The sequence below is a fragment of the Vidua chalybeata genome, chromosome 18 (genome assembly GCF_026979565.1).
Source record: "Vidua chalybeata isolate OUT-0048 chromosome 18, bVidCha1 merged haplotype, whole genome shotgun sequence".
In the NCBI taxonomy this organism is placed as follows: Eukaryota; Metazoa; Chordata; class Aves; order Passeriformes; family Viduidae; genus Vidua; species Vidua chalybeata.
In genome coordinates this window covers 4,872,101-4,928,081 of record NC_071547.1, presented here as the reverse complement: position 1 = coordinate 4,928,081, position 55,981 = coordinate 4,872,101, and the positions used below count along the sequence as shown (strand labels likewise).

Here is a 55,981-nt window from a genome sequence, read left to right as displayed (position 1 = left end):
CTGCCTGCTGCCGTCAGGGATGCTGCTCTGCAATCTGCTGAGCCTTCTGCCAGCCAGGAACAGCTGGGCTGGCTCTGCTCCTTCAGCTGCTCAGGCTGAATCTGCCCACCCAGCCCATGCCTGTCCTGTGCTCGTCAGGAGGGAACAGCACACAGAGAGCTCCTGGCCCACGGGGTGATGGCTGTGCTGGAGAGGATGCTTAAAAATGGGGCATTTTGAGCATCAGAGGATGAGGAGCAGCTGGGCCTGTCTGAGTGCTGCCAGGGGGGCTCATGGGGAGCAATTCCTGCCCTGCTAGGCTGGCTTTGTGCTTAAGGGGGTGAGGCATTGGTTTGCAGGCAGTTGGGTGGGATCTGAGCAGCACCCTCTGCCCTGGGGCTGCTCCTGGGAAGATGCTGCCTTTGATGAATCAATGCAGGCAGCTGGAAGCAATTCCTGAAATGGTTTATGGATGCTCTGGCAAAGCTGATGGCTTCTGTGGGGAGCTTTGGGCCTGCAGCTGCTCCTGGGGATGGCTGGGGACAGTCTCTGCTGTTCTGGGCCAGGCAGCAGGGCTGGAACCCACAGCTGTCCCCCACCAGCAGGCTGTGGGAGATGTTCCCTGTGCTCCTTGGCAGCCTGGGCTCCACTGACATCACAATCCCAGGATGGTTTTGGGTTGGAAAGGACCTCAAATATCCATTTGCAAGTCCCTGCCGTGGACAAGGATTCACCCACTAGACCAGGTTACTCAGGGCCCCATCCAACCTGGCCAAATCCAGGCCTGGGAGGCTGTAACTGGTCAGGACAGAGTTTCCACGGGCTGGGTATTTTTGAGCACTAGCCACGCTCCCTGTATCCCTGGCAAACAGGCCCGTGCCCCCTCCGACCCTGCAGCTCCTGCTCTTTCCAGGCCACTTCTCCCCATCAGCAGCCAGATAAGCAGAACCCAACCCCTCGGTGTTTGCTTGACCCTGGACTTGTTAGAGCAGCAGGCAAAGCCCATTCTGTTTTCAGCACAACTGTTTATTGATAATCTTTGCTTATCCACTGTATGAATGTTACCAACCTTCGGACAGAGCCAGCCTGCTTCCCCAGGGCCTGTGTCCAGGTAGCCAATGCGTGTAGAAATCATGCACTTCAGGTAGTCTGTAACAAGACGGGTGTAAAAAATATCTCAGATGTATTTGAAATCTCTGCCTTCTCTTGCAATCGACTCACTGAAAAGTCTGTACAGAAGTTGTTGGGGGACAGGGCTGGTCCCTCCCGGGCAGGGCACAGAGGCAAAGGGTCCTCAGCCAGAGCTGTGAGCATCCACCACACACTGTGCTTTGGGGGGGTGTTATAAACCAGCCCCCAGAACTCAAACAGACCCTGGTGCTCGGGGACTTCAGGAAAAGCGTGGTGGTCCCTGGGTGGGCAGGACCTCAGGGTGGGGCCTCATTGCTCAGGCTGCAGAGTTAACCCCCCTTGGGAACCTGTCTGTGGTGTCAGGTCCATGGAGCTACCGCTGTGTGTGCCTGCCCTGGCTCGAGGAAAGGAGAGGATGGAGCAGCAGAAGGAATGGTGACCTCCTTTCTTCCTACAGACAGACAAAACCCCCATTCTCTGTTTCCAAACAGCATCCCTGCCCCTGCAGGGCCTCCCAGGTGGGAGCTGAGAGAACTGAGGGTTGCAGATAGAGCAAGGAAGGGATTTGGGCAATTGCTAATGCCCTTGGTCAGACTGAAGAGCACGACTGTGTGTGCTGTTCCCTCAGTAAGGGTGGAGGTCAGGGCTCCTGCCTTGCTGGGCTGGCGATGGACTCTGCTCTCTGCCTGGGTGACAAAAAGGGGTTTCTGAGGGCAGAAGAGCTGGGGAGCCCCAGCTGGCACATGGAGGAGGAAGCAGGAGCCCCAGGAGGGTTCTTTGTGAGCAGAGCTGTGCCCTGCCCAGCCCATCAGACCCAGCCTGGGGGGAGCACAGTGCCCATGGCAGCCCCCAGTGTCCATCTGTCCGTCCATCCGGGACCGCAGCCGGGCAGGGCAGGCTGGTTGGCTGTTATGGTGCGTGTGTGTGTGTGTTGTTCCTTTGATGACCATGAGAAAAATTTTACATTACATTCAAACGAGCACCCTTGGGTTTGTTACTCTACTTCTGAACACCGCAAAACACAGTAGCAACAGAACACGAAGGAGCAGCGGGGCAGCAAGCCCCGGCAGGGCCGAGGCGCCGGTGCTTGGAAAAGAATCCCTGAAGCCAACGATGGAGGAAGGAGATGGGCGCGGGTACACGTCACAGTTTCCATTTACATGACCCCCGGGAGGGAGCACCGAGGCCGTGCGCCGGGAGAGGCCCCGGCCGAGCTGCCCTGAACCCACCAGGCCGGGCAGCGCCGTCATCGTCCCGGCGCGAAGATGAAGTCGAGGGCTTGGCGCTCGGCCGCGGCCACGTTGGGGTGCCACAGGTCCACCATGAACACCACACGGGGACCTTCCTCCGGGGCACCTGGGGGACGGAAGCGCACAGTGAGGGCGGGGAGGCACCTCCCCAGTGCAAGCCCAGTAAAGAGCTGCTCACTGGGAACTCAGGGACGTGGGGCAGGGCACGCGGAGGATTCCTGAGGCAGGGCCTCCTCGCAGCTGCGTCCTGGATCCGTGCAGGGAGCGGCTGCTGCGCCACTGCGGCCTTCCCGGCCCTGCACGGAGCTGTGCTTCCCAACCCCACAGCAGGTTTGATGTGGAAGCAACAGCTTTTGTTCTCCCACTCTCTCCGCACGCTCCCCTGTGTAGAACAGCTCTGCCTGATGCTTTTATGCCACGGGCGACTAATGCCGGGTAATCCGGGAGAGCTGGAGCGGAACAGCCTCCGTCAGCGGAGGAGGGAGGAACAATCCAGCGGGCGTGAGGCCGCTCCCCTGCTGGCCTGGCAGCACCGAGCTGCAACAGGGCCAGAGCAGGCCGAGGCCGCGGCACCGCAGCCGGAGCTGCCCTGCAGGGCTCGGCGATGAAGGAAGCCGAGCTGCTGTGGCAGGGAGGGGATCAGCAGGCCCTGTGCTGGGCTGGCGCTGCTGCGACAGCGCCGCGAGCAAGTCAGGATGGGAGCGAGCCGTGGGCTGGCCGGGGGCTCCAGGGGTGTGCCAGGAAAGGGGTGCCGGGATCCCCCAGCACCCTGAGGCAGAGGGAGCGAGTTCATGGGGAGCCCTGCCATGCCAAGGACACGGCTGCTCCCACCTGGGGCAGGCCAGGGCCCTGAGCCCCACAGGATGCAGGGGCTCCAGCCCTGCTGGGGCAGGAGAAGGGACTGGGTGGGGGTGCCCCCCTGACTTGTCCCCAGTCCCCAACACCAGAGGAGACACCATGAGGCCCCACAACCTGAACTCACCTTCGTGGAATGCTGTGTGCAGGAAGGAGTCGTCGAAGAGCAGGCACCTGCCCTCAGCCCAGCACTGGGGCTCGCCCCCCACCACCAGTTCGCAGTTGCTGGGCGTCTTCAGACCTTCAGGCACAAAGAGAGAGGACAGGGAGGGTCAGGCCGTGCCGAGTTCCCTGTGGTGGGGCAGCAGGGAGCAAACAGTGAGCTCTGTGTGAGCCCCACGCTGCTGCTGAGGGGCTGCTCTCTTCAGGGAGTGACCTGAACCCCAAGCCTGGAGCAGCTCAGCCCCTGCCCCACTCCCTGTCTGCTCCCTCCTGCCTTTTCTCTGTCCCCAGCAAGCTCAGCACCACAGGCACTACTTTCATATCTGGAACAGCTTCCAGTCCCCAGAGCCCATGGCCCCGAGGTGTGCACAGGGAGCCAGGCTCCTGGGACATTTTCCAACTTCAGGACCAAAGGCAGATCCTGCCTGCTCCTTCCTCCAGCCCTGCAGCGATGACCCTGCCCCAGGCAAGGCTGGGGGAGCAGGAATTTTACTGGGGCTGGAAAATGGGCTCAGCTGTGGCTCTGCCACAGTCTCCTCAGGGACCTGCCCCATCCCTCAGTCCCCACCCAAGGTGCTGCCTCAGGGTGACCCATGGAGCTGCAAGGACAGAAATCTGGGGGAGTCACAAAATGCTCATAGGGAAGAAGCTCTGTGAGGGCCACATGAAGGACAATCTTAGAAATAAAATGGGTCTTTTCTTAAAATACCAACACAAACCAAGGCAGCTTGACAGGGGTTGATCCCATCACCTCCTGCACCAGGACTGTCACCCCCTGCAGTGCTGGGGACACTGGAGCTGCTGCAGAGCCATCCTGCCCCGAAGATGTGGCCGTGGTGGAGAAAGGGGCCAGGGCTCACGTGGCTCCCGAACAGTAACGATGCAGCAAACGAGCAGGACGGATCCAAGAGCGATGCCAAACCCAGCAAGCGCAGCAGGGACTCCCAGCTGCCCAGCAAAGCTGGGACTACAAAGCTGCTGTTTCAAAGGCTGCAAAACCCAAAGCCAATTCTCTGCACAACAGCCTCAGCTGGAGATGCTGGAACAGGGAAGCTGAGCTGCTAGGAGGATGCAGGGAGGGAGCAGCCTGCAGCCCTTCCATCCCACCCACACCCTCGGGATGCTGCCCTGGCCCATGGAAGCTGCCTGTGCCTGGAGTAAATCCTCGGGAGTGACTCGCCCCACTGATGGCTGTGCTGGCTTTGCAGATCCAGCTGCCTGAAAGGGCAGGTGGCATCTTAAACACATCCATGCCCTGGGCACAGCGAGAGCTGCATGCTCTGCACCAAGGTGGGGGTGCCAGTGTGCCCCCGGCCCCAGTGCAGAGTCCCAGCGGAAGGACAAGCGAATGGCCTGTGTCATTCCTCTGCCCAGGGCATGTGTGCTCCAGGTGTGCCCACCTGAGCTCCATTGGTTCCTCCCAGGAACCTCTCCCAGCCCCTCATGAGGGGAGCACAGTGCCCCAGGGAAAGGGGTCAGGGACAGGCTTCCTCCTGGCACCAGCAAGGGAGGTCCCAACTGCACAGCAGCTCCTGGGATCAGCTCTGAAAACAATTCCCATTCCAAACAAATGGCCAGCACTGCCTGGGTGTGTTTACCCGAGCTGTTGGCTGAACAGGCGCGGTTGGTGTTTGCCAGCCGGGCCCGTGCGGTGCCTCCCCCGGCACGGTCGGTGCTGTGCCAGCCCAGCCATCTGTGCCGTGTGGGCTCTCCCCGTCCCTGCCCGCCGAGCACGGAGCACTGTGCCACCAACCCAGCGCCTGACCCACCACAGGGGACACCCCGGGACCCCCCTGCCCTCACTTGCAGCTTTGCAAACCCCAAAGCAGCATTTCTGCTGCCATCCACCCATGTCCCATGCAAAGCACCCGAGATTACAGGAGAGGAGAGCTGCCAGTGGCACAACACAGTCCTGGAGCAGTGCCCCAGGCTGCCCCACATCCCGGGATGGGAGAGGGACCTGCCTGCAGAGAGGGGGATGTTCAGAGACCCCTATGCAAAATCAGCCCTGTATCACACACCAGCGAGAGTCCACGGCCCTGGGTCAGCAGGAGGAGGGGGTGAAACTTCCTGCTGCTGATCTGGAGACCCTGGGGATGTCAGGTAGCCAGGGACTGTCACCACCAAAGCCCCCAAAAACTCCCTCAGGCCAAAGCAGAGCAGGTGTCTGAGCCCCAAGAGCACGGGGTGCCAGAGACTTTTCTTGGGCTTCTGCAGCCAGGCAGGGCCGCCGCCCTCCGCACCCTCCCGACACATGAACCGTGGCACCGGACACTCACCGAGGTGGCAGCGGATGCGGATGTTGGTGGGCCCGTAGTGCTCGGCGATGACGGTGCCCGGGCTCAGCACAGAGATGCAGGCGTTCCCAAAGACATTGTTGCCAATGCAGGTACGGAGGCTCCCGAGCAAGCGGTACGTCCGTGGGCATCTCCGGCAGTTCCTGGGCACGCACATGCCCTGGTTCACCAGGTAGAAGGTGAACCACTCCCCGCTGGGCGTGCTGTTCATTTTCCATCCTTGCGGCAGGCTGCAGTTTGAGAACGCCTTGTACAGGGTCTCAAACTCGCACAGGATGGTCTGGAAGTTGCGCTCCAGCAACTCCACGTCGTGCTTTTGAGCGTCCCGGGAGAAGTAGGGCGTGGTGGGCAAGTCGGGCAGGAAGAAGACTTCTGGCTTCTGGATGGAGGGCCGGCTGTTGAGGTAGCGGCCCTGCTCGCGGATGCCCTTGTGGATCCTGCCCATGCCGGACCAGGAGTAGCGCTTGGCGTACTCCTGCAGGTTGTGGTAGAGTTTCTGGTTGAGGCCGTCGTGGTGCGAGCAGCGCACGCACTCGGGCGACTGGCAGTACACGAACCCGTTCTGCACCCCGTTGGCCTCGGCGCTCTGCATCAGCGCGTTCACCGTGGCGTAGGCGCGGGGCTGCTCCCGCCCCACGTGGTAGCAGTACCACACGAACAGGACCAGCAGGCAGGCGACGGCCACCAGGGCCGTGGCGTCGCAGTCGCGGAAAGACTGGATGCCCGTGGCAATGAAATCCCGGAGTCCGTCCAGGGACCAGCTCCAGTCCATCAGCCACTCCAAAGACATGGTGGTGGTGCTGGGAGCACACAGCGGGGCCCGGCAGTCACTGCTCGTGGGGCTCAGGGGCACCCACACCATGCAGCCGGGCCGGGGCGCGGCGGGAAGGGGCTGCCATGGGTGAGCTCTGCCCTGCGCTCCCGGAGCCCTGCATTGGCAGCGGTGCCCGGCAGCACCCTTGGGTCAGCAGCCACGTGGCCGGAGAGTCCCCGCCGGTGCTCCTGGGCCCATCATCCTGAAAGGCAGTGCTGGAGGGAGGTTCTGAGGAGACAAACCCAGAGGTGTTAGGGAGAGGGTTCCCCCTGGGGTCCCTGCGGGGGTCAGTGCACAGCAGCTGTGCGCTGGGACTGTGTGGGGCACTGGCTCCTCAGGGAGGGGATGGTGAATAAGGAGCCCAAATCAGCTCATGCTGAGTAAATCCCCTAGTGCTCTCAACAGCATCTTCCACAACTACCCAAATAAAAGGCAGCAGGGAGACCCAGACCTAGACCCCATCTCCCACTGCCTCAGTGACCATGACCCCTCCTGCTCGTCCTCCAGGTTCTCTCCTAAGCTGCTGCCTTATCACGTCTGAAATCTGGCTGCTAAGTGAATATACACTGAGAGTACACACTTCACTGCCCTATCTGGCAGCACATTAGCTTATCCCCGCCATCTGATGGCTCTGAAGTGACTCTCCCTCCAGAGACTGAGCTGTGGGAGAGCCCAGAGCTCAAACAGCACATGGCCACAGGGCCAGTACATGGCCATGGGAGCAGGTTGGGGTAGTGGCAACAGGGGCAGCTCAGGTTGTCTTGTTTGATTTCACCAGCTCACCGGTAAGAGCACTGACTCGAAGTAGCAGGATGGGTTTATGAGCCAGGGAAGCCATCCAAACCCTCCCCAGCCCTTCCTGCCAAGGTCCTGCAGCCTCTCAACGTGCAATTCCTTATCAATGGTGATGGAGACGGGCTGCAGATGGGATCTAACCCTACAGCAGGGATGTGCTGCAGGGCTGGAGACCTGGGATTCAGGCAGTGTTACACCCCAGGGAGGAACACCCACACACCCGATCTCCCTCCACCCTACTTCCTTGTAGCATGCTGCCTGCGTGCCCCATCCCGGGATCTGCAGTCCACGTGGCATGTCACAGCCTCCCGGGAATCTCAAGATAACTTTCCTCCATCTCCACGGCTGGCATCCCTCCAGACACTCCCGCTTCTCCCACCCAGGCCTCGGCTCCCAGGGTGCAACCACAGAGTCGGTGCCAGGGATGTCCCCCGAGGCCAGCACAACCCCCGTGCTACCTGCAGGGCTGGAGCATGTTAGGGAAGGAGCAGAGCCCTGGGTGATGTGTATTCAGGGTGGCTCCTGCCCTGCAAAGGGAACTGCTCAGGCACAGCAGCCACGCTCTGTCAGAGCTGAAGGGGGACAGAGCTGGGGGGTCCGACAGCCTCGGGGTCCCCAGGTCAGAGTCACACCCTGCAAGGGCGGCACAGCACAAACACGGCCCCAGTGCTGCCCCAGGCATGCAGGCAACACCTCAGATCAGGGGGAAACCATCAGAGCAGCAAGAAATCCAAGCCCCCCTGCCCACACACTGCCTGCCTGACCCCAGAGAGCCGAGAGCCTCAGGCTGCAGAGCCCTGGGGTTCTCTGGGCACAGTCTCCGTGGGACCAGCCCAGGAGCTGCCTCCTGTGCCAGCACAGCCACTCCACTGCAAGCCTGACCAAACCCACCTCCACAGGGCCCGTGCCAGCGCTGGGGCAGGGCCCCAAACATCGGCACTGCTCCCAACACACACGGTGTGACTGGGGCTGCACGAGGCACCCAGTGGGTGCTGTCACCTCCCAGCCACGGCCCTGCACCCAGACAGGTCACATCCAGCACCTCTGGCCTGAGATCCCAGAAAAAGCTCCTCAGCTAACGATAATGGCAGAGCCATTCCAGGGAGCAGAGACCAATTCCACGTTGCACCGAAGTTGTGCAGGACGTGGAGGCGAGCACCGTGCCAGCAGCAGCTGTGTTACATAAGGAAGGCAGAGGCTTCGATGCAGCACAAAGTTGCATCTCGGTGACTCCGTGGTGGCCACGGCTTCTCCTGGAGGCAGCGGGTTCGCTCAGCCCAGCCAGGGTCCCCGGGCCGTGGGCCTGCAGTGACAGGGATGCGTGGCGGGGATGTCCTCGGCTCGGCACGGCTGGTGCCGCCTCTGGGAGCAGCATGAGGAGCAGGAGCCTTGGGATGAGGCGGGATGCCCGCTGCCACTCCGGAACGGGAGCAGTGGGTGCTCCCTTCACCCTCTCCTGAGCATGCCACCCCGCCGGTGCCACCGGAGTAAGTGTCACCCGCGCGCTGCTCTCACCCAGTGTGACGGTGTCACCCGGCGTGGCGGCGTCAGCGGGTGTCACCGCTGTGGCCGCATCACCCGGCGTGGCAATGGCACGACCGTGCCGGTGTCCCATCGCCCGGCGCGCCGGTGGCACCTGCCGCCGCGCTGTCACCCGGCGCGGCCGTGCCGCCCGCCCGACGCCGAGCCCCTGCCCCGGCCGGGGGTGGGTGGGGGGGTTCGGGCTGCGCCCCCGCCGCGGGCCCCGCTGCCGCCCCGCGCCCCCGCCGCCCCCCCCGCGATGCGCTGCGGAGCGCTGCGGTACCGACCTGCCGCCCGCGCCGGGCCGTGCGGGGCCGCGCGGGGCCGCGCTCCCTCCGCGCCGCTCCGCCGCCGCCGCGGACCACAACTCCCAGCAGCCCGGGCAGGAGGGGCCGCGCCGCCCCCGCCGGGACCGCGCCGGGCGGCAGCTGCGGCCCCGGCCCCGCACAGCCCGCCCGCCCCCGCGCCCGCCCCGCGCCGCGCCCGCCCCCGCCCCGCGCTCCCGCCCCGCGCCGCCGGGAGGGGCCCGGAGGGGCGGGGGAGCCGCGGGGTTGCGGCACTCGGGAGGGGTCCCGGGGATGGAGGGGCGGGAGGAGGCGGCGATGGTCCCCGAGGGAGCGGCCATCCCGGCCGCGGGCACCCCGGGACGCGGGGACACGGCCCCGGGGACGCGGCGGCTGGGTGGCGGCGGCGCGGGAGCACGGGTGGCGGGGGCACCGGGGGTGCAGCGGGACGCGCAGGGACAGTGGCTCCAAGGATTCAGGCACTGGGGGCTGCAGCAGTCTGGGGATGCTGGCCCCAGGGGTGGGAGCACGCAGGGATGCAGCTACCAAGGGAATGGGGACTGGCTCCAGGGACACAGGCTATTAGGGATGCAGCAGTCGGGATGTGCAGGGTTCTGGGTCCAGGGATGCAGGAACACATCGATTCAGGGAGCAGGGAGTCCTGGCTCCGGGGATTCCGGCCCCTTGTGCTGCAGCCCTTGGGCTGCAGGGGTTGCTTCTCTCCAAGAATGAACGCATCTGGCAGGCAGGGGACAGGAGTTCCCAGCGAAGCAATGCCCAAGATGCAGGCAGCCAGGGAATGCCTCAGCGAGGATGTGAGGGTGTGCTGCGGCACCAGGGATGGGGGGGGAGACTGTTCCCAGCTTGGAGCGTCCCTTCACAACTCTCAAGTGCTAGTGGAGAAACTGTCGTGAGTCCTCCTGCTTGCCTTTTTCCTCCCCAACCCATTTCCTGTCCCCATAAGCCAATGCCGTCCGTTCCGGGAGCCCTAGGGGATCCAGCGCTCCGATCCTCCCTCCTCCATCGCCCTGGTGCCGGGTGAGCGGCTGAACTGAGCTGCCCGCGGGCAGATCCCTGATCCAGGCAGAGCCCCGGTAGTGCTGCCCTGCCCTGCCCTGTGGCGGTGCCACGTGGAGCCGTGTGGGACATGTGTCACCGCCACAGGGCATAAGGAGAGCCCTGCCTTGTTTTGCAGCACGCATCTGGCACTGCTCAGGGCTCTGGAAGTGGAAGCAGAGCTGTCCTGCACAGCCCCTCAGGTGCGCATATGCTTCCTCTGAGCAGCTTCATCCCTGGCAGTCCTAAAATGCACTTTGTTTTCCATCCTGGCACATTTTTTGCCTCCTGCTTGCTTCTGCCACTTCCCTGTGCTCCCACCAGCAAAATCCCCAGCCCGGTGTGCTGCTGCAGGGCCCTGGAAGCGTTGTGTACTGCAGGGTGAAAGGAACGGGAGTTTTTCCACCCTGCTCCTTCCCAGACCCCCCAGCCTCAGGCACAGCTCCTGCTCCTGGCAGACAGCGCATCCTTCTGTCGGCACTCGCTGGCTCCGCAGCTCTGGGCTCTCTCCTCCTTTCTCCCCTGCCTCTGCCTTCTGAGCTCTCTGCTGCCTCTGGACCAGCCCCCAATCTCCAGCTCCACCACTCATCTCTTCCCTGCAGATCAACCTGGCTTTCAACCTGGCAAGAGAGCTGGAGAGGGAGTTTGGATGAGGGCATGGAGTGACAGGCCAAGGAGGACTGGCTTGAAATTGAGGTTTAGATGGCACATTGAAAAGAAATTCTTCCCTGGGAGTGGTGAGGCCCTGGCACAGGCTGTCCAGAGAGCTGTGGCTGCCCCATCCCTGGAAGTGTCCAAGGCCAGGTTAGATGGGGCTTGGAGCAACCTGCAATAGTGGAAGGTGTCCCTGCCCATGGCAAGGGGTTGGAACAAGATGTGCTTTAAAGGTCCTTTCTAACCCAAACCAATGATTCTGTGATTCCTCAGCGTAGGGAAGGCCCCTCCAGGAGCACTGTCCCAGCTCCAGCCTAAACATTTCAGGAAATCCCTGCCCTGGCAGAACACAAGCAGAGTTTTGGCAACAGCTGAGGGGAGGACACTGGCAGTGCCTGCCCCAGGAGGACATCTTGGGAAAAGGGAGAAGGAACCACTGGAGCCAGTAGGCTGCCCGCAGACTGGGCTCCTGCCAGGGTGTCGCTGGCAGAGCTGTGCCAAGTGCATCCCAGGGCTTTTCCCAGCCTTCTGGGCTGGGCAGGGATGCTGTGCCTGGCATGGGTTGGGCAGGGATGCTGTGCCTGGCATGGGCTGGGCAGGGATGCTGTGCCTGATCTGGGCTGAGCAGGGATGCTGTTGCCTCACCAGCCTCCAATGCAGCTTGCAAGGAATCAAGGGGTCCCTGCTGCCTCTTGCCTGACCTCGGGGGTCCCTCAGCCGTGTGACTGCCATGGCACAGCCCTGCTCTGCCCCTCACCCGGCCCCAGGGAGGGGGAGGCCGTTGTGGCCGAGGCTGCTGGGCCCAGACAGAGCTCCATCTGCAGCACATCGCCTGAGGCCAGAGATTGGCTCCGGCTTTACGTCACCGAGGAGGAACGGCAGCATGAAGGGCTTTTTTTTTTTTTTTTTTCCTTCATTTTAATTCTCTTGCAATCTCTGTCCAAAAATAACCCAATCTCCCTCCCCCAGGAATGCTCTGCATCAGAGCCTTGGCTCCCTCGCCCCCTGTGCATTAGCCTGGCAGCTGCTGAGCAAAGCCATTATCGATGTCACAGCGTAACCTTGGTTGAAAGCACGCTTGGGGAGGGCAGCGCTGTTGCATTGTTTTGGGTGCAGAGGGACAGGGACAGATGGGAGGCCCCAGGTTTCCTCGGCCGGGCATTTCCCGTGGTGTGGGGCGGGGTGGGCTGAGCATTGCCCTCCCTCCCTCCCTCCCCGCTGCCAGGGACACTTGGGGCTGCTGGCATCAGGGAATGCTGTTCCAGCTGGGGTATCCCGGCGGCGCTGCTCCTTGGCGAGGTGACCGTCACCGTGCTGCCACCACGCTCTCAGGCAGGGCCGTGCTCAGAATGTCCCGCAGGCACCCGGGGTCCCCCCGCAGGACCTTGCCCTGCCCACACCTGATGCTGGAGGAAAACCTCGTAGGGGCTCCTTTCTTCCCGCCCCGGAGCAGCTCAGCCCGGAGAGGCTCCCAGGGAGCAGGGGGGGGACTTTTCCCACCCAGCCCCGGGATCCTCCCAAGCTGTGCCTGCCTGCTCCGTGTGGGATGCAGCCGCCGTGGAGCCACCTGGGGGCAGGTGAGGCAGCCCCCTCTTGTCCCCACAATGGTCTCCCTGTAGTTTTGGGGAGCTGCCAGGTGACAGCCACAGGTTGTTGGGCAGCTGATGGGTGAGCAGGGCACAGGCAGGATGAGTCCCCACAGATCTCCTGCCCAATGGGTTTGGGCTACCAGGGCTCCCCAAAATTTTCTGCATGTCCTGCGTGACAGGGCCAAGGGTCTCCAGTGGGGTCCCAGTGCCTCACTGGGCTGGGCTGGCACAGGAAGGGGCAATGCTGAGTTCAGGGGGTACAGGGGGAGCCAGCACTGGCTCCTGTGGGGTGACCCACAGAGGGGAGATGTCCCCAGGGCCGTGCCAGGTCACCTCATGTCCCAGCAGGGCTCAGATGCCTCCATGCCACAGGAGCAGGGGGCACTGTGGGGCTGCACCAGGCAGGACCTGGCACTCAGAGCCAAGCCAGTGGCTTTGGGCCACCATCCCACAGCGGGGCATGCGGCATGCCCGGCCCTCACTCTGCCCTGCATGGCTGCAGCCTGCAGCCAGAGTGCCTGCAAACTGATTTCAGACATTTAAAAATACAGAACAATTGTTATCAAGGTTATACTGAACGCTAGAGCTTCCCACGGAACTACTTTATCATGTTCAAAAATATTTAATCCCAGCAATTTTCACATTGTTCTTATAAAAACAGACATGTATGAAGGGAAATGAAATGCTTCGTACATTTTTTTGGCACATTTTTTTTTCTTTTTTTTCTTCTCTTTTTTTTTTTTTTTAACCATTACAAATTACAAACACACATTCGTTGTTTTGAAAGGAAAACCCCTAAATCCCAGCTGTACACCGCAGAGCTGCACCAACCACCCCGAGCTCACCCAGCCTCCTGCGCCTGCAATTGTTCTACAAGGACAAAAGAAGGACACCAGCAGCCAAGGACGTGGTGGTGGCTTCACTGCCCTCCCCAGGGGCTTGCTGGGCGACAACAGGGACAGTGGTGGCCCTTTGGGGTCCGTGTCCCCACTGCTGTGTGGCTCTGGCAGGGGTGATGCAGTGAAGGAGTGCAGGGGATGGCAAGGGTGGGGCTGAGGGGCCGATTTCTGCCTGTTCTGCTCCCCACAGAGCTCCTGTGCTGAAGCCTCCACACATCCCACCTGCCTCTCTTTCCCAACACCTCCACCTTCATCCCCTGCCCGGCTGGGGGACCCAGCCAGGTGTGGATCCGGGAGGTGAGGGGTGGGCAGCACAGCACAGCCCGCCGAGGCCCCTCGTGCAGCAGGAGCCAGGGAGCCCAGCCCATCCTGCTTACCCTGAGATGCTGCCGCGGGGCAAAGAGCCACCCTCGGCCATGCCGGGTGCTCCTGGCAGGGTGACGGGAAGTGCTGCTGGAGAGGAACAACGGGCAGAGGGCAGAGAGGCGCCGGCTGGGAGCTCTGCTGGCTCCAGGGTGGCTTCCAGGATGGCTTCCAGGGCTCCCAGCTGCGCTGGGCTGGCGGCTGGGTGGCACTGGTTGGTGCTTCTCCGCAGAGCATCACTCCGGAGTCCTGGCTCGCTGCCTCTCCACATCCAAAGCGAAGTGGGAAAAGAAAGCAGCACGTACCTCGTGTGTGCCAGGCTGTCCCTGCTCCCTGGCCGGCGCTCTCCTGAGCCCTGCAGCGAGGACAGTCCCTTTGCCAGTGCCCCCCGAGCCCCCCGGGGCAGGGTCTCACTTTGGGAGCCGGGAGCTGCAGGATGGGACCCTGTGGGGGACCCTGGCTACCTCAGCTCCCAGCAATCAACCGCAGGCTCTTGCAATGGAGACATCTTTAATTTTTAACAACATCAGAACCGCAAAAATCCCCCTGCGTCTGTGTGGGCAGTGCCGAGGGACGCTCTGCCATGGAGGGGGACATTCTGCCATGGAGGGGGACATTCTGCCATGGAGGGGGACACAGCAGTGCCCCCGTGCCCCCCTGGCCTCACCAGGACCCAGCTCTGCCCCGGCTCCAGCTGCTGCCTGTGCCCAGGGCTGAGCAGCACACCTATCGCAGTTTAAATAGAATAAATACAGTGAAGAAAACAGTAAAATCTTCAATAGAGAGGCAAAAGGAAAGACAACAGCAGGTCCGGGGGTCCAACCAAACTCCACGTGGTCTCTGGATTAGTTACTGAGGAAGTTCTATGAGAGCACATTAAGTTCGCTGCTGGAGACTCTCTTACCGCTGTCCTTATATCGAAACCTCGTATTCTCGTGTTTCCTGCAAGCAAGAGAAAGCCAGTTGAGGGCAGCAGCTGCATTTCAGGATCATCTCCCCATTCCCAGGCAGCGAAAGAGATCCTGGGTGTGGTTTTGTTCCCAGGCGAGTGATGCCCTCGCAGCCAGGACGCCTCAGCCCCCCGTGCCTCCCAACGCACACGGATGGACTCGTGTCCCATTGCTCAGGGCTCCCGCAGAGCCTGGCTGGACTCATCCCGTGGCTGCCCAACCAGCCAAGCCCCTCAGCAGTGTCCCTAGGGAGGACAGGCACAGCAGGACTCACCCCTGTCTCATAAATCGGGTTGTCAAACTCCGTTTCTACCGTGATCTGGCTGTAGGGGTGGGAGTACATGAGGGGCAGGCGGAGACTGGAGTAGTACCGACACCTGCGGGGAGAGGCGGGGTCACGGACTGATTCCAGAACCACATCCCCCCACTCCAGCTCCTCCCAGTGCCCCGGGCACCCCAGAGCACTCCCAGCACTATGCCCGGGGCGTGTGGCTGCCGAGGGCGATGCCGAGCCAGCCCTGGCCGTGCCCCCCGCTCTGTGCCAGCCCCTGCAGCCCCACCTGGTGAGATAGATGTACGCTCCTCCCAGCAGCAGGGAGATGATCAGCACCGGGATGAAGATGGCCAAGGCCATATTTCCTCCCTCGAGCGACGTCTCTGCAGCAGCTTCTGCTACTGAAAGGACAAGATCTATTATGTTGGCATTTGCAGGCACCGTGTGATCCCCTCGCTGCCTCTCCCCCTCCTCCCAGGCTCCACCAGGATGCTGCACATCCAGGAAACACACGTCACTCACCTTCGAGAGCATGTTCAAAGCTGTCTTGGTTCACTGGAAGAGAGATGGAGAGTTACTGGTCTGTAGCTGGGTTTGACTGGGTGCTGGTAGCTGTTGCTTACTGGGAAACCCAAACCTGGGATCCCCTGCCCCATTTGGTCCCCAAACCACGCTGTGAACTCCCAGTTTTTAATAAGCTCTTGGTGTCTGTAAGCATGTGGCCAGGACCGAGCAGGCTGGGCTGAGCAGAGCCCAGATCCAGAGAAGCTCCAGCTCTCAGCTGACTTCAGCTCCCAGCCAGGGCTACAGCCAGACCAAGGTCCCTGGGCTGTCCCAGGTTGGGGACAGAGGTGTGTTGGCTGTCCCCTTGCCCCCCTCCTCTTCCCTGTTACCTTTGCAGATGGGCAGGGGGCCGCTCCAGTGGGATGGCTGGCCCAGGATGCATTTGATGGTCACCTCCCCCATGAGTTCAAAGCCTTCATAGCACATGAAGGTCAGGGACTCTCCTGGCAGGTAGAGGCGCTTATAAAGAATTTGGTACCCATTTTCTGGCAGCCCTGGGTTATCACAGGCCAGCGACTCCTCAGCTGAAAGGGAATGAAACACATCCAGGATAAGCCTGAGGGAGAGAATGAGCCTGGGGGCAGTGAGGAAGCACCCAAGCTCTCACCCCACTCTGCTTCCAGGTAGCCCAAGGATCTGCACCACCCCCCACAGCTGGGCAGAGTCCTGGCTGCAGGAAAGTGCTACCCAGAACCCCCAGAGAGGAGCTAGACTGCAGGGGAGCAGGAGAGACCACCCAGACTTACAGACGCAGTGCGGGAGCCGCGATGTCCAGATGGGGGTCCCGGTCTCGCGGCTGTAGCAGGTGAGCAGGGAGCTGCCCTCCAGCACGAAGCCGGGGTTGCAGGTGTACTGGATGGTGGTTCCCACCAGCAGCACCGGGTCCGAGATGAGGCGGGTGGAGTGCTCCACCTCCCCCGGGTCTGTGCAGTACATAACTGGGGAGAGAGGATGGCTGAGGGGAGCCCCTTGGAGCTGGGGCCCCTTGGAGCTGAGGCTCCTTGGAGCCAGGAGCCCCTTGGAGCTGGGGGCCCTTGGAGCTGGGGGCCCCTTGGAGCTGAGGTCCCTCAGAGCTGGGAGCCCCTCAGAGCAGGACCAGCGCTGTTACAGGGAGTGGGACGGGGACAGCAGCACCTTCCTGTGGGGCACTTACTCTTTTCACAGAAGGGGGGGTCGCTGCTCCAGCTGAGGTCCCACTGGCAGGTGAGGGTGTCACTGCCCACGATGTCATAGCCTGGGTCACACTGGTAGGTGATCTTGGCCCCTCTCACCAGCTCTGTGTGTGACGTGGTCTTCCAGCCGTTCTGGATCTCGGGCAGGTCAGAGCAGGAGTCGTTGCGGGACACCTCTGCAGCCAAGAGGGATTCTGGCTGTCACCCACCGAGCAGGACCCATGGCACAGCCCTCCCCAGAGCCACCTCAGCTGGACACATGGCTCTTCCCAAGGGCGTGTCCCTCCCCACAGCTCTCCAAATGGCACAGCTGGTCTGTGAACAGCATGCCCTGGGCACAGGGAAAGGGCAGCAGTGGGGGACAGGGGCTGGTGAAAATGTCTGTGCTGGGGTCAGGATAACCTGGGAACACCAGGCTCAACTCCAGCTGTGGGTGCAGGAGAGGTGCCAGCGCCACGGTCACAGCACAGCTGGTTTGCTCAGGGGAGGATTTGTTCCCTGCTTCCCCCAGGCTGGTTTGCTCAGGTGAGGGGTTGTGCCCTGCCCTCCCCAGCCCCGTGTCCTGCAGAGCACCGAGGAGGGCCCTGCAGCCTCCCAGGTGCTCTGCATTGCAGCTCGCTCTGTTTGTCCTAGCCAGGGCTGTCAGCAGTGCAAGGAAAACATGCCTGGAAGGAGTCTGGCACGGGAAGCAGGGTGGGGGAGAGGCAGCCATGGGGATGGAATGCCTCTCTCAGTCCTTGTCCCTGCCGTGGGCACCCACAGCCCCAGCCTGGCAGGCACAGCTGCCCCGAAGGACCATGGAACAGATGTGTGCAGGAGCTGCTCTGGAGCACAGAGATGGGAACATCCATCTCAGGGGCCCACCCAGGGACTGGCTGCAGTGACCACCCCTGCCTGACAGGATGTCCGTGGGGATCCTGCATCCCTGTTTCCAGCAATTTCTTTCCCTCTGGGCCAGACCAGGGCTAGCAGGGACCAAACCCACCTTGCTGCCAGCCTGAAGGAGGGGACACATACAGGGAGACCCCAGAAGTGACTGACCCAGAGACCTGCAGCTGGGCTGGGGGTTCTGCAGGAGGTTCAGGGTGGGATGAGAAGGGGGTGCTGGTGCCACAGTGACACTCCCTGCTTCCAGACCCTGCACCTGGGCAGTCTGGGCTGGCTGCGTGTCACGTCCTCGCACCAGTACCCTGCTCCCCGTACCTATATAGTTCATGATGAATCCTTGCCCCTTGCCAAAGATCAGCCCAGCAGGGTCCGAGTGGAACTGGATGGTGAGGTCGGGGCTGGAGGAGTAGAGCTTCTGGGGGCCGCTGCTGCCAACGTACTGCCCCAGGATGCGGGAGGAGAGCTCGTCCCCATCGTAGATGGTGAGGATGTCGCTGTTGGTGATGTTCAGGCTGAGAGGAGAGTTTGGTTAAAGAGCTGCGTGTGCCGGGAGCCCAGACAGGACACAGCAGTGTCCCCTCAAGGGGCAGCCAGGTGACGTCCCTCCGGGTCACCTCCCTCCGCGGGGTTCGAGGCCGGGCGGTGCCGGCGGCTCCCGGCACCCCGCGCTTGGAAGTGCCGGTCTCGGCGGAGCCGCGCTTGTCCCCGCGGCCACCAGAGCGCAGTGGCGGCCCGCGGATGGCGGGGATGGCCGGGGACACCGGGCAGGGATGGCAGCAGCCTCCGTCCACCCCGGGAATTCGGCTGCCCTGGAGCCGAAGGGGATGGAGGGACTCGCTGCTTTCCCCCCCGCTCCAAGGCCAAGGGCAGGGGATGGAGGCACACGCCAGGGGACACACAGCTCTGGTGTCGGGAGGGTTCTCTGGGTGCCCGGGGCTGGCAGCGTGGGTGAACCATCACATCGACCCCAAGGATGGGCAGTGACACCCCTTCCCTGCTCGCTGTCCTGCCGTGTCCACGCCCCAGCAAGGCTCCCCAGGGCTGGCAGCACAGCTGGCACCAGGGCCCTGCTGCCGGGTGGCACAGGAGGGACTGGGGCAGGAACAACCCTCCTCCCCTTCCCTGGGAGAGGAGAGTGCCAGGATGCTCCCAGCCACACAGGAGATGCCTGAGCTGATCCCCAAACGTTTTATTAGGGATGTTCTTGGAGGGAGCCCAGCTAATCCCCATGGCAAGCTGACATTTGTAGTAAATCTCTGCTTTCTGTCAAACACGATTTTCTCAGTGACATTTATGCCTGATGACTTCAAATCACTTGGCCTCCAGTTCTGCTCAGCCCCAGCACCCACAGAGCTGGGAGAGGTGTGCTGGGAGCTCCGACTTGGGATTTTATGGGGAGCTTTAAAATCTTTATGACTCTAAGCCTCTACTTGAAACACGTCCTCCTCTTGAAAACCCAAAATAGCATCAAAGGAGGCTCCCGCTGCAGCAGCAGCATTACCATGCCAAGAACTCTCAGCCTGGCATTGGATCCCATTCCCCTCTGACCCCTGGGCTTGCTGAGTGGCTCTGCTCCCTTAGTGCCTGTATTTCACATTCAGCCCAAAGACTGAGCTGTTTCCATCCCATGGATGCCTCCAGGCTCTCCTAACCCCATGTGACTCAGTTCCTGACGTGCTGGTTGTCACCCCAGTAGCGCATGGCCATGTGCTGCTGTGGCACTGCTCCCTGTGGAGAATTCCAAAGCCATTGGAGCAGCAATTCACTGCTGCTGTAATGGTGCTTTGAACTCAGAGAGCACCACTCAGTCCTGCCCAGGGTACCAAGTGCATCAAAGGGGATTATGGAAGCTCTGAGGGGGAGAACAGGGCATGGCAAGACTCTTCCCTGTGAGGGTAGTGAGGGCCTAGCACGGGTTGCCCAGAGAAGCTGTGGCTGCCCCATCATTGGAAGTGTCCAAGGCGAGGTTGGAAGGGGCTTGGAAGAACCTGGGATAGTGGAAGGTGTCCCTGCCCATGAGATCAGCTCTAAGGTCCCTCCCACCCAAACTCTTCTGGGATTCTGTGATTCCACGGTGGATGCAAGGGGAGCAGGATACTGCAGCAAAATGAGCACTGCTGGGGCAGAGACAGACACTGAGCTCCTGGGCTACTCACAGCTGGATGTCCAGGAAGAGCCGCTTCTCCTCGCCCACATGGATCCTCCAGATGCAATCCTCCCCCTCTGTGTAGGGCTCCGGCCAGTTGGGGGACAGGATCACCCCGGCCACGGCAGTCAGCTCCCCTCCACACGTGGCTGTGGGGACAAGGGGTAGGCAGGGCCCAGCGGGGAGCCAGGGGTGTCACCCCACACCCAGCAGCGCCCACGGGCAGGACTGACCTCGGCACAGCGGCTCCGTGTCGTTCCAGTAGGGGTCCCTCATATTGATGCACTCGATGACGGCAGGGCCCTGCTCCAGGGAGTGCCCGGGGTCACAGGTGAACTCCACGGTGGTGCCCAGGTTGTAGGTGGGGTCGGAGGTGGTGAAGTTCCCGTTCTGGATGTAGGGCTCGTAGCAGTGGCCCCGCTCAAAGGCTGGAAGAGATCCCTGTTAGCTGTAGGGACACGGAGCTTCTCCCTTCTCACTGAGCTTCCCCAGGCCCTGCTGGTGTCCCCATGAGAACCTGACCCCTGCATCCCCACCTGCGTGGATGGCCTCTTCCACGGAGTGTTTTACAGGCAATTAAGATCTGCAACAATTTATCTGTTCTGAGCCATGCAGGCCTAACCAAACCCCACTCCCATGGTGGTTCTGCACTAGGGATGCGCTCAGGGCACTGCCAGGCACAGTGTTTGCCAAGCTGGGGATGCCAAGCCATCCACCCTGGGATTGCTCAGGGCCACAGGGATCCCGTGGGAACAATCCTGCAGTAGGACCCACTGAAATGACAACGGGAGCTACAGAGGGGCACCAGGCCTGCCCGTGCTGGGGACAAGCCAGCACCCTTCCTGCAGCCACGTGTCTGTAGCTGCCCCCGGGGGCTGGGTGTCCCGGCTGAGCCGTCGGGTCCCAGCACGGGGACACAGCACCTTCGAAGCGGATGTTGAAGGCGGTGGCGGCCGCGGGCTCCTCGGCGAGGAAGTCGATCCTGATGGAGGAGCCGTCGCTGATGACGCCCTCGAAGGGGACGCTGTCGGCGCGCAGGGAGTCGTAGAGCACGGCCGAGCGGTTGGTGTCCCCGCTGTACACCACCATCCTGCGGGGACACGGGGCATGGCACACGGGACAGCGCCCCTGAGTCCCACCCGGACACAAGGGGGGTGAGGAGGAGCAGCTGGGACAAGCTGGGAGCATCCAGGTTTTGGTATATTCCGGGGTTTTCTCTCCAAGATAGATATGGAGGGGCTGGAGCGTGTCCAGGAAAGGGAATGGAGCTGAGGAAGGGGCTGGAGCACCAGGAGTGGCTGAGAAAGCTGGGAAAGGGGCTCAGCCTGGAGAAAAGGAGTCTCGGGGGACCTTCTGGCTCTGTACAACTCCCTGACAGGAGAGGACAGCCTGGGAGGGTCAGACTCTGCTCCCAGGGAACAGGGAAAGGAGGAGAGGAAATGGCTTGTGTCAGGGAAGGTTTAGACTGGATATCAGGGAAAATTTCTTTCCCAAAAGGGCTGACAAGCATTGAAACAGGCAGCCAGAGGCAGTGGTGGAGTTCCCATTCCTTGAGGGGTTTAACAGCCGTGTAAATGTGGAGACATGGTTTAGTGGTGGCCTTGGCAGTGCTGGGGAACAGTTGAACTCAATGATCTCAGAGGGCTTTCCCAACCCAAATAATTACATTTTTCTATATTTAGTGCCAAGCAAAAGGCCCTGCTCCTCACCCTGTGCAGAATAAGCCCCCTGGAACCCCCTGGGATCTCTCTGCAGTCCCAGGGCTGTGAAGAAACAGCTCCTGGAGCCTCACCTGTCCTTCTCGGTCAGCAGGAGCTTCTCAAAGTGCAGGTGCAGCTTCTGGCCCGGGGGGGCCCCGATGGCCCACACGCAGTACATGCTGCCAGACTGGTTCCCGCTGTAGCTGGGGGACAGCACGCGGCCGATGGTGGCATTGTGGACTGTCCCTCCACAGGGAGCTGCAACACAGAGCACAGCCCCGCTGGCACGGGCACAGTGGCATTTGTGCTCCCCTCTGCCCAGCTCTCCTCAGAGTGCCCAGCGCACAAACCTCTTGCCTGGCTCTGCTTTGCTCTGTCTGTACGTATTTATACTCACAAATGCATATTCATACTCACACACACACATAAAATCTTAATTTCCTTTCCCTTTGCTGCCTAACGAGGGGACAGATTCTGCTGTCACTGCCTGACCACCTGAGGCACCTCAGGACACACTCTGTGCAGGGCTGGGCATTGCTCCACACCCCACCAAGACCACATTCATCTCATGGGGCAAAGAAAGGGACTCATGTTTTCCTCGCTGGGACCCAGTTTCCCACCACGGGGCTGGGATGTGCAGGTACCTGAGCAGATGGGCTCGGGGCTGCTCCAGTGCGGCCGGGACGCATTGATGCAGGTCAGCATGCGGGGGCCCTGCAGCTCGTAGCCCAGGTGACAGTGGAAGTGAGCGATGCCACCCGAGTGCAGATCCATCACTGTCACGTCTCCAAAGTCAGGTCTCCGTGGGAAGTTGCAGCTCAGCATAAACACTGGAACAGGCGCACATGGGGAGCTCAGGGCTCAGCTGCTCCCAGCCACCCCGTGGGGACATGCTGGATGTGCCCACGTGTCACACAGAGCAGCGGCAGAGCACCACCAACCCCCCACTGCCGCTGCTTCCCCACCTGTTACCGCTCCTGCCCAGACCCAGTTTCTATTTTAAAAATAATTTACTGGAACTCATTTATTTTTTAAAGCTCTGCGAGGTAAAAAATAGACTGGCAGAGTGTGTGCAGGAGGAGCTGCTGCACGGGGAAGGAAACGGGGCAAGGCGGGTGTGAGAGGCACAGCCAGCACCAGGGCTGGGGACATCGAGGCACACTGAACCCTCTACCCCGGGCACAACACCTCGACCCGCCCCAGCCCGTGCTCTGAGCATGGGCAGGCGGTGAAACAGGAGTGTGGCTGGTCTGTGGGGACACAGCCCACTGGTTGGACCCTGCAGCCAAGTGGGACTGACCCCAAACACCCCCACCCACGTCAGGGTCACACCCACCCTGGTAGTGGAGCTGGAAGGTCCCCACCACGTCGTCCTGGAAGGTGCGGAAGTAGACGGAGATGGTGTTGGTGGGGCTGCGGATCACCTGGCCTTCCACCAGAAGGGTCTGGTTGGCCAAGACCACCAGGGCATCGCCATCCACGCCACGGATGGACAGCACCTCCCCGTCTGACAGGTTCACGCTCTTCACCTGCAAGGAGCAGAGACCTGTGAGCTGTGGGGGCAGAGCGGGGACCCCAGTGGTCACATCCCAGCCCATCACACTCACCCACAGAGCATCGCACCAGCCCAGTGCTGCAACAAACCCAGGGCACTCCTCAGGGTTTGGTGCTCACCACCCACCCCGTGCACCAGGAAACCTCCCCAGGATCCCTCACCCCACTGGGGAACGCTTGGGGAGCCACACAGCAAGTGCATCTAATGAGTAGTTCCAAAAGGCTTTAATTATTATTTGGAAATAGCTGAGCAGTAACCTCACATTTACATTTCACGTCCATTTAGCTTAATAAATGGGCTCATATTTCAGCAGAAAGATGCTCATCAGACCATTTGTTTCCCTGAGTGTGCGAGGCCTGGGGCTCTATATTTAGCACCAGCCCAGCCGTGATTGGGAGCGCTCCCGACGATGTTGTGACTGCAGGGATTTGTGGCTGTTGTCACCGCCGTGCCCACCTCCCCCTGGCACACAGGGCTGGGATGTGCCCTACTCCAAGGACACTGCACGGAGCCACCCCCAGCCCTCAGCATCCTGAGCCTGCTCCTGAAGGAAGATCCCTGGAAAAGTTCATTCCTCACTGCAAAGCTGGATTAACAGCCCTAGGCTGGTTCAGAGCATGCCTGGGTTCACCCCAGCCCATGTTTCAATCCAAGAGCAGCTGATTTTGCCTTATTTTTCCAGCTGGGTCCTGGCAGGAAAAAGCATTCTCTGGAGCATGGGCCACATGCAGCTCTGACCCCCAGCCTGCTCTGGGTCATTTCTTCTTTTCCAGATATTGTCCCAGAAAGTGCCCCCCAGCACGGCCAGCACACAGTGTGGCTGGTGGGATGGCACAGATCTGATTATTAATAAATGGGATGAATTAAGTGTTATTTGGGTGAATTATTTGGAGTCCAGGGATTCAAGTGGGCTCCATAGACACCAACAATTTTCCCCAGCTCCCATTGGGACAGAGCTTTGCTTCTCCAGCTGGGTCTGGATCCCTGCAAAGATTTTTCCAAGGTGTCTCTAACAGATTTTGTTCTGTAATCGCTTGAAGCCAAACCTGTTCCCCAGCTGGCTCCCTCCAGTGCTGGTAGCACCACGCACATGACACAGAGCCAAATCACTCTGAGAAATTGGGAAGGAGATTTGGGGGAGCAGCTGGAGCAGGCAGAGCTCTGCAGAAGGGAGGAAGCTGGGGAGCAGTACTGGGTGTCATGGGACACACACACACTCAGTTCCACCGTCATCCTCTCCTCGGTGAAGCCAGGGGAGCGGGGTGTCACAACAAGTGCCATTCCCTGTGCCAGCATCAGACTGGCATTCCCAGAGGAGCCTGGAGTAACCAGCAAGTGCAGACGCTGCCGTGGCCCCGTGCCAGGGACCGTCAGCCCTGCGAGAGGGACCATATGTGCGAGCTCCTGCCAGGGGCTGGGAGCACGGGCTCTGACTTCAATCACAGCCTGCACCCACAGCAGCTCCTCCAGAGCCTTGGGAAGGCAGGAGGGATCCTCGAGTCAGCCTTCCAGCCTCGCTCACCCACTGGAAAAAACCTCTTTAGGGAAATTCGATTTCCTGCCAAGAAGATTCAAGAATTTTAAAAATAAATATAATTTCACGAAGCATTCGGAGAGCTGGCTGCTCCCAGCTCCCAGGGCTGCCGTGGCACAGGCAGGGACACAGCTCTCCCTGAAATGCTGAGAAGAGGGCAGGGAGGGGCAGTGAGCTGAGCAGGGACCCTGAGCTCTCACACAGCCCAGGGCAGCTCCCAGCCTTTCCCGGGACCATGCCTGACATCCAGGCTTTGTGCTCACTCCTCCCCAAAGGCAGATTTCCCGGCAGTGAGTGAGGGTCTGGCTCCAAAGGAACTGAAGTGTCCCTGTGTCCTCCTGCATGGCTCACAGTGCCTGCAGGAGCAGTTTTGGGCACCACCAGGCTGTCGCACAGCCCCTGCAGGGAGAGTGACTGCCCTGCAGGTCCTGTCCCAGGGGCTTCTCTTTGCTCCTGCAGATGCCTTTAATGAGATCCCCAGGGTAAGAGGCAGCACCTCCCCGCTGCAGGAGCTGGGAATCAAATCCAAACCCCTCTTTGGGACCCCATACCCCACATCCCGGGTAATCCAGTGCCTTCCCTTTGGAATTCACCTCGGAGCCCCGAGGCCACGGTGCTGCAGCACAGGGCACTGCCAGCTGCAGATGAGGCCATGCTCCACCAGCACCGACCTGCTGTTGTGATTTAATTTGTCTGAAACGCTCCAAAGCATCAGCAAAGCAAAATGCAAAGCTTGTGGGGGTGGAGAGGCCAATTTTATGCTCCATTAAAACCTCAGCTCACAACAGAGTGAGGTCAGGAGTGGTGTCACCTGATGGATTATGGACAGAGGCGAATTTCCAGCAGAGCAGCCTGCCTTTAGCACCCTGTGGATCTGAGGAGACAGTTTTGTGTCCAGTTCCTTTTCCACTGCCATGGAGAAGTGGCTGAGCTGCTCAGACTCTCCAGTGCTCAATCTGCACTACTGTTGCTCCCAGGGCAACCTCCCCACCAGGGCTGGCAGCCACGGTGGCCTGGTGACCAGCCCCTGCCTGTGCCCACCAGGGGGACAGCAGGGACAACCCCGCTGGAACTCCAGCTCCTTTTAATGCACACTTTTAATTACACAAATTCAAAGCGAAGGCATTTAAATTGGATGCAAATGGTGACATGGAGAAACAAATGGTGTCAGGAAGAAAGGATTGCAGGCAGCATGGAGACCCTGGGCTGCTTTCACCTGGAGAGGGCTTGGAATGTGCAGAGGTCTCTGCCCTGCTTGCAGCCTCACCAGGCTGAGGGATGCTCATTTTGGGGGCAGCTGATGGTGCAATGGTGCACCCCTGCTCTGATGGATGGGCGTTTGCTGGGCACCTGCACCAGCCAGAGAAGGAACCTGGGCTGCCCTCCTGGGCTTCCTGCACCCTCAGAGCCACCCAAACCCCTCCCAGCAAATGCGGGGTGAAGAGGGCAAGGAGCTGGTGGCCCCATCCCACCAAATGCCTTTTTAACAACCTGCTGCCAGCGCCTCTTGGTTAAATTAATTGCGTGACATTTAAAGAGTTTGATCATCGCTGACATTCAGGATGTTCCAGCTCCCTCACTGAGTTCATTTATTACAAAGCCTCAGAAAAAAAAAAAAAATCTATTTTTTTCCCTGGAAAGGGCTATTTTTTCAAGTGAAGGTGCCCAGGGCAGAGGTGCCCAAGGCTTGGCATCATGTGCTACAGTGACCAGTGGGTCTGGCTGTGGGGACACCCCAAGGCACGGCTCACCTGGAGCTCGACGCCGTAGCCGGTGTAGACGGTGACGTTGTAGGTGCACTGCAGGTACCCGTGCAGGGGCAGCGGGGGGTAATCCGTGGAGTCGATGTAGCCCTCGGGGTCGTGGAAGCTCATGCTGCAGAGCACTGAGGGGACACACAGTGGGGTCACACCGAGGGCACTTCACTCCCACACCCCAAAACCCAGCACTGCAGTCCCTGCCCCACCAATGATCCCACGGAATTACAGAATCCCAGAGTGGTTTGGGTTGGAAGGGACACTAAAGCCCAACCCCTGCCATGGGCAGGGACACCTTCCACTACCCCAGGTTGCTCTAAGGTCCATCCAACCTGGCCTTGGACACTTCCAGGGACCCAGGGGCAGCCAGAGCTTCTCTGGGCAACCTCTGCCAGAGCCTCTCCACCCTTACAGGGAAGAATTTCTTCCCAATATCCCATCTAACCCTGCTCTCTGGCAGTGGGAAGCCATTCCCCCTTTCCTGACACTCCAGGCCCTTGTCTAAATTCCCTCTCCAGCTCTCTTGAAGACTCTTTAGGAACTGGAAGGAGCTCTAAGCTCTTCCTGGAGCCTTCTCCCAGCTCTCCCAGCCAGGACAAGTGTTTCATCCCTCCAGTCATAAAGTGCATGAAGAGCAGATTTTAGGCAGCCCCCAAACCCGGGTGGTATCCTGATTTTGGGGGGCTGCCTAAACACAGGTGTGCTGTGCTCCCCAGCAGTGCCACAGCCCCGTGCCCGTGCTCAGCTCAGCTCACCTGGGGTGGGCTCCGTGGTGGTGATGGTGGTGGTAACGATGGTGGACGTGGTGGTTTCCTGGCTCTCCTCCGGCGCAGAGCTGTGCGCGTCCCTCTCCGCACCGTTTATTGGGATAACGGCAGCGCCAGTGGGAGCTGAGGTCGGAGCCTCTCCAGCATCCCCCGTGCTGTCAGGGAAGGGCTGGGGCAGGGCTGGGGGCAGGGTGGAAGGGGAGATCTGCAGCGTGGGGCGGCTGGTGGTGGCCTGCTCCACCCAGGGCAGCTCTGGGGGGCTCTGCTCCGTGTCCAATGCTGGCACCCGCAGCCCTGGGGTGGCCGTGGGGAGCCTGGAGCTCCTTGGGCTGGCTGGGGAGGCAGTCCCGGGGGGACCTGCCAGGGTGGGCTTCAGCCTTGGGTGCTTCCTTCCCGTGTTTACTTGCTTTAGAGTCGGTGGCTTTTTCTTGACAGGGGAAGTTTGTTTGGCATCAGGTCTGGGGGCAGCGGTGGCCGTAGGCAGGAGTGGCGTGGTCTCCTCTGGGGCCGGCAGGAGGTTGAGGGCAGTGCCCTGCCCCAGCTCCCCAGCTCCAAGGTCTGAACCTACAGCATGCCCAAAATCCTCAGCTCCACCAGTCAAACCCGTGCCGTGCCCAATCTCTGCAGCTGCACCGCCCGTCTTCTCCAGGGATTCATCTGCAGCCAGAGGGTCCGGGCTGGCCGGCACCAGCACTGCCCCCGATCCGCTGTCTGCAAGAAACAGGGAAAAGTGGGACTTGGGCAAATCTGGGCATGAAATTAGACATTTTGTGTGCTGCTGGTGTGAAATCAGCCCCCTGGGAAGCTGTGGGAACACCCACCACTTCCCAAAGAAGGAACGACCGGCCCCCACAGCACAACACACCCGCCTCGGCACAGCCCCCTCAGGCACCACCGTGTTGGGCAAACCCAACCCAACATTTGTTGAGAACAGGGATGGGCAGGAAAGAGCCAGTGACCAAAGCCACCCTGCACCGCTCTGGCCAGGGGGTAATTGCATAAATACAGATTTATCCCCCACCGTGGGGTGACCGGGCTTTGATCCATGGGCTGGAATTCCCCGTGAGCTCTGTGAGATGCTGCCAAGAGCTCCGAGCGCCCGAGAGTCAACGCTTTCCATGGAAACAACAGTTGCCAGGGAAAGCACTTAATGCACGGCACTTAAAGACCATAATTCCAGCCCCTTCATGTCCCCTGGAGCCTGTGGAATGCAGGGTCTCTGTCCCTCTGTGGGCACAGGGGGTCTGCAATCCCCCAGCCCCACTGCTGGCCTGGGGCTGCCCAGGCACTGACTGAGCCCTAGAGCAGCTCGAGCTGCTGTGACGTGCCCGTGGTGGCAGCCAGGACGTGTGGCCACCACAGCACCAGCTCTCCACGGGATGGAGCAGCAGTCAGGGTTTCCTTCCCAAGCAGACTCCAGGTAAACCTCGGCTCACGTTGGTAGTGCAGGTGCTTTAAACAAAAGCACAACTCTTGGGTTGCATTTAACTTGATGTTTTCTGTTTCAAATTCTGCTAATTGAGGTAGGATTGGAATGGAAAGGGGGGGGGAAATGGAGCTTTTGTATGTGAATCCTGAAACACAGGGACACTGGGTGACACTGCCCAGGGGACCCGAGGGAGGGCACAAGCAGCCTGTGCAGAGGGACTGAGCAACGCTGAAAACCGATTTTGCTCCATCTTCTGGAAAATAGAAGCAGTTTCTGGCAAGAACCAAAGATAAGGAACACAACAGGGAAAGGCAAAAGCTGGCGCTAATTAGCCTGAAGGATGGAGCTGCCAAAACTCTGGCAGTCCCTACACTGCTCCTGGGTCCAGGAGAGTCCTTGGACACTCTGCTGGTGCCTGGGCTGGTCCTTTGCCCCTGGGACAGAGCTGTGCCTGCCCCAAGCCACTTCACCCTGTGCCACCACCCTGCTGCAGCCACCAGCGAACCTGTCCCGGCCCCAGGCCTTTGCCACAAGTTAAAGCATTAATTCCTTAATTAGCAAGTGGTTCAGCAAATCCATCACCGATTCCCTGAGCGCATTAGGAGACATTTCACACACATCATCTGCAACCATCAGCTTGTGTCAGCTCTGAATAATCTCCCCGCAGGAAGGCTGGGTGCCTCAGTATCCCCAGACTTCTGGAGGAGCAGACCAGGAGCTTCCACACCCTCTGCTTGTTTCTCGGTGCCTCTGCTTCCCTCTCCATCCCACCCTGGGCTGATCTCAGCCTCCATGGGCATCCTGCCATGGGCTGATGGGGGGGAATGTCCCCAAGGCCATGCCAGTGGTAGATCTCCTTCCCTGAGAAGTTTTGCAGGGCTCTCCAAGGTTCTTCTCTTCCTGTCCCACCCCAAGCCCGGGAGGAGCAGTCGGTGGTTGCTCTCCCATGGCCCAGGTGACAGTTTTAGGGCTCTGCAGCAAAAGGTTTTGTCCATGATGGGAGAAGATGGGGCTCTCAGACAGAGGGGAGGAAGCACTGCCCTGGGAGCGGGGGGGGCTCGCTGGCTGGTAGGACACAGTGGCACATTCTGGGATATTCTGGGACATTCTGGGACACTGGATCACAGCAGGACAGTCAAGAATCCTGAGTCCTTAAAGCCGACACGTTCTCAAAAACACCAACTCTGGATCCCGGGGTTATTTGTCATGTGAACCCTAATTCCTAATGGATTGTGCCTTTAAACCATATTTTATGCTTTTGGAAAGCTGTCTAATTCCTTATTAGATCCTTTGCCAGGATGCATTTACTCGATTCTGTCCTTAACAAAGCATGAAATAAAACACTCTGTAAAGCGACTCCTTAATGAGACACTAAACACGCTGCACTTTGTAAAGGGCAAATGCATTCCAGGGCGGCGGAGAGGGCGGAACACAGCCGGGCCGGAGCAGGGGAGGGGCAGGCACGGGGCATCCGGGATCAATAAGGGCTTATTCCACATTATCAGAAAGAGAACTGATTGTCGATCTCAGCTCCTGATTGATCGCCACCCCCAAAGCTGTGCTCCAGCACCTCCCTGGGCTGCCAGGCCCTGCTCCCTCCCCATGGGCCTCGGTGCTGCCCCACAGCACCCACGGACCCCACAGCCCCCACAGCACCCAGAGCCCCCACAGCCCCCACAGACCCCACAGCACCCACAGACCCCACAGCACCCACAGACCCCACAGCACCCAGAGCAGCCACAGCCCCTACAGCACCCACAGGCCCCACAGCACCCACAGACCCCACAGGCCCCACAGGCCCCTACAGACCCCACAGCCCCCACAGCCCCCACAGCACCCACAGCACCCACAGCCACCACAGCACCCACAGACCCCACAGCCCCCACAGCACCCACAGCACCCACAGCAACCACAGTTCCTACCGCCCCCACAACCCCTACAGTACCCACAGGCCCCACAGGCCCCACAGGCCCCACAGCCCCTACAGCACCCACAGGCCCCACAGCCCCCACAGCACCCACAGGCCCTACAGCCCCTACAGACCCCACAGCACCCACAGACCCCACAGGCCCCACAGGCCCCACAGGCCCTACAGTTCCTACAGCCCCCACAGCCCCCTGCCCACTCAGCCCCCTGCCCACCCATTCCTGCCTGGAGCCCATTTGGGAAGCAGAACTGAGTATCCCCATCCTTAAGGAAGGATTGCAGTGGGTTTCCACGTTTGCAGGGCCAGGGTGGGATTTAGTGGGATCCTTTCCACACTGATCTGAATTCCAACAGCCATTCCACCACCCCCAAGGCCCATGGCGTGATCATGGTCACACAGGACCCTCCCCAGCTGCCAAAACCCATCCTGCTCTGCGCAGGTGATCAATCTGGAGCTGCTGGAATAGCCATGGTCACGTTTGACCTCGATCTAACCTGGAGGAAATAAACACTATTGAGATGCACAAGGGATTTATCTTGTGCCTCGATCAGGACCTCTCTGAGGGCAGTTTGGCACTGGAAAGCCTTCTCCAAATCCATGGAAACCTCCTTGGTGGCCCTGCAGCCCTGGCTACCCCCGAGTGTGGCACGGGGGGCTCTGTGCTCTGCACAGCAGCTGCTCCTGCAGGCTGGGCCAGGCAGGGCCAGGACAGTTTGGAGCACAAAGTGACCTTAACACAGAAGGACAGCTCGTCTCCAGGACTATTCTGGGCCGTGCCTGGGTGTGTGCAAACACTGCAGGAAGCTGCACTCCAGGGAGGATGTCTCCAACCAGCCTCAGCCCCCACATGTTATACTTAGCCAAGGCGGAAGCGCCGGTGCCGAGCCTGGGCTGTGTGTGGGAGCTGGCAGCGGGGCACAGCCCCATCCCAGGGCTGGGGTGGTGGCACCAGCCTCTGGAGAGGCAGCAGAACAGGAGGGGTGGCAGGGAAGCAGCTCCCAGAGCATCTCCTCTCGCCCAGACACGGCACTGGGTGTTGGCAGGGCACCAAGCACCCGCCCACCCGAGCAGCAACAGCTCAGAGGCACCAAAATCCTCCTCCCCAGCCCCAAAGCTTCGTCCCCATGTGAGAGGGTCCCCAGAATCCTCCTCCCCGGCCCCAAAGCTTCGTCCCCGTGCGAGGGGGTCCCCAAAATCCTCCTCCCCAGCCCCAAAGCTTCATCCCCATGCGAGAGGGTGCCCGGGGCCCCCAGCCTGGCCCGCGTCCCGTGGGCAGCCGTGGCCAGCAGGCAGCTGCTGCTCCAGAGGTGCCGTGGCACCAGAACCTGATTGCCAAGATACCTCAGCCAGAGGGGTTTAGAGGAATTAGAGAGCTGCAAATGCCTGATAAAAGGATGCTGGAATAATCACAAAGGCCTCGTTTTGCTGCTGTGCTCCTGAAAGAGCCAAGGCGGGAGTAGCCCTATCACAGCTCCCGTTCCTAATGCCGATGGTATTGCCGTGAGCACTCGCTCCAGGGAGGGCAGCAGGATTGCTCCAGCTCAGGAATCACTGTCCAGAAGGGCTTAGGATCTGATTGTAGCAGAAATGAATAAAGCTGATCCAGGCACTATTAGTGGTGGTGTTCAGCTCTGCCTGTGTGACGGGCTCAGGCGCATTCAGGGGTGCTGGGCTGGGCTGATCCTGCCCAGAGATGCTGCTGGCATCATATCCAAGCCCTCGTGGGCAGCTGGGATTTATCCTGCACTGCACAGCACCCTCTGCCCACAGGCTGAGCCCCTGGAGTTCCCCCTTCCCGCATAGTCGATACAGGAGGGTTGGCAGGAGCTGCTGTGCACCTCTGTGGAGGAACGGGATCACTCCTGCTGGGGATGAGTTCATCCAGATCTTGGATAACACAGGGAGGTCGAGGCCAGGTCCTGGTGCAATCCTTCATCACCGGGGGGCTGGGGGGCGAGAAGGGGCACCCTGGGCACCCTCTGCCCTCCCACCTCTTCCCATGCCGACCTCCAGCTTGTGCAACATCCTCAGGGAGGAAAACAGAGGGTTTGGGTGGGAAGGGGCATCTGAGAAAAAGCAGGCTGTGTCCATGAAAACACTTGGCTGTGATTTGTTTGGTTTCAGATTTTAAAAGCTTTTGGCCTTGAATCTTGAAGAGCAGAAAAGCCTTAATTGAAACAATCTTTCATTTCCCAAATGTCCCCGCAGGCGGATGCAGCCTCTGCCTCCAAGCAGGAGATGCGAATCCCAGCTTTTCCTACAGTTACAGCTTCAGTAGATCAAGTTTTTCCAACAGGAAAGAAAAAAAAAAAAAAAACCAAAAAAAAAACCACCAAAAACGTTTTCCTCAAGAGCATCCCGTCAGCTCCCCCTCTAAGCAAATAAAACCGTGGCAATCCGATCTGGGTGAGTCATCCCCGTGGGAGCTCCGGGAAGCGCAGCCGGAGCAGGGGCTGCCCGCGGCACCGCGAGTTTCGGAGCCGCTCTCCTGGCGAAGGTGAGACGGGGACGGGAGGGTGTGCATGGATTGCAGCCGAACATTCCCGTTGCTGTTGGAGAAAACAGACAGCTGCTCTCCTCTCTGGCACAAGGATGAAGGAGAGGTGCCTGTCCCAGTGAGGGTGACAGCCTGGAAATGCTGGGAGCCTCCAGACCCCAGTGGGAAACCCTGGACTGTTGCATGGAGTAATTAATGGGAGATAATCCAGAAGAAAAAAGATGCCCAGGTTTTGCTCAGGAAGACAATGCAGCAGAGGCCAAGAAAGTTTGGAGCTGCTTTCCTCCCACTCCAGGGGACACCTGGCTGTCCCTTCTGGGCTGTCCCTTTGTGCCACATCCTCTGCAGGGCAGGTGTGACCAACACCTTGTTGATTTGACGCCGCTCTGAACTCGGGCTGGGATGCAGCTGGGATTCCTGGGGCACAAAGAGGTCAGGACACTTTTCTTTCCATTCCCATGAATTTCCCAATGCCACAGAGACTCCGCTGGCCCTGGGGAGTTTCGCATCCACTTTAAAATGCTGTTAAATTGCCCATGTGCAGGGGTTTATTTATGCTCATAGGACTGTGGTCTGAATATTTCATTTTAAAATTTACATCTGTGTCACTCGAGATGCTCAAATAAGGTTGCCATGGAAACCCCTCATTACTGGGTGAGGATGCTGGAAGTGGTGCCCAGCCCGAGGAGCCGTGGCCGGGAAGGACCAGGCTCTGCTCCTGCTGCCCATCCAGCTCCCGCTCCCAGCAGCAAACCTATCTCTGCTGGGAAGGGCAGAGAGGAGAGAATCATGGAATCACCAAATCCTGGAATGGTTTGAGCTGGAAGGGACCTCAAACATCACCTCATCCACCCCCTGTGCCATGGCAGGGACACCAACCACTAAACTGAGTCGCTCTAAGCCCCATCCAGCCTGGCCCTGGGCACTTCCAGGGATGGAAGGGAGGTTTTTCACCAGCTCCTGAGGGAGCCGAGCGGATCAGGGACCTGCTGTGCTGGCCAGGGACACAGAGTTGGGACATGGTCCCGGGGACACCAGACACCCACACCCACACTTGGTCCCAGCCCTGGGATGAGAGGGGGAAATCCCCCTGAACTGGCCCTGGGTGAGAAGGTTCCTGGTCCAGGTGGGAGCTGGGGGTTTGGGCTCCACATGGGGACTGCTGCAGCTGGGGGCAATATTCCAACAGCCAAACCCTCCTGGAAACCTGCTGTAGTGGCAAATCCATCCCGTTTGTGCCTGACTGGAGAATCCACGCTGCCTGTGCCTGGCTCGCTGGGCTCGGGAGCAAGGACACCACAAGGAATACGAGAATTAAACTCACAAACCTCTCCCCCCTCTCCCGCTGCTCCCGAGGAGCTGTAACTGCTCTAACAATCCACGCAGCCCTGACAGATGCCGGGAAATTACACACTTCTCTGAGCTAGGAGGAAAATGGATTTTCCTCCCCACTGCTGCTTCATGGAGCTGGAATCAATGAGACTTTGACTCCCAGGCGTCTGTTCTGGCCACGCCAGCTCTGCACGGGCACCTGTGGCTTTGGGGGACCTGCCCATGGTGCCCTGGCTCCACAGATTGTGTGTCCCCAACCCTGGCACCCTTCACTGCAGCATCACCCCCAGCATGGCCCAAATCCCCAGGGATGAGCCCAGCTCTCGCTGGGAGTTGCCCAGCTCCTTCCCGAAGGAATGTGGGAGGAGCAGCAGCAGCTAAGGAGGAAGAGGAATTGAAGAGGCTCGTGCAATTATGGAGGATTCAGGAGATTTGCAGCGTGGAAGTGATACAACCTGTCCCGTGCTGGCTGGATCCCCACCTCATGGGGGAAGGAATTATCCTGATATTCCTGACTGGTAGGGACCCGGGAGCAGGGGAGCAAAGCCATTAGAAAGAGAGGAACTTTGATGCAGTTGATAATCTGAGTTTATCACAGGGTTTTATGATATCAAGTGTAAAAAAGACACATTTGTGCCTTGTGGCAGGCAGACAGACCCAGCTGAAAGGAATTAGCAGGCTGGGTTCAAGGGGGAATTAATTTTTTTTTTTAATTCATTGGGAAAGAACTTTAAAGATCATCCAGTCCCACCTGCCATGGGCAGGGACACCTTCCACTGTCCCAGGTTACTCCAAGCCCCATGCAACCTGGCCTGGGACACTTCCAGGGATGGGGCAGCCAGAGGAATGAATTAGCAGAAGAAGATCCCTCCTGTGCCTCTCCTGGGCTCCCCAGCTGGAATGTTCACTCCTCAGGGCCCACCTGGGGAGAGGAAATCGAGTGTTTTGGCAGCTTTTCAGGCTAAAAATTGAAGAGGGGGAAGAGAAGCTCCTTCTTTCTTCGCCAATCATCCAGCCCAGCCGTCTACATCAGGGCATAAAATTAAATGGGTTCCTAAAGAGAGAGTATATTTAGCTACAAAACCCCGTTCTAGTCAGCTCACTGCAGCTAAAATAATTAATCTCCCATCACTGTTAAGATGCAGCGGAGCAGATCTGGAGGAGCGAGTGCTGGGATTAACTCTTTGGGAGCAGGTCAGCCCTGTGAGAGCAGCTCCTGCTGCCATGCCAAGGGAGATCCTGGGAGCTCCTGGGGACTCCTGGGGGTGCTGCCTGGCTGTGTCCCCTGCCATGCCAGCGCTCTCAATGCCAGTGCTGCACCAGCCAAGGGCTTGGCAGGGGTGCTGGGCCCTGGCACTGCCTCTGGGGTGACGGAGGGGACCCAGGAAGGATGCAGGAGCCCTGGCAGGGATGCAGGAGTGGATTCAGCCAAACCCTGCTCCTGGGCACACTGAGAAGCACTTTCTGGATACACAGCCCTGAAACATCTGCAGAGACAAAGTTTAGTCTGCTTACAATCGCTGACTGTTCCTGTGTCTGGCCACAAAACATTCCCAGGCAGTCACATCCATGGAATATGTGACTATTCCCAGCCTCCTCTGTTGTCCCAGCTGTCTGCAGAGCTCGGTTTGACTGGGTTTCCACTCCAGCACTGGAAACACGAGGTGACAATGTGACATTTGAGGTGCAGGTGAGCAGAGCAGCATCACAGCCCGGCTCTCCCTGGCTGGGGCAGCCGCAGGATTCAGCTCCTGCCTGAGCTCCCCCTGCAGCAGCTGGGGGAGAGCTGAGCTGCCTCTGCTAAATCTGTTTGGCAGCTCTTTATATTTCTTTCACAGGATGGAACAGGAATCACAGCATGGCTCCAGTCCAGACTGCCGAGAGAGGAGCAGGGACTGGCAGCACCTCGGGGGTGTCACTTGTCCCCCGTGGCCTCAGCACGTGGCTGCTCTCCTCGGTGGGTTTGTCCAGGGATATCACAGAAGAGTTTGTGGGGTTTTTTTGAGTGCCCTAAAAGCTGCCTTGGGGCATCTCAAGGCAGGATTTGAAGCCCCTCAAGTCTTGGCCACCTTGCCAAGGTGGAGAGGTGCCTCAGAGCAATGAGGGTGGCACAGGTGACATCTGGCACAGGGCACTCACGGGGTTTTCTGCTCTCCCCATGGACTCCTCGGGGCTGTTCCCACCAAAGGATGCAGCTGCTGGGATCACACAGAGGCAGTGGAGCTGGAGCTGCTCAGGATGAAGGAATGGAGCAATCTGGGGATTCCCCAGGCTGTGCCTCAGTCCCCTGCACATCCCAGCTGGGCCCATTTTTCCTTCCTGGTGACCAGGTGGGGTCAGGACAGGCACTGGGATTAGTGTGTCCCAGCTTGCAGGGGGAATCTTCTTTCCAGGCAATGATTGTCTTTGCATTTTCTCCCTTCAGATTTCACATTTGCTCACTACTGATTGTGCAATGCCAGTCATTCCCTTTCCTATTACTACCTTTTTTAGGGGTTTTAGAAGATTTTCAACCCCAAAATGTGTGTTTTCATGTTCCCTCTGTATTGTAAAAAAAGGCAACCCCGGATGGGAAGAAATGATGATGTCATACAGCTGAAGGATAGCTTTATTAAAACTATACTATATTACATTAATATACTATTTAAAGTATATAATATATATATTAATATACTATGCTATTCTACATACTTCTTATTTACCTACCTAACTCAAACTCCTGACTCTGCTGAGAGCCCGAGCCACAGCTGGACCCAGTTGGTCACTGAACCCAAACAACCTTCACCAGAATCCAACCCAGCAATCACTTCAGATAAACAATCTCCACACCACATTCCACATGGGGAAAACCAAGGAGCAGAGATAAAGCTTGTTTTCTCTGCTTCTCTCTGTGCTTCTCCTGAGAGACAGAATTATGTCTCTCTGTCCAGGGAATGTGAATGTCACACCCTCTGGGCTAGCTCCTGAAGGATCAGGGGTGAGGCTACAACCTGGTTTGCTGGTGTGACAGCTCATCCACTTTCTGTGATCCCAGCCTTAAGGAACTTAATTAGTTTGTGGTCTGCTTGGTCATATTTTGGGGTAAGCTCTGACAAATCAACCTCTTTTTGTGGAATTGCTGCAAGAATCCCTTTTTTTCTGCAATCCCTTCTGCTGCTTTATCAGCAAAGCGATTTCCCAGTTCTGGAGTGGTTTTCCCTTTTTTGGCCACGTAGGAGCCGTGCAGGAACTGGTGCTGCCTGGTGCCCTTGAAAAGACCCTGCTGCCTGCTCTGAAAGGATGCAGCTCCGGTGCCTAATGACTCCTGACAGCTCGGGAAGGGCCCTGCTGCTGGCAATGGGGGAGGCAGGGCCAGGGAGGGTTACTGATGGCTGTGGTTATTACAGTTATTGGGCTCCATCGATCAGGGCTGTGCACCGAGGCTGGCAGGAACTGGGGCACAGCCCAGCACTCCCTGTTCCCATTCCTGTTGCCAGCCCCACGGGCCCTGGCACAGCTGGGAACTGCCCGGGATGGCTGAGAGATGGGGCACGCTGGGCTCCCACATGCTCCTCCACAGCCTGGAGTGGTGCCAGATGTGAGCAGAGAACTGCAGAATCCAGAATGGTTTGGGTTGGATGGATCCTAAATCCATCTGGTTCCTGCCCGTGCTGTGGGCAGGGACGCCTTGCAGACACCAAGCCCCATCCAGCCTGGCCCTGGTGCAGGCTGTCACCCCCTCAAGTCCTTGGTTTTCCCTTCTAAAAAAGCAATATCCTGCATTTCTTATGCATTTCAATATCCTGCATGCTGGATCCTTTTTAAGTCAGGCCAGTTTGGGGGGTGGCAGCAGAGGAGCTCCACTGGCACATCTTGCCACCAGCTCCAAATGGGAACTGCAACCCCCAGCATATCCCCATGTCCAGCCCTCAGATGTGCCCCTGCACTGGCTCACTCCTTCAGAAACAAACTCCTTTTCAGACAAGATATGGCTGAAATTCAATTTTTAGCTGTTTAAAATTTTTCTCACTGAAACCAGAGTCGTGCCAGGAGGCAGAGCAGCACTTTGGGGCTGGCACAGGCTTCACCCCCCTCCGTGTCCCAGCCCACCCTGAGCCCACCCCTGGGCTGCTGCTGGTGCTGCTCAGCCCTCACCTCATTCCCAGTGACACTGGTTTTTATATAATTAATTGTCAGCTCTATCAGCCATCAGTGATTTGTGTTTTAAAGATGGCCTGGCAGAACTAATTCCATCGCTGCACGATGCTGTGCTGGATGATGATAACCCATGTACAGCTTCTCCCACGGAGCCTCATGATGAGCTGCTGCACTTTATTTTAATTAATACAGATAGCAAATATATTTTCATTAGCCATCAGAATGTCAGGAGAGAAGCAGGGTCCTTCTGCATGGTGAGCAGCAGCTTTGGTCCTGGGTGCAGTGTCCAGCCTGGTCCTGGTGCCCAGCCCTGCTGGGTCTGCTGCTCCAGCCACCTCCACATCCTCCTGCATCCCTCCTCATCCTCCTGCATCACTCCTCATCCATCTGCATCCTTCCTCATCCTCCTGCATCCACGTGCTCCCACACAGCACCAGCTGGGCAGGCACAGGGCAGATTTTCCTCCCAGTGCAGTATGGGTGGTACCATCAACCCCTGAAAACCATTTTTTTTGGGCAGGATTCAAAGCTGATTTAGCCCCGCTGCTCCATGCTCTCATGCAAAGCTCTCCTCCCTCTCCAGCACAGGAGGACACACAATTATCAGGCACGTTCATAATTTCTCAGATTTAGAACAATTAAGCTGGCTCCCTGGCACTTCTGACGAAAGCAGCTCCTTGTTCCCTGGGGAAGGAACAGCCTTCCTTGACCTCTGCTCTATTATTCTGTTTGATTGATCTGGATTCTATCAGAAAGGATAATGACAGGCTGTGGTAGGGGGGGTGCAGGAACACTGGGAACAGAGGGGACAACGCTTTGCCGAGGGCTGCTGTGCCCAGCTGATGATTCTGATGGGCTGTGGGACACCCGGACCCCTCTCTGTGCCCAGTGCGGCACATACAAAATCCCTGGATTCCCCAAAACTGAGGACTAGAAAGCTAAAAGGATATCATAAACAAGCAAAGAGGATTTGGAGGCCAGCAGAAGGGACCTGCTCCGTAGGGAATGTCCCTCCTGTGTCACCTGCCCTGGTGGGGGATGTGTCACCTTCCCTGTGCCTATGGGGTGTTGTTGCCGCCGCCTTCACCTTGGGAACAGCTCCAAGGATGCTGATGGAAAGGCATCTCCCTTGTAAGGCACTGGGCAATGTCACCTTCCTCTACCCCCAAAAATTCCCTAAACATCAAAATCAGAAACCCACACATGGAAGGGATGGGCTGGTTGTTCCTGAAGCACAGCTGGGTTAAGAGAAAGCCCTTAAATGTCAGCCCTGGAGGGTGGTTTGTACCCCCAGCTCTGCCTCAGGAGGGTGTTCTGGGGAGGAGCTGGACTTTGCAGAGCATTGTACTTTCTCGTGGGCAGCTCTTTGGTCTCCTGTCGCTGCTGGTTGGGCAGATTTCCTCCTGGTGTTGTTTTTGACCCACCCTGGTGATGGGGAAATGTGGTGAGGAAGGACCTGGCTCTTCTCCCCAGCAGGTAATGAATTGGCCAGTTACACAAAGGCGTGTGTCACCCTCCTGGGACGAGGGGTTTGTCACTGCTGCCATTGTTTATGTTCCTGGAGGGTAATCGGAATTTTTAATGTCCTTTTGATAGCAGTGTAGTGTGATTAAAACAGGCACATCTGAGACATAAATCTGGGTTTAAGCACTGCCTTTTTGACACACAATGTTGAGCACTCAGGGATCAGGCTGAAGGGTTCCTGCGCTGTGCCACCACCACCTGCCTCTGGCAAACCACCCTGGATATCACCCTGAAGGGACAGTCACATCCTGTGCTGGGCAGGACCCCCGAGGGGCAGTAGAGCCTGGAGCAGCAACTGGACGGAGGCAGGAGGCCCCAGACTGGGGCTGTTGGCTCAGGATAAACAGCTGATTTCCTAGGAGCAGCAGGAGCAGCAGTAGGTCAATGTAAACTTGTAACAGGGATTTTCCACGAGAGAAAGCTGTGGATGGCGCTGGGGTACTGAGGAAGGAATTTTCAGAGTTGACCCCCTGTTTGAGGTGACTGACTCTGGGCAGGCTCCTGTCCCTGCTTATCACTCGGGCTTCTCGTTTGGAGCAGAGAGGTAACACTGTAGAATTTAAGAAAGACTTTGCTCCTGAGGCCAGCTCGGTGCATGTGGAGTGGAAATGTGGAAAAATCCAACCTTCCCCATTGAAGCTTGAGCGGATACCTGAGCCACTGAAAGAGATGATGTTTGTGTGACTCAGTTCAGGTTGTGCCCGTGGGGGACAATGTCCTCATGGGGACAATGGGTCAGGATCGCCCTGTGGATGCAGGGCTGGAGCCCCTCTGCCAAGGAGCCAGGATGGGAGAGCCGGGGATGCTCACCTGGAGAAGAGAAGGCTCCAGGGAGAGCTCAGAGCCCCTTCCAGTGCCTAAAGGGGCTCCAGGAGAGCTGGAGAGGGACTGGGGACAAGGCACGGAGTGACAGGACACAGGGAATGGCTTCCCTCTGTCAGAGAGCAGGGATGGATGGGATACTGGGAAGGAAATGCTTCCCTGGGAGGGTGGTGGTGCCCTGGCTCAGGTTGCCCAGAGAAGCTGTGGCTGTCCCTGGATCCCTGGAAGTGTCCAAGGCCCGGTTGGACAGGCACAAAGCAGCCTGGGATAGTGGAAGGTGCCCCTGCCTGGGGACACGGGGTGGAAAAAATGAGTTTTAATGTACCTTCCAACCCAAACTATTCCATGATTCCACGCTGAGCTCTAGCAGAGCTGCTCAGGATATGTGGGATGGGTCCGAGGGAGGAGACCTGGGGGTCCTGCTGGGACCAGAGCCCGCTGATGCTGGGGAACAGCTGCAGGGCAGGCCCCTTCCCCTTCCCTTTCCCGGCTGGCAGCAGATGAGCTGGTGGAGGAACGGAACCACCTTCGAATTCAGATGTTGTTTGCAGTGGGAAAAGTGAAAAGCTCTTCCCCTGGGGAGCGGGCTGCAGCGGCAAGAACTCTTCTTTTGCTGCACCCTTCCCTTCCTACCTTTCCTAATGAATTCCAAGAAAGCCTCAATGCATTCCTAAATGGGAACACAGCCTGTGTCCTTCACAGTCATCTCCCACAACAAAGCCAGCCATCTCGCTGCTGGCAGCCACCGGCTCCTCTGCGAGCTGGAAACAAAAGCTGAAAAGGAGCCTTTCTAGTTGTGATTAGAAAGCTTGAGAAGTTTGGCTTTTACTGGTTATTGCCTCACTGATTTCATCTCTGTGGCAGCTCTGAACCCCTCAAGGGACAGCAGAGCAGCCCCAGTCCCTCGCCAGGCGACTGCACCGATCCCGCTGTGGGAGCCGAGAGCCCGGCAGAAGCGGGAATTGGGGATCTCTGTGCCTTTAGGGCGCTGTGCTGGCTTTGGACACGGGTTTGTGTTCGCTGCCTGAGGAAGGAGCAGCGCCGTGGCCGAGCAGGTGCCAGAGCTCAGCTTCCCCAGGAAAGCACCGCGGCACCAGCGGCATCCCCCTGTTCCTGAGGACATCCCTGATCCCTATGCCCAAATGGCCCCAAAAATGCCAGTTATTGTCCCAAATCCATCCCTCAGTCACATCCAACCCGGGGGGACACAGGTGCTCACCCCTCCCAGGACACGCAGCCTTCCGGGGCTCCTCCAGCCAGTGAGGCGTGCAGAGGAACGGAATTAAATTATTCCTTTTTTTTTTTTTTTTTTCTTCTAAAAAGGAATAGATGAGGAAGAGCGATTATCGGGGAGATTTCTTCGGGGGAAATTCTGGCACAAAGACAAACTGCAATATCTCAGCGCAGGCTGGGCGCTGAGTCTTGGATAAAAATAAAGCAGGAGGCGGCAGCACCTTCCCGATGACATTAACTCCATTCATCTCCCGCTGCCGCCGCCGCCAGCGTGCTCAGGCATTAGGAGTTACGTTTTCCTCCACTATTTCTCAAATATATTTATGCTGGGAGATGTTTGTGGAGGTACATCCTGTGCCTGGGGCAGAGGATTAATTCCAAACTGTCACCTCGCTTTTTGATGGGTTTGTAAATTCTGTTCTGTTGATTTGCACTCGCAGTAAATTGATAAAATCCTCTTTCCAAAAACCTAATTCACCATTTAGGGCTCACCAGGGTTTTAGACCTCATTGGCTCACATATTTATGTAAATGCAGTGTCCAGCAGCAATTTAAAAACTGCTGCGTGGATAATGTGGATGGATAAGGAGTGAAGGGAGACACATTGTCTGGTGGGGGCTGTGCGCCCTGGAAAAGAGCCTTTCCTTGCCTTGGGGCCCCGGATTTTGGGGTGGCTTTGTTGTGGGTGGCTGCTTTGCTCTAGAATCTGGTCCCTGCACCAGAACAGCTTAAGCCTGACAATGCTGGGAATAGTCTGAGCTCTCCAAGGATGGCATTGGATGTGTCCAAGAGGACTTTGCCAAGAGCTCCTGCAGTGGGCAGAGATGTGCTGGTGTACTGGGAGCACTGGGAGCTCTGAGGGCTCATGCCAGAATGGTCTGTCAATTTAGGAGCTTGGTATCCCAGCAAATGGAAGTTCAGGACTGTCAGGAAAAGCCTGGGTTTTTTTACTGAAATTGCATTTAAATCAGCATCAGGAGATGCAAGCCCCATTCCTGTGCAGCCCCATCATCATGGAAGAGATGCAGGGTGGCAGAGGGGACATCAGCAGTGATGTCCTCAGTATTGTCCCCCAGCCACCACTCTACCCGAGATGAAGCATCTCATCCACAAAATGTTGCCATGCTCCATTAATCCACCCAAAAACGTCAGATGGAGCTTCTCTCTTGAATTTTAAATATTTCCAGCCGTTCTGACTAGCTCTGAAACTGCCCCGAAATGACCGCTTTCCAGAACATTCCCTCACTCCCCCATGCTGTTCCTGAGCCTGGTCACTCCTGCCTGCTGTGCCCCAGCCCCACATGGCAATGCCAGGTCCCTGCAGCGCTTCCCTTGCCCTTGGGCTGGAGCACATCCCTGAGTGTCCCCTGGAGGCCCTGGGGACCACGTTTGTTGTGGTCCCCCTGCAGAGCCACCCTCCCTGGGCTGCTCCTGGCCCCTCAGCTCCTGACTTTGGCACATCCCACCCCAGTGTGCAAGACAGAGAGACGGGCCGAGATGTGAGAATCCTCCTCGCCGAGCAGATGACGCCGCTCTGGGATCCATCCCACAGTTATCCCTTCTGTCGTGCTCGAGTTTTTGGATGCCTTTGCATTTGGCACCAAATTTCCTTCCTAGACTAAAGCTTTGCACTTGGAATGATGCCTTGGGAGCCGGGCTGAGTGGCCAGGCTGCTCATCCCATCCCTCTGCACCGCCAGCAGCTTGGATTGCACTTCCATGAAGCCTCCTTGCACCTTCCTGCTGCAGCCATCTGTCCTGGGGTGCCAATGCCTTGTCCTCACCCCCATGGAGCAGGCACAGAGCCAGGCCCCTGCCCAGCCTCCTGGGCTCCCTGGGGGTTGAAAATTTACTGCAGTCCATGGGCTCCTGGGGCCAGGAAAAGGGAGAAAGATCTGGACAAATCCGTGCTTGCCCTGTTCGAGGCAGAGCTCCTCGCTGTGCATCAGGAAAGCTCCAGGCTCAGCCAGTGCTCAGGGCTGGTCAGCTGCTGCTCTGGCCTCTTCCCAGAGAAAGGAAAACGAGGAAAAAGGAATAAAAGAGAGATGTCTGAGTCAGGGCTGTGCCCTGGGAGCGAGCCAGCTGCAGCTGCACCAGTGGTGGGAGCTCCAGCAAGCAAAAAGATGGAACAGAGGGGAAATCAGCTCCTCAGTACCCTGGGAACACCATCCCCCCTGACTGGGGACAGCCCTGAGCCACCATGGGACAGAGCACTGCAGCAAAGGGTCCCCATCCCAGGGGGCTGGATCCAGGTGCCCCTGCTTGCTCCCCAGCAGCAGGACCCTGGGCTGGATCCCTGATGTTGAGCTCAGTGTGGCAGTGTCAGTGTGACACTCACTCCCAGCAGCATGCTTCAAAGGGCTCGTTATCTCACATCAGTGGCATCCAACAAGGACACCGGGGCAGGAATGGTGTCTTCTCCACAGTGCCACAGGAACGCTCCCCACCAGACACAGCCTCCACTTTTGCAGCTCCTGGCAGATCCTCCCTGATGTCCCCTGTTTTTTGGGGGGTCCTGGGGCTGTCCCAGGTCACATGCACAGATCGTGGCTGCTCAAGAATCCCCCAACCTCAGGGACCACGGGTGTAGATCCAAGTCAGAGATAACCAACACTTGCACTTGGTTCTGAGCCAATGCCACGGGCTCTGCTGGACACCCACAGCACGTCCCTCTCCAGTATGGAAGATGAGCCTCCCCAGCTTCCAGCTTTGTTTTTCAGTCCCAGACTCCTGTTGGCTCCTCCAGCAATCCAGCTCCATGGTTCTCCTCTGATTCTGGAAATCCTTACGGATGAAATCCGAGACATAACAGAGCTGAGCAGCAGAGGTTCATTTGTTTCCCCTTTTTGTCTTCCCAGCAGCACAGCTGACCCTGTGCATGTGCTGGGTTGACACTGGATGGATGCTGGGTGCCCATCAAAGCTGCTACATCACTCCCACGGGAGACATTCCTCCATGAACTTCCCACCCTGAGTCCTTCCCACAGGCTGCAGTCCTCCATGGACTTCTCCAGTGTGGGTCCTTTCCACAGGGTCAGTCCTTCAGGCATGGGATGCTCCAGCCTGGATCCCTTCCACGGGGTCACGAGTCCTGCCAGCAAATGTGCTCCAGTGTGGGCTCCTTTCTGCATGGACACACAAATCCTGCCAGGATCCTGCTCCAGCACGGACTGCACATGGATCTCTGCTTCCCTGTGGATCCCCATGGGCTGCAGGGGCACAGCTGCCTCACTCTGGGCTGCACCACGGGCACCTGCAGCACCTCCTCCTCCTCCTCCTCCTCCTCCTCCTTCACTGACCTTGGTGTCTGCAGGGCTGCTCCTCTTGCAGATTCTCACTCCTCTCTCTGGCTGCCGTTTCCATTGTGCAGGTATTTTTATCCATGGAGAGAGCAGGATGTGGATAGAGCAGGATGCGGATAGAGCGGGACCGGCCCCGTGGGACAGAGCAAGAACATTCTTAACAACTTGTCAGTTAACAAGCTGTGAAAGGAGACAGACAGCCAGGAGCTGGCAGCCTGTCCCCTGGAATGAAGGACACTCCCTCCCTGAGCACTTCGGCAGGAAGGGCTCCTGCTGCAGAGTCCTTCTCCTTCCCTTCCTCCCGGTTCCTGCAGGCTGAGTTCCCTGCCACTGCGTCGGGGCTGCAGGGAGAGCAGCTGAGGCACCTGCACCAGGCAGATCTGCTCCCTGCATCCCATCAGCCCAGCACCACTCACTTGTGCAGCAGCAGGGAACCTGATCTCGTGAAGCAGGTCCTTTTGGGAAGGGCTCCAGAAAGCCGTGGGACACAGCTCCAAGCAGCAGCTGAAGGGCAGCAGCCTGAGCCAGACTGATGCCAAACCTTCTCTCACGCCACGAACCCTCCTCTCTCTGCCCTTTTCCCCTGATTTGGGGTGTGGCAGGTCCCCTTCCCCACTGCCGGGGGCTGCCACCAGCTGCACCCCGAGGTTTCTGCTGGCAGTGTTGGCTTTGGCCCCACATTCTGCCTGCCAGAAGGGGCCTGTCCAGGTGCTGCCCTTGGTCCCCAGGCTCCAGTGAGGCTCATCCCAGCTCATCCTGCTGAAGCCCTGACAAGGGCTGGGTGCTGTTGGGGTGCCAGTGTCCCCTTGCCCCTCCCGTGACTGGGACCAGAGGAGGGACAGGCACGTCCCCACCTTGCAGAACACCCTGTGCCTGGCAAGTCAAGTGGTTAAAGACACACAACTCTCACCACCACATCCAGCAATTTCATAGCCCTGACAAGAGTGTAAATCCATCCTGATGGACTGGAAAATTGAAAAGCTGGTGCTCATGCCGTGTTTCCTACAGACATCTCCGAGCTCCTGAAAGATGCACTCGGTGGCAGCCCCGGTTCCAGCCGTGTCGCTCACATCATGCTAATTAAAATAGAGCCTGTGTTTTGTAACAGGATTTCCTTGGAGCCTATTTTACTGCTCAGTAACCACTTTCAAATATTTGAAAAATAAAATCGCATCAAGTAAATAACTTTCGGATTGCTCACAGAAGGTTACTCTGGTTTCAGTTTTTTTTCTTGTTTCCAAAGCCCACTGGAAGCAGCTGCACTCATCGCAGCGACAGAGGATGGAAAATACACAGATTTCTGAGGCTGCTTGTAGTCTACATCAAAAGCTGTGTGTTATTTAATCAGACAAAGCCTATTTCATTAAAAAAACAACTGTCTGTACAAAATGGGATAACAAAGCACCCCAGCACTCAGCACTGACCTGGAATGCCCAGGGAACATCCCTGCCCGCTGGCAGGATGGGCCACACTCATGCCAGCCCGTTTTGATGCCCATGTTATCTTTCCAGAAATGCCCTGGCACTCCTCTGCCTCATCCATCACTTATTATCCATTAACTTCTGAATCCAGCACCACCTGACTTCCAAGGGATGGATCACACACTTCCCTTTTTCCATGGTTTGCTATTCCAAGATCTCTGCTGCCGTTCTGGATGCCAAGGGAGCACATTCAGCTGACTCGGCGCAGCCTGGCTCCTCAGCCCTAAATCCTGCTACCAGATTCCTCAGTGAAGGAGAAGTTAAAAATGTACAGAAGGAAATGTCTGTGACACTGTGACATCCACAAAACTGCGCTTGAAATGGCATCTTTGTATATTCATAACGGCAAAAAATACCAGAGAGGCAGAGGGCTGAGAGAGACTAATTTCATATACTCCTGATCCAGGCTCTCCTCATCCTTTCTGCCAAGGAGGAGAGAAGGAAGAGGAGCCATTTGCCATGGCCTTTGATAGCTCTCCATCAGACAATCCCCATTCCTGTTATCTGTGCTGGCAGCCTGGCTCTGTGCTGTTATCTGGTTGCTCGGGGTGCTGCCGCGAGAGCTCACCACGCACTTGTTGCAGCCCTCGCCGAGTTCACGCTCGCTTTTCCTTCCTGCCGGACACACCTGATCCTCTGGAAACAACCCCCGTGGTGCTGTGCTCACACAGAGCCAGCGGCATCTCTGTCCTTGCTATTGGGCTGTGACAGCCACCCCAGGAGTGCCCCGATGCCTCGAAGAAGAGAAGGGAGGGTGCAGACTTTGGGGGTGCAGAGAAGCCCGAAGTTCAGCACCCCCAGCTGCATTTCTGCTCCCGGCACTGCAGCCTCGGGCAGGGTTTGCTGGTCTCATCACAGCCTATATTGGACACCCCAAATATATTTAGAAACCCTGGATCTCCCAGGGGTTCAGCTGTGCCCGTGCCATCCCCACTGCCAGGGGCTGAGCCTGCATGGGCAGCACAGGCAGCTCTGCCCTGTCTGCACTCAGCTGCCCACACCCCCCGTGTTTGCCCACTGCATCATTCCAGGGTACAAATAGATGCCCCTGCTGGTGCCCACGTTCCCGGGATGCCGCTGCTCCAGCACAGGCTGCCCAGAGCCTCCTGGCACAAGTCCCCGTGCAGGGACGTGCCTCTGCTGCCTGCTCTGCGCCGGTGGGTGGGTGTGAGCGGATGCTGAGAGCAGAGGAGAGGCTTTCACACCTCCTCTCTGGTGATCTAGATGGCTTCGCCAGTGCAGAGCACCCAAAGCCACCAGCCAAGCACCCGATGGGTGCAAGTCATGTGAAAATGGTTTTTTCTTGGACGCATGAACAGAAAGAGCAGCAGATGGAGCAGAGCAATCTGTCTCTGCGGGGCCTGATCCTTCTCCTCCCCAGCTGGAGAACAGCAGGATTCGCTGCTCTGGGCCCTTGGCCGTGTCCCCCTCCACACAGATGGACAAGACTCCCCCCAGGCACGGGCAGAGCTGCCACGTCGCCACCAGCTCCAGGCTGCGTAGGCAGGAGTTGGGATTTTACTGCAATAATTCACCAAACCTTGTAAAGGGTCAACAATTTATCAGCTCCCTTTCTCTTGCCAAGGAAAGAGGAGTTCAGCACACTGTGTTCTTCCACCATGAGATTTATGGCAGATTGTGCCAAATCCTGTTCCCGGGAGCTGGACTGCCTGCTGATGCTCCCAGTGGGACTGGGACAGCCCTCCTGCCTCAGCACATGAGGCAGTGAGGGAGCTGAGAGCCCTCACTGGGCCTGTGCTTGCTGGATTTGCTGCCAGCTCCCCCAGGCCCCCGGGGAGCCCGGGATGGTTGCTGCTCTCACACAGAGCACCGGCAGCCCGGACCAGAGCGTTTGTGTAACACACCAGAGGAACGTGCCACTCTGTGTGTCCCCGGGCTGGAACAGGATGCCAGAACTGGCAGGGACTTCGCATCTGATTCCTCCACACGTACGTGCACAGACACAGAACACAAACCCATGCAGGTGAGGGAGAAATGCCACTGTCTACATCCATTGCTGGTTTGCTGCCCAGAAAGGAAGGATTCTGTAATACAGTCCCTGTCTGGAGAGCCAGGTTTCAGACGGAAAAGTCAAAGTCATTTAACGCAATCTGACCACGAGAGCAGGGACTGGAGTGGGCAGACAGCACCGCACAGCACTCCTGACACCAGGAGCTGGTGGTGTTTGCTACAAACACCCTGCCAGCCCCGGAGGGCAGCCTCAGGCCCCGAGCACACCGCAGCACCGGCACACACCGGCCTCTCCCTTCTCCCACCGAACAATCCACGCTGGGAACCCCACCCAGACCCACACCCGAGCCCGGCTGCCTCGTCCTGGCATCCCAGCGGTGCCGAGGGACTGGGCACAGGCACCGCTTCAGTCGCCTCCAAGCCCCACACGAGTTTGTGGTGACTTTGCCAAGTCACCCGCGAGCACATCCCGGAGCCTATTCTTAGGTCTGGCATCGCGGCAGTGGGAGAGGGAGGGGGTCTGCGTGGGGATGGGGGACACGTGGAGAGAACAGAAAGCCCCTGGGTAAACACTCACCCCCCACGGCCAGCCCTGACCGAGACGATGGGGCGGGAACACCAGTGGGGACATGGAAGTGGGGGCTGGAGGGACACCGGGGGCGGGGGACACACGGAGGGCTGGGGACACACGGGGGGCTGGGGACACACGGGGGGCTGGGGACACACGGGGGGCTGGGGACACATGGGGCTGCTCTCCCTGCGGGAGGGAGGCGAAGGGTCCGGCACGGCTCCCGGGAGGCCGCGGCCCCGTTCGCTCTCGGTTGCCGGTGAGGACGCGGCTCCCGGAGCGCTCCCGGGCGGCGGGAGCTGTCCGCCCCGCGGTGCTGAGCTCCGCGTTCCGCCGGGCCCCGCTCCCGCCGCCGCTCCCGGTGCCGCTGCGCTTCCCCGCAGTGCCAGAAGTTTCATCCCGGCCCGGGGAGCAGCAGAAACGGAGGGTCCCCGATCGGGGATGGCACAGCCGGTTCCAGCAGCCCTTCCCGCTCCGATCCCCCCCCTTCCCGGTCCCGGCTGCATTCCCCCGCGCCGGGCGGTGCCCCCTCCCCGGAGCCGGGAGGCGGCGGGCCCCGGGGAGCCCCACAGCCCCGGCCCGCTCCGCCCCGCTCCGCCCCGCTTACCTGGGCGCGGGGCCGCGGGGGTGCCCAGCAGCAGCAGGGCGAACAGGCAGAGCCCGCGGGGCCCCGGCATCCTGCGGCGGGCGCGGCGGAGCCTCCGCGCCGGGGCGAGCTGGGCGAGCCGAGCCGAGCCGATGCGATCCGAGCCGCTCCGCGCCGAGCGGGGCCGGGCGGGGGCGGGCGCTGCCGGCGGAGCGGAGCGGAGCGGCGCGGGGGCGCGGCGGAGGGCGGACCGGAGCGGAGAGCGCGGGGAGCGCGGAGCGGCGCGGAGCGAGCGGCGGGGGAGGGCGCCGGCGGCCGCTCCGGCCCCCGCGCAGCGCCGAGCGCTCCGGCCCCGCCCGCAGCTCCCCCCCGCTCGCCCCGGCCCCACCGATCACTCCGGGTACGGCTCCCGCAGCAGCCCCGGGCACACGGCTGCCCGTGGTTTCCTCCGTCCTCCTCGGCTTCTTCCCGCTCCGGGAGTCCCGGTGCCCCCCCAGCCTGGGCGGTGCTCCCACTGCAGGCCCCCCATCACCCTGTCTCTTGTCCCATCTCACTGCCCCTTGTCACCAAGCCCCCTACAGCATCCAAAGCCCCTCTCAGCATCCCAACTCTGCTCAGCATCCCACCCCCCTACACCCAAGGCCCCCCTCAGCACTCCAAGCCCTTCTCACTCCCTCCTCAAGCCCCGATGTACATGCCTTCCCTCTCCTCTGGCTCCCCCAAAGCAGGCTGTGAATAGGGCACAGGTGCTGTGGGGAGGCTCCCATGTCTCCCTTGGGATCAGGAATGCTCTGGGGCTTCTGGCCCTGCTGCTGGAGCCAGCAAAGCCTGGCTTGGAGGGAGCTGCAGCTGTGACCTGCCTGACCTCAGCGGGGTGGAGGCACTGAGCACACAGAAGCCCACACTTTGTGGGTGCTGCTTAGGGCCCCCTGTAATGTTGGGCTGGCACCGTGGCCATGGGTGAGCACTGGGGTACCCTCAGTCCAGTGGCAAAAGCAGCAGCACACAGGCGGTCCCTGCTCAGGACCTGGCCCCACAGCTCCTCAGCTTCCTTGCCTGCAGGGAAACCGTGGCCTGGATGCCTCCCAGGAACCCCTTGCCCATCCCACCAGCGGGAGCAGTGAGCCCAGGGCTCCCAGCAGGCCCCTTCTGAGCCCATAGAGCACACGGTGTAATTACAGTGACTTTGAGAAGAACAGAGGCTTTGTTCTCCTGAAATCTCAAATCCTGCCCTGAAATGTTTTCTGTGAATCACCTCCCGGTGAGAGCGCCCGGTTCTCCCGGCCGCTCTGCCTGTCAAGTCAAATAGCCAGAGCGATGTCACGAGTGCACAACACCAGTGTCAAACAGCACGAGACACAGCCCAGCCTCTTCCCTAAAGAGCCAGTTTGTTGATGCTGCCATCTGAGAAGTCCCCCGCTACCTTTGCGGGAGCAATTACACTGATCCCGTTACCTCAGCAACAACCATCACACTCTGGTGTCACCGCCGGTGCCACCACGCAGAACACACCGAGGCAAGGAACTGTCCAAACACAGGGACTGATCCTGCTGTGTTTTCCCCGCCGGGCTCTGCTGAGCTCCCTCTTTCCCCGGCACCGCTGAAGCAGAGGCAGCAGCCCGGGGATGCTGGGGAGCGGCCGGCAGGTCATTTGCATTCCTGGTGTCGCTCCCAGCCGCTGCCAGCTGGGAGCAGTTGGGCAGCAGGCTCGAGAAGAACAAAATAAGAAAGAGAGAGAAAGCAGCGAGAGGTGCAGCGTGTTATTTAACGCTGTTACTCTCATACCCAATTGGGACTCACCTGCTCAGAGGTTTAATTTGGTTGAACAAAGATTGTGGCACAGCGAGTGCAGCCTGCACTGCTCCCCCTCTGCTCCAGCCTCGCTTCCCTCCCGACCTGCCGGTGCTAAAGATAAGAGCTGTCTCTCATTTAGCAGTTCTCCTTGAGTGATTTTTATTGTGCTCATCTGCATTGTAGTAAACTCCTAAGATAGCCAGATAATAACAGCAGTGCCATGGAAACAGGCAGGAAAAGAGACCAAACACCGTATTTGTGATGCAGAAATGCCCATGAAGTGGCAAAAGTTGTTAGTGATGGAGAGGGAAGGGTGAGGCTCAAGCTTCAACTGCTCAGCTAGGCTTAGAGGGTGCAGGTGGGCACAGCTCCCATGAGACTGCACCCCATGGGCATCACATCACAGACTCTGGGGCATCACACCTGGGGAAGGGACCTGCTGCTGGGAATTCTGCTCTCTGGAGTCCTCCAACAGCTTTGCTGGGGGCTCAGGTGAGCTGGGAGGCTGGAATGTGTGTAGGGACATGGGCTGGGATGAAGCACAGGATGCACCGTGGGATGCACTCCCCAGAGCTGCTGTGATTGGAATCTTTTCCCTCCCGCAGCCGGCGCTGAGGCCTAATGGGCTGTGAAATCTCATCTCACCCGGAGACACAGCGGGATGTGTGTGGAGGGAGAGCCTCGGTGCTCCCGGGATCTCCGTGCTCCTGCTGCTCCCTGAAACACCAGGGCCCTTCTGCCTGCAGCTGGGACCTGCCACCCTGAAACCCCTGCAGCTGGAGCAGCTCCTGCAGCCCTGGCATGGCTGGGCATGGCTGGGCATGGCTGGGCATGGCACAGCCCAGCTCCACAGCAGGAACAGCGCCGACAGGAGCAGGCAGAACGTGGCCTCTTGAGCTCCTTCAGCAGCGCTCGGGGCCAGAGATGTTTGCGTGGTCAGAAACCTGAGGCATTCCAAGAAATAAGACAAACATCTCCCGAGGCCACTTTATGGGCATTGCTCTAATTAGCACCGTGTTCATCGGCCATTACCTCAGACCTTTGATTAACAGTGGAGAAAATCAATAACTGTTCTAAAAACTCAGATAAGTTTCACAGCTAATTTTAATTTCACATTTTAATCTTGTATTAATGTCAATCTTAATTACCATAATTAAGTCAGATGTGACTTAGCAAGAGCGGCTTGGAGATAAAATGTTAAAGGCAGACGGTGCCTTTCTGGTGCTGCTCACTGCGGTTTGGGAAGGGGCTGATGACAGGGAGCAGAAGGGAGGGACCCACAGGGAGCACAGGACACCCATTTTCCCGTCCTTCCCAATGTCCCCAGCCTTGCCAGCTCCCTGCCTAGAGCTGCTCAGAGTTGCTTTGCCTTTTGGCAAAGAGTAGCTTTTATTTTGAGTGCCCGAGCTCCCAGCCCCTCACACGGCTGCTCCTCAGCACCGGGGAGCACACAGAGGTGACAGCCCCACGGCGCCAGCCGTGCCTGCACTCTCCTTGTCACAGCAGCTGAGATCCACGAGATCCGAGCTGCCTGGAAAATCAATCTCTCATTTATTCTCGCGCCGCTGCCGCAGCCGCCGGTGCTGCCGCGTTTGCTCTGCAGTTGTGCCCATTGATCGCCGCCCACTCGCAGCTCCCCGCGCCCGCGGGGCAGGGGCAGCGCTGCCAGGGGCTCCGACCAGCCTGGGCATTGCCTGTGGAACCCTGGACACATCCACTGGAGCCTGGACACATCCACCTTGTGGGATCCTGCAGCATCTGCCCTGCAGCGGGGCGGGACAGACCTCACAGGCAGCTCCTGTCCCCCCACACTGGCGCAGCCGCAGGTGGGAGATGGGGACAGAGGTGCTTTGGGGACAGAGGTGCTTTGGGGACAGACCCCACCAGGACAGGCCCCACTCCCCTGACTCCGTGTGAGCCATCCCAAACACTCTGGGGATCCTGCTGAGGTTGCAGCTGCTCCGTGGGGCTCCCGTGAGGGCACACAGGGCATGCACGGTGCCAGGCTGCTGCCCCTCCTGCCCTCTGCTCACACCGGGGAGCAGCTTCTTCCCTGCAGCTTCCTTGGGAAGCTTTCACTCCTCCTCCACAGTGCCCGGGGTGGGGGGGGGGGGGTTCAGTGACACAAGGAAGCGGAAAAATAACCTCAGCTTTAGACTTGGAAGCAGAGGTGCCCCGTAGTGCAGCTGAAAGGAGGCTCTGAGGAGCCGTCCCCAGGCTGGGGGCACTGCTGCTGAGTGGCAATATTGTCCCAGGGCAGAAAAGGCCTTTGTCCCTCCGAGATGGCAGAGCCACTCCAGCCTTTGGCTTTGGGAACGGGGCTGATTCCCTGCTTTGCCTTCCAAACACGGCGCTGAATGGGGGGTTTGAGCCGGAGGCCAGGCTGGCATCCAGCCCCTTTGAGCCAGTGCCAGCGGGCACAGCTGGGGGCTGCTCAGGAGGGAAGTCCTTGTTCCTTGTCAACAGAAGAAGACTTTGCACAGCTTGAAAATAGGCTCCCTGTTGCCCACTGGGGTTTGGAGGGGGCTGAGGGAAAAAAAAACACTGAGGGGAAGGCAGGCAGCAGCATCCCTGCGGAACTGGAGGGAAGGGACAGGGTGCTGTGTCCCCAGGGTCACCTCTGCACCCCTCAGTGTCCCTGTGCGGGCCACCCCAGCATGGCTCCACGGCCCCTGTGTCACATCCCAGTGAGCCATCCCCCCACAGAGCAAAAGCTCTCCTTGTGCACCAGGACTGAAGCCTGGGAGCACCTACCTGAGCCCATGGCTCCTTAATTCCCCAGCCAGAAATCAGGACATTGTTTTATGCTCTATGCATAATTCACAGTTCAGAGCTTCATTAACTGAAGCTCCTCGTGGCAATGCCTGGAGAGGCTCCCACCAGCTCCAGGCACCCACAGCCACTCCAGTCCATGGCTGCCAGGCTCCTTCCCAAGGCAATGGTGCTGCTCTGCTTGCTGTATCCATGTCTCACTGCTGCGCTGTGATGTCCCAAAAGTTTTAAAGACTTTTCTGCTGTGATTTTCAGTTCTTTGCTCCAGCAGGATTTGCATCAGTCACGGAGCAGCCAGTGGCTCCATCCTGACCATCCCCACAAATCCTGGAGAAATCTGCCTTCTACAAATCTGCCTTTGAGCTGGAAAATACCTGCTCTGGGGAGGCTTTCCTACCATTCTCTGCATCCATTCCAGAGTCAGTATTCCTGCCAGGACTGCTGGTGTTTACTCATTGCATCCCACATAAATTGCAAGAGAGATTACACTGATACATAAAACAGCATTTGTAAATCCAGGAGTGCACAGAACTGTTGTCCTCTCTTGCAATTCCTCCTTGAGGAATAACAAGAAGTTTTTATGAAGTGAGGCAGAGTGCAGCATGATTTTAGTGCTATCCCACTGCCTCTGGAGAGAGGGATTTCTTTACCTCTGCATTACTCTACACTGGCTGTAATCCATTAATTGTCTTCAGGAAAATGCTCTGGCTTTCCCCCTCACACCAGCATCTCCCCGTGCATTTCAGAGTCCCCTGATGCAGGCAGGAGGGCTCAGCACCAGTGCTCAGCACCCTGAGCCAGGCAGGAATGCCCAGGAAGGCTGGAGGTGTCTGCAGGACAGGATGAGCTGGATGCAGATCTTGGCCCTCAGCACCAACCACAGGTAAATATTTTTCATTTGTCTGGCTCAAATAATTTCCCCATGGGAATCATAAAAGCATTCTGTGAGGAACTGATGCAATCAGCATTCCTCAGTGGTGCTGATGGGGAATAATCCCTGAGTTGTTGGAGACACTGGAGAGAGGGGGTGAGCACCAGTGGGTGGGAGGGGAAGGAACAGGAAATAAGGGAAAAGAAGGAAATCACAGATTACAGTCGGCACCAGTAACCATGGCACTGTGAAAGCCAGGCTTTGTCCAACAGCTGATTGTGATCTTTGAGGGGATGATGCATTGGAGGGAGGGAGGGAGGGAGGGAGGTATCCGATGGCTGCCGTGGGTTGTTGTGATGGATCGGATGTGGCATCAGGCACATTCTCCTGGAATCAGCGTGATGCAGTATCAGCACAGCGCATCCTAAGTGGGAATGAACTGGCTCATTGACAGATCCCGGGAACAGACAGATGAGGAGAATCATCCTCACAAGGAGGAATTACTAATGAGCCCGCTCAGACCTGGCGTTTGCTCTGTCACTGCTTGAGTTCCCACGGCCTGCAGGCAAACACCAAATCCCTGGAGATGCTGCACAAGCCGGGATCAGTGACCGGTTACCGGAGTGAGCTCCTGCAGCCACACTGCGCAGCCCTGATCACAGCACAGAGCCAGTTATTCTGCCAAAGCAGTCCAGCCACTCGCTTCAACTCATTTCTGTGCCATGAAACAGGGCTTGGAGGGTCCCAGGGACTGGAAGGTCCCTCTGCAGTGGCTAAAGCAGA

At 58.7% G+C, this 55,981-nt stretch overlaps 2 protein-coding genes across 3 annotated transcripts; both read right to left on the bottom strand.

Annotated features, from left to right (window-relative positions):
- Window positions 1-975: 975 nt before the first annotated feature.
- Window positions 976-9,172, bottom strand: ASPHD2 (aspartate beta-hydroxylase domain containing 2). The gene is made up of 4 exons (XM_053959923.1): window positions 9,092-9,172; window positions 5,657-6,716; window positions 3,343-3,456; window positions 976-2,466 (listed from the first exon to the last, which is right to left on the bottom strand). Exons 2-4 carry the CDS (start codon window positions 6,534-6,536, stop codon window positions 2,357-2,359), a joined length of 1,104 nt encoding a protein of 367 aa, XP_053815898.1. The 5' UTR covers window positions 6,537-6,716; window positions 9,092-9,172; the 3' UTR covers window positions 976-2,356.
- Window positions 9,173-14,140: 4,968 nt separating this feature from the next.
- Window positions 14,141-49,899, bottom strand: SEZ6L (seizure related 6 homolog like). Of its 2 annotated transcripts, none has more exons than XM_053959603.1 (17): window positions 49,783-49,899; window positions 26,945-27,667; window positions 26,184-26,317; window positions 22,680-22,872; window positions 21,988-22,173; window positions 21,436-21,601; window positions 20,567-20,733; window positions 19,877-20,071; window positions 19,654-19,792; window positions 17,813-18,009; window positions 16,591-16,785; window positions 16,184-16,375; window positions 15,767-15,961; window positions 15,396-15,428; window positions 15,160-15,274; window positions 14,874-14,976; window positions 14,141-14,591 (listed from the first exon to the last, which is right to left on the bottom strand). In XM_053959603.1, the coding sequence occupies exons 1-17, from the start codon at window positions 49,850-49,852 to the stop codon at window positions 14,562-14,564; spliced, it is 3,033 nt and encodes a 1,010-aa protein (XP_053815578.1). In that variant the 5' UTR covers window positions 49,853-49,899; the 3' UTR covers window positions 14,141-14,561. The 2 variants fall into 2 exon arrangements, with proteins under 2 accessions (XP_053815578.1, XP_053815579.1); XM_053959604.1 differs by having other exon boundaries at window positions 15,160-15,271.
- Between the last annotated feature and the right edge of the window lie 6,082 nt (window positions 49,900-55,981).

Excerpts from the sequence above, each read along its gene's own strand:
- ASPHD2 (XM_053959923.1), bottom strand. The coding sequence starts at position 6,536 with ATGGTGTGGGTGCCCCTGAGCCCCACGAGCAGTGACTGCCGGGCCCCG. Across the intron at positions 3,457-5,656 it reads CCGCATCCGCTGCCACCTCG|GTCTGAAGACGCCCAGCAAC; the intron begins GTGAGTGTCCGG and ends TTGTGCCTGAAG. Across the intron at positions 2,467-3,342 it reads GCACACAGCATTCCACGAAG|GTGCCCCGGAGGAAGGTCCC; the intron begins GTGAGTTCAGGT and ends TCCGTCCCCCAG.
- SEZ6L (XM_053959603.1), bottom strand. The coding sequence starts at position 49,852 with ATGCCGGGGCCCCGCGGGCTCTGCCTGTTCGCCCTGCTGCTGCTGGGC. Across the intron at positions 27,668-49,782 it reads CCCCGCGGCCCCGCGCCCAG|ACAGCGGATCGGGGGCAGTG; the intron begins GTAAGCGGGGCG and ends TGTTTCTTGCAG. Across the intron at positions 14,592-14,873 it reads ACCCGATTTATGAGACAGGG|GAAACACGAGAATACGAGGT; the intron begins GTGAGTCCTGCT and ends TCTTGCTTGCAG.